This window comes from Lytechinus pictus, unplaced genomic scaffold (genome assembly GCF_037042905.1).
Source record: "Lytechinus pictus isolate F3 Inbred unplaced genomic scaffold, Lp3.0 scaffold_22, whole genome shotgun sequence".
NCBI lineage: Eukaryota > Metazoa > Echinodermata > Echinoidea > Temnopleuroida > Toxopneustidae > Lytechinus > Lytechinus pictus.
Genome location: NW_026974142.1, coordinates 1,741,314 through 1,813,402, shown reverse-complemented (window position 1 = coordinate 1,813,402; position 72,089 = coordinate 1,741,314). Strand labels below are relative to the sequence as shown.

At 35.8% G+C, this 72,089-nt stretch overlaps 2 long non-coding RNA genes across 3 annotated transcripts; both read left to right on the top strand.

Annotated features, from left to right (window-relative positions):
- Nucleotides 1–644: 644 nt before the first annotated feature.
- Nucleotides 645–7,199, top strand: LOC129260063 (uncharacterized). 2 transcript variants are annotated; one of them, XR_010296836.1, is made up of 5 exons: nucleotides 645–1,030; nucleotides 3,540–3,642; nucleotides 4,245–4,379; nucleotides 5,368–5,483; nucleotides 5,986–7,199. It is a non-coding gene; the product is annotated as an uncharacterized LOC129260063 (long non-coding RNA). The 2 variants fall into 2 exon arrangements; XR_010296835.1 differs by lacking the exon at nucleotides 645–1,030 and having other exon boundaries at nucleotides 2,981–3,642.
- A 40,209-nt stretch (nucleotides 7,200–47,408) lies between these two features.
- On the top strand, nucleotides 47,409–55,282 carry LOC135157984 (uncharacterized). Its single transcript, XR_010296823.1, has 3 exons — nucleotides 47,409–47,495; nucleotides 51,839–51,958; nucleotides 52,331–55,282. It is a non-coding gene; the product is annotated as an uncharacterized LOC135157984 (long non-coding RNA).
- The last annotated feature ends 16,807 nt before the right edge of the window (nucleotides 55,283–72,089 follow it).

Genomic DNA, 72,089 nt, shown 5'->3' with positions numbered 1-72,089 from the left:
GATTTCATTACGTAACGTCTCTTTTAGTTCAGTACTCACGCTTTCACCCTCTCCAGTTGAGTGACCAGCTGGATTTGTGTTAACGCGATCATCACTGTCGCTATTTTCGTCGCCAGAGTCCTCGGCTATATCATCAGCTCGGTTCCGTGTTCTCATGTGGTCTCTTTTCCTGGTCTTTTTGGTGGCGTATTTATTTGACATTTCTTGAAGAATTACGTCACTTTAGATGTTCAAACACACCATACAGTTTACCAAGATAATGAATATCCACAGCATTCACAAATAAGGTGCAAGAAAACTCACAAAACTATTAGAAATTGTTAAGAATTATTGAGAAATGTTCAAGAGCAGTGCGTTATCCGTAGACGATAAACTTTATTCATCAAATAAATGAGGGTTTCTCTTTTCTTAAGTAGGGTATTTTTTCAAAGTCATCGCTGCTGCTACATGTTTATTTGATTGTGTAGTGCAGGCGATCTGTCAGAATTTAACTTAGGATAAGTTGACAACAATTTATTGACACCAAATGACCATTGATCTTTTCCAAGTAACCTAAGTGACCAGACAAGCCAGTCGATTTGGTGACATGCCTACTTGATAACTATTATATGTAATATTCATGAAATATGTCCTTGTACTTTCAGAGTTGTGATGACATTTAAACAACTAATCCTTGGTTAAGATTGAAATGCTGATACCACAACATGATATGGGTAATGAAGTATCACTGATCTACAGTGCCGGCCGCAGGAAACGTCACGCCCGTGCCCTCAAACACCATGGCCCCGTTGCATAAAACTTTTGCCAGACTTATTTTTGCCATAGTTTTTCTATGGCAAAAATATTAGTTTTTTGCCAGAGTTTCAATATTTCATGGCAAAAAAACTCTGGCAAACTTTTGCCAGAGTTTTTTAAGGTGCCAGAGTTTTTTAAGACTGAATAAACTTGGACGAGGATGAACGCCGATATCAGCCGATATCGCGATCGGTATCTGCGGCTGCTGAAAAAATCATGTAGACTCCACAGAACGGTAAGCTTGATACTTTTTTAATGTGTTGATATTTGCTATTTTTGTCATTATAAGTTGATTACTTAGTTGCAAAAATATATGTGAATTGTTTTGAATCCGTGCTCGCACCGTGAAAGTGAGATTCACGATTTTTTTTTACACGTTTGAATCGTTCCATTTTTGTGTCGCAAGCGCCTGCGGGGTCTGCGTCTCGGCCATGTCTATTGCCGCCGGAGCTTCGGCATGGTGATGTGACTGCGCTGGTCGCACTTGGTGCGCCAACAGCTGAAACCACCAACTGCATCGACACGTTTGGAAAGCTTATTTATAGATTTATCGAATTTCTCTTGCTATGATCACACATTCTACATTATGATTAGTGTCAGTACATGAAAATTTCATGTTGTTCAAATCAATTTTTCATGTTAGAATTGAATGCAAAGTTGCAAACTTTGGACCACCGTCACTGTCGGTCGTCACCAAGTCAGACAAGTTGAATTGAAGTTGGTTAGATTCCCGTTAGATTCTAGGCTTACAACAACAGTTGGATCGAATTATCAGATCTAACTTTAGGCATAGAATCAACATTCTAGATCTAAGTTAACTTTTTCTTAAGATTAGAAGTTGAGACTTCAGTCAGTCAGTTTGAGGGCTCCACCGCGAAGCCCCTGAGGCTGAGTGAGGTACATGTTCTATTATTACGTATAGTGCGTAGCTGCAGTGTAGAGCTAGAGCTAGATAATTGTTGGCGCATAGACTCTCTGTTACCAGGTGCAGAGCCTGTGTCTTTACTTAGTACAGGGCGCGAATTGGCACTAGGGTCCGGGGGGGGGGGCCACTTACATTGACGAGTGGATACCATGCGCGACCAAAAAAACACGTAAAAAGGATGTCTTTTTCACGATAGGGCACGTTACGTACGTAACGTGATAAGGGTGTCAAAAAAACAAAAATAATGAAAAAAGGGTATCTATTTTGCTAGGAAAATTGCGTGTTTAGGGTCGAATTCGCGGGGATGATAAAACAAAATTAAATGTTTTATAAAGGATATCCTTTTTGTCCCAACACTTCGCGTTTAGAGTCCGATTTGCGCGAGGTGTAGAAGGTGGGGTCGTACTAAACCAAATAAGGTAAAGCCGACGACCGAAGGACCCGTAACAATAAAACATTCCTGGACTTGTGTTTAGGGGTTCAATTCAGGGAACATTTGCCAAGAGTAACGTTTTGTTACCAATACTTGTTAAGGGTATGGTTTCACACGCCAATACTTGTTAAGGGGCGCATTTTCAGAATATGGAAATTACGTGTTTAGGGTGCTTTTCGAGACCCCATGGTCGCGCATGGTATCCACTCGTGAATGGAAGTGCCCCCCCCCCCCCCCGGGACTAGAGTCTAGGGCCTACAGTGCAGTGCTGCGATCCAAAAAATTTGACAACTCTGAATGGTTGCTTTAATTTTTCCCTTAAAAAAATTGAAATAAAATAGGGGGAGGCACTCGTACCAATTGACCCCCTTTCCCTGGATCTGCTATAGGTGACCCCACATGAAATTGCGACATCATGATCATGAACAGCACTTAGCGTAATGTGCCAAATATTTTGAGGGGGCCTGACACTGACAATGGCGTAGGGGGCAATTTTTTTTAATAAAAACTGAGCAATCCAAAAATTTTAAATTTTTTTAAATACAAAAATCTAAATTTTTCTTATCCCCTTTATTTTGTTTTTTGAAAATTTTAGAGGGTCCATAGTCTACCCCATGGCCCCAAAGTCTCTCCCCCCAAAAAAAAAAATGTACGCCAGTGAACGTGAATTAATACAGTGGCTAGAGATTAAAAATTGGTCTCAATTTAAAGCTTGTTATAATCCAACACTCTTTGCAATTTATTTATATTAATTTAAATTAATGATCTGATGACCACTGAAGTAAAAATCTTGAAAATCCTTCATAAAAAAAAATCTTGCAGAGAAACAAATCATATATATAATATTATTTTGGGACTGAATGGAGACTATGGGATTGTTGTATTGTGATTATTTAACATGCATTACTATGGTTTTTAAGGTGCTATAATTTTGATTTTGGTCTCAATTGCATATTACATCATTGATTATTTGTTTAAGATAGAAAATAAAAAATGATTAAAAAATTGCAGTTTTGGAATTCGGATATTCTAAGTTCATATAAATTTGCATATCTAAATTATGTTGAAGAAATGAACAAATCCCTTTAGGTTATTTATCATCTGAAAGGGAATTTCAATGATCAATCCAAATATTTTTTTCCAGTTTGTACTGAGCTAATTTTCTTCTGTTAAGTTTGATTCACTGTAATAAGTCCAACAATTGGAATCAACCATCAAAATGTCCTATCCTAGTAATGATTTATTTCACCACAAACATATTAGTATATATTCATTTGATAATTTATACTGAAAGTAATCTCAATGCAAATATTTGTGCGACTTTATCTAGTCTTAATTTGTGACTCTCTAATCGGATTATTTATTTTCTCATTCAATATCTAACAGCTTAAATAGTTGAGGTATATATACTGGAGCAACTCAAGTGCATGTGTGACTTTTTGAGAAGAAACTACACAAGGCTGTTGGTTAGTAATCACCATGTAAAAGGGTAAGATATACAGCTTAATTTCAAATAAGCCAAAATTCTAATTGCTACCATTTTAAGTATTTATAGACAGGCTTATATTTTATGTTGGTAATCTCGATGCAAAGTTTTTCAAAGTGAAAAGAATATTTATGAAGAAGAAGAAGTCATTACTGCCTGATAATGTCGAACATAAGTAGTTATAAAATACAATAAAAAAAAAAGGTTTCGTCTTCTTGAATAGGAAGAAAAAAAAATTGTTTCAGGCATATTTGAAATGAGTAAGAATCCTCATGTTGATTATTAAATGTATACAACCCCCCCTCCCCCCCCCCCAAAAAAAAAAAAAAATGTACCTAATCTCACCTGGCTATGCTAGTGATTGTGTACACCTGAATCAATAATGGTTAAGTTCATTTTATTACCTCTTGCAATTCTTTGAAAATTATTATTGATTTTGATTTTGATGTCCATTGGAAATGATGAAATCTTATTTTCTTACGATTACAAGTTTTGATTTAGATTAGAATTTAGACATTCTTGACATAAAGTGCAGAGTGTATTTTCAATTAATATATAGCATATGACTATTTTATGATTTGTCTGTGTTTGCATTTGAAATAAAGGTTTGCAGAAACCAGACAGAGAGCCTGTGTGGAGATGATATTGGCTGCCTAGGTCTGACTGCCTCCAACCTGAGGCGGTCTTGGAGTGATCTAACAAAAGAGTGAATGATTAAACTAGAAAATAGACAAAGACTGGTATGTATTTCATTTATAAGAGTTAAGAATATATTTTATATGCATCAAGAAGAATTAAAGATCACTATCTCTTAAATTCTATTTTGTTGTAATTGTCATGCAACTAATCCAAAATATCTAGAATTTTTTGACATCCACCCGTCGGAGGTGGGTCCGAGGACAGGTTTTGGGGTTGTCTGGCCATCCTGTCTTTCTTAAATTATTCTGATAAGTAAAGAACTGTTTGATGTCAAACTTTGTCCAAGAATGCATGTAGGATTTATTATACTTTAATTATTTTCAGGGTATCAAGGTCAAAGGTGGCATACCTTGTTCACCTGAATATGCATCGTTCCTGTGATAAATAAAGAACCCTTTGATGGTTCAACTTCAACTTGGCAAATATATATTTGGGAGTGACAATGATCAGGTTAGGTCAAATGTAAAAATTCACCAGAGATCGTTGGCAAATTTGTGTGTTTAATATTTTTATCTTTTGATGTCGCAATGGCGGATGCATAAATTTTGAAACTTACAAATGTACCCCCATGATCCTCAATGGGTTAAGGATGGATTGGTGTCACGGCTAAATACTAATTAAAAAAAACAAGTATTCTTCTTTGTCTATTTCAGTCATACAGTAATTAAATTGTTGCATTTGTGGAAAACTTCATAACTGAACAGTTCTGTGTGTAGTGACTTCAAAATTTGTTATTGACAGATTCTTCTTTGGCCTAGATCCCCTGTGTTTGTGGGGGGGGGGGGTAGGCGCAGATCAAATTGTTGAAAGTACCGTGTATGTATGCAAGTGATGACCTTTTTTTTTTTTTGGTTGTCAACATTTTCTGGACAAAAGTGCCCCTCCTTTTGGAAATTCCTGGATCTGCGCCTGGGGTGAGGCGAGTCAAAATCACCTTTCATAGTTTTTTAAAGACCCTTCTGCTGTGATCCCTGTTTGCATTGAGAACATTTATAATTGTGGCATTACTGCACTTTGTTAAATCTTTAGGTGGACAGTTTGGTAAAGTGAAGCCAAAGATGGAGATTGTGCTGGCAGCCATGAGAGACAAGGCCAAGCATTGGGTCCATGGCCAGGAGACAGAGACTGGGGCATCTGAGCAACTGGTTAGTTTTACATAAAAGATTTATCACACAAATGCATAACAAAGTTGAAAATATATATACCTAAGGATCATTGTATTAATTTTGCTATATTCTTTCATTAATTTTCTCAAAAAATGAGCATAATTTCGATTGAAATTTGTACAAGATGGTTCTCCCTATAGAAATAGGTAAACTGGTTTACAATGAAAAATTCAGATTTTTTAAAACCTAGAATAATTATCCCTAACCCATAGAATTCCTATCATTCATTTTGAATTAATTAAATCTGAATTTTAAAGGGGATAGTTTTTCTTTCCTCATGAAAATTTCAGCAAGGAATAGTAAGTAGCTTCAACTACTATTGCCAGATTGAGAGATTTTCGTTCAGAGTTGGTAAATGATTTAAGATTTCCAAAATGAAATAAAAATGTTGAATCATAGTAAGTCAATAAAAAAAAAATCAATGTGGAATGGTTGAAGATGTATTTAAAGTTAAGTAAACAATTCTTTTCTTGATGTGCAGCTTTCACATAAGGCAGCCTGCTTCTGGACATGGGGAAGCCAGAGGAGGAAAAGGAGGTTGAGGCGGAGCCTCAAGCTGTTCCCGGGGCACCATTGACATCCAGGGTAGATTGGGTCTAGTTGATTGTGTAGGACGCCAAGATGACACCCAGCATAGGAGAAGAGAAGGTGCTCTTCTTGTTATGACCAGCACACCAATTACCAGGAGCATGGATCTGCAGCAAATTCAGCAGGAAACGCTCAGAATGCAGCAAGCTATGCTGCAAACATTTAAAATCATCCATGTTGATTTTTGTAATTATCCACAATTGTTTGCAGCAGTTTGTTAATGGAAATCAGTAGTAACATTGAACAATGCAACTTCCTCTCCATTTTTTTAAAACTGGAAACCTGTTGAATATTGTTTTTAGAAAATGAAGTAAATCACCTTGAACTTTGGAAATTTCCAAAAGCATATATTTTAGCAAGTAATATGAAAATGAGTTATACCATGGTCACATTTGGTGGCCTTACGGCAAGTCGAAATCAGTCGTTTTATGTATTACTATACGAACCACCTACATGAAGCCGGTACAAGGATGAGTAAAATGGTTGATTTCGACTCGCCATAATGCCACCGGCTGGCGAATGTGACCTAGGCATAAGTTGTTGATGTCATTGCCTCATAATTTTGAACAAAAAGTGACAAAGACTACATTCTTCAGGATTGAGAAAGTTAAACTTGAACTTTATTCTCATCTCAGTAGATAGAAGATAATGTTATTCATTCAATACTGCGTTAGAATTTGAACAAATGCCTTGCAATGCAACATTTAGGCTCTGAAATCTTGATGGGAATTCCTGTGCAAGAACAGTTTTAAAGTTTATTTATACATGTTCATATTGCAAGTCTGTTATATGATCTGTCAGCATTGTTTGTGGATCTCACACTGGTGTCATTAGCCATAGTTCCAATCTTAAGCCATCTGCAAAACGTTTTCCAATGGTACTGTTATGTTAATTTAAAAGAAAAGGGACCTTGTCAACATTCAATCACATCTTTCAATACGCATATAAGGGTATGGGATACTGTTAGCATTGAAATTAAAATATGACTTGATAAAATTATTTTCAATTAAATTAAAAGTATTATAATGGTTCATAACAAGTTCTTTTGACTGTCACTCTGACTGTTCTTAATAAGTGATTGCGAATAAAATTATTTTAAATGTATAATTCAATGAGAAATGAATTGTTTAAAAGAGGATAAATTGCGAGAGAAGAGATAGAAAAAGAAAGAAAGTATTCAGAAAGAGACATCCGAGTTGTGTGACCGTAATTTAATTGAGAGAAGAAAACTGTTCTTAATAAGTGATAAGTGTTCCCCATTCTCAATTGCAAATTAAATTATTTTAAATATATAATTCAGAATTAAATTGTTTAAAAAGGAGAAAGGGAGAGAGAAGAGGAAGAAAAAGAAAGAAAGGAGAATTAAGAAAGAGATGTCTAATTTGTGTGACTGATATTTTAATTGACAGTAGAAATAAAATGATTTAACCTTTAGGTTGGCCTCCGACTATAAAAATACAATTGCACCATCCCTCTTGGCCCATAAAGGAAAATATTCTTGATAAAATATTACCAAGAAAAACATCAAGTCTTGTTCGCCCCCCCCCCCCACCCATTCAATTGCCACACCTTCAACACTATGGATCTATGTTTTATGAAATTGCTAATTTGGATATTTTGGAAATATTTTTAACATTGCCAAGAAAGCAACAACAACAAAAAAGAACCTTTTTGAAATATTGAAATATTATGGACAAATGTGATACAAAATCTTTTCCTCCACTTTTTCTAACAATATTATAATGTTTTGAATAATGGCATTGAGGAGGGGGTGGTGTGATTGAATTGATGAATTTAATTATATGTTCCTTGTCAAATAATGTGGATATACATACTTTCATCCAATGTAAATACAATGTGTAGACCTAGGCTGTTTACTCCCCCCCCCCCCCCCCTCTTCCAGAATAATCCCCCTCTTCCTATCTCTCTTTCTCTCTCTCTTATTGTATTTTAGATGTTCGGGGACAGTTTCATCCCATCATGGAGGTTATCATTAATTGAGTTTTATTCCTTGGTCTTATAAAGCAACCACAAAGAAAAAATAAAACATCTCTCAGTTGTCCCCATTGAGGAACTGTCGATGATGGCTAGTTTTTCTTACTTTATTACATTTTGTTCCCAGCCTTCTATCATATACATGTAGACACAAGTGTGAAATTAAAAAGGAATCCACACAAATTTCGGGTCACTGTATTATATAGTGTAAATTTTGATAAATATATCAGTCGGATATTTCATTTCCCCTTTTGTTTACGTGCTCGATCGTCGTCTGTCTTGGACTGGAGCAAGCCGAGTGACGGGAAAGAAAAATATAAGTTAGGTCTGTTTTGAGTGAAAGATAGACCTCCTCCGGCATGCCTCTCCTTCTCAATCATCACCCAGTTTTTATGACCTGTTAAAGAAAAATGAGACTGGCAAAGGTGAGAAATTAAGATGTCCAATGAGCGCGTCCTAATCTTACTTTGAAGTTCCAACTTATTTTTGCAAGTGTGGGACTAGGCCGTATCGACTGCTATTCAAGTTTTCCTCGTAAAATTGAACTTGCAGTACAAGTCTGTTCAATCGTTAGAATAAAGTTAGCTCATACTTCTGAGTATTTCAGTTGATTGAGGGTAGTATTTCTTGGTATGTCTCATAGAACTTGTACATATTTGGATTTACAAAGATGGTTAAATGGTAAAAAACAGCAAAAATTGAGGCGGCTTAGGAGGTACTCCAACAACACATCGTTGCATATCGCATTGAGGTTGAACCAGCGGCCAACTCGCCAGCCGGAGGCTCTGGCGATAAAGGTCACGGTAGCAAAGAAAAAGAGCAGACTGCCTAAGTTCAAGTTCAACTTTAAAGCCTTATGTTTTGAGTAATTTAAAGTGTTTAGTCCAACTGCATCGCTCTATTCACAGCATAACTTCTCAAAAACACTATAATCATATAGATTTACTTAAACTAGAACTAGATTCTATCTTAGAAGATTTTTATTATTGAGCTGTCACCGGGTTGATACATTTAAAAAAATTAAACCACCAACTATTATTCCCCCCACTTCACTTAAAAATCTAGATCTTCCTAGGCCCTATTTTTACTAAGTTATATTAAATTTTCTGTAATTACCTTATTGCGTAGCCTATACAAGGCTTATGTCACCCTTCCAATTATTCTTGAAGCCGTAGACAGGTGAATACTGTATATGGTACTTGGGACAGATCCTGAGCAGCTGCCTTGAAATAGTTTTGCCGGAGTTTTTAGGACTTTGCCGTAGGTACAGGAGCTACGGCAAAAACCCACTTGATTTGCCGGATTTTTTTTTTAAGTTTTGCCGTAAAAAACTCCGGCAAAGTTTTATGCAATGGAAAACTCCGGCAATTTTTTTTTTGCCGTAGTTTCCTGATTTTTTGCCGTATAAAACTCCGGCAAAAGTTTTATGCAACGGGGCCCATAGGGTGCTTTTGCGTCTAACCGAGGGCATTCGAGGGCAGAGAACGCGGGTGTCTACCCGCACCCTCAATCTCCCGCGTCCTCAAAAATATTGGCCGCGCCTGCATTTACCATAGGGCACATTAGCATTAGGTTTACATGTACTTCGGTTCTCTTGTGATAGACTATTATGTTTTCAAAACTAGTGTGATCGGAAAATGTTGTAGATTACATTTTTTTTTTAGATATTAAGGTGTTTTCTTTTCTTTCATTCTTTAATTTCTTTATTCCCTTTTAAATTATTTTCCCCTATTCTTTCATTCCCTTCCTTGCTTCCTTCCTTCCTTTTCGGCCTGTTGAAATGATTTTGAAATTAGCTTTGGAAATCTAGCCAAAGCAAATATCAAGAGGCTTTTCATGGTAATAGCGAGCGGTAAATCTTCATAGGTTGGCATTATATAGCTGATATACAAGCCCTTGGCTAACCCTTGGCTAAGGGTTTTTTGGACTGATTGCGACCAGTATTGCATAACTATTAGCAAGCTTCTAATAGACGCCATCCACCTTTCTTCCCGTTCCTTATATTTTTCAATCCTCGGCAGCTCGGTCATCTTATGTTTTTTTTTTTTTTTCTATTCCCTTTTCTTCATATTCTGATTTTCCAATTATCTTTTGGCGCTACCTTCATTTCCCGTTTCTTTTGCCTCTTTCCCCCATTTTCCAGTCATTCATGCCCGTACAATTGAATTATATCCTTTGATTTTATATCCCTATATTGCTAATGATGCTAATGTATTAGTATTTTAGAATATTTTGTACTTCCCCACATGTTCTTCTTTACTTCCTTTTCCCGCTTTCTTTCCATTTTCCCTGTTTATTTTTATTTTTTTCTTTCCCTTTCTTTTCAATATTCCCTTTCCCGTTTTTCCCTTATCCTTTTTTCTTTCTTTCTTTCTTCCTTCCCCTTTATCTCTTTCTCCCTTTCCCCATTTTTTATTTTCCCGGTTAAATCCGCCAAGGGGGGGGGGGGGCATGCTTGCCCCGCCCCTGTCCCCGCCTGTTACGCCACTGGAGCTTTCTAGATAAGATATCGAAATAGTGTTTTAACGGGGGACACAGGATGGAAAGAAGAAAGACATATCAACAAATAAGAAAAAAACATTGAACAGACTTGATTTCTTTGTAAATCAAAATTGACAAGTTATTAACAGAAGTCCACACATCACCAATTTAATACATGTCATATCAATAAAGAAAACACTAGTTATTACAAACCTTAGAAAAAACAGAATTATGAACATTATGGGCATTTGTGAATTCACATTATGTGAAAACGTGCAATTAATTGGGATCATCAATTCTTTGATAAAAAACTATTATTCAAAAACCTAGTGAGGGGAATGAAAGGATGAAATGATTACTACTTGACCAAGATCATACAAAGTAGACGCGCCACAGAGTGAACACCTGCAAAACTGGCTGTACTCATCGATTTGTTGTTGTTTTGTTCTTTTGTTATTGTTAACAGTTTGGGATAGTCTTGCTCCTCGTTCACCCACCCATCTCCTTTGATCACATCCGCCTTCCAAATCACGACAGGATGTTCTTAGAAATGGAGGGGTCATTAATTTGTTGATGGGTGAACAACAATAAAAAGGATATTATTTTCATTACAGTTCAAATCGGGTCTCTAAGAACCCCTCCCTTTTAAACCTTTAAAAAGAAAATAGGGAAGGGAAGAGAGAGAGAGAGAGAGAGAGAGAGAGAATTAAAAAGAAGTAGAAGAAAGGGAATACAAAAATGGAGAAGGAAACGATAGGTAGGAATCGAGAAAAGGAAAGAAAGAGAAGAAAAGAAATGAAAATGGGTGAACAACGGAGGAGGATAAATGAGAGAGAAAATGGGAACAGGAGAAATGAAGAATAGGAAGGGAAAGAGAGAGAAAGTAAAGATTGAAAAGTGGGAAAGATAAGTAGAAGAAGAAACAGGGAAAGGGGAAGAAAAAATGTTAAACGGAGAAAGAGAGAGAGAGAAGATCAAGAATGGAAAGGAACGAATGGAAAGCATAATAGAAATAATAGCTTGAGAGAGAAAGTAAACCTATAAGTAAATCCTATTAGATGGTCATGTTTCTGACGCTACTTTCATAACAGAACAGAAAGAGGAAGGGGGTGGGGATAAAAATAATGATCATTTAAATTTCTTTGTATGATATTCATTAGGTCTGTTTTTCATAAATTGTCCATACGGTATAAATTTTTCCAATTTCGTTGTAAATAAACTAGACCAATTTGGATGAGTCTTAACGGGGGGAAAATAACATGGATGTATACCAAATTGTAATTTAATAATATATCCCTATAGCTATGGATTGTGTTTCTATACAATTGTCGACATTTGTATATGGAACCTCAATTGAAAGGAGTGATGTGAATTTGATGAAATGAGAGGGGAGGTCAATGAATACAAATATGATAAAACCAATTTACAGCTTGTTATAATATAGAAGACAGCGTTTTGGCAGATCGAAATATGATAACTATTGAACATTTTCTTGATATATTTGCTTTCAACGTTTTAACGTATAGTATGTGTTTTCGAAAGCTACTATAACAAATGGGTACTTACTGCAACTCGCTAATTATCACTTGCCGACAAAGTAAGAATGGAGTTATACAATCAATTCTTTTCTTTTGTTCAGAGTTTTGGGGTTCCTCAAGCCCATGCTAACTATCAAACCATGGACCTATTCATAGGTCCATAATTAAACCTAACCATTAATTATTTGCGGGGAATTCTTTGCGGTACCTTTCTCCCCTATATCTTATATTTCTCTCCTCTCCCCTTCCTTTTTAATTTCCCCTCCCTTATCAATATCTTTTTTTTCTCTCTATTTCCATCTTGCTTTTCTTCGTCCTCACCTTCCCCTTTTCTCTCTTTATAACCTTCTTTTGTTTCCCTCCCCTCTATAAGGGAAGGAAAAAATATTTTCCTTCCCTTATCCCTACTCATTCTCCTTCTTTCTTTGCTTTGCCCTCCACCCTCCCTGTATTCTCTCTCAACTTCCCATTTTCCTCCCTTCTATTTTCTCGCTCTCCTTTCTTCATTTTTTTTATTTCCCCCTTCCTTATCATCCCTTCTCCTTTTCACCTTTTTTTATTTTTTGTCCTCTCCTTCCTTCTTTCTCCTCGTCGTTTTTTTTTCTCCCATCTATTGTATCCTTCTCTCCTTTTTCCCTTCCCTCGCTTTTTATATTTCTCTTTAACTATTTATTTCTCCCAGTTATCACCCCAAAGTTTTTAAATCTTTATGAGACATTTTATCCACGATGAATGTTGATAAAAAACGTACTTGAAAGCCTATGCTTGACATGGGATTAAAATCACATATAGTTTTGAACGAATGTATCAACTGAGACCTCTTGCACATGTGAATACCCTAGGGTAAACACCCTAGGGCACATACACCCTAGGGTATCAACCGCAGGCATATGCCTCGTCCGCTCCCCACAAATGCCCGCTACGGGCTAACGCGTTTACCCAAGGGCGCGCCGTGACGTTTCCCGCGGCCGGCACTGTACTTTTATGAGTTTCAGGCTGTCACATGATCAAGGCCAAAGATCATTTAGGGTTAATGAACTTTGACCACGTTGGTGGTATCAACATTAAAGTCTTAACCAATGTGAGGTTTTAAAGTGCCAACATAACTTAGAAAGTGGAACGACATATTTCATGAAAAAAATTGTCAAGTAAGTTGATAAATGTAATTAGGTTGGTAGGAGTTCAAAAGTTATTTTTGAGAATATTGTTTACAACTTAAACAAAGTGGAACGCTTCTGGCAGAAACACCTGCACTAAATAAATCAATATAGCACCAGTATTATGAAAATGATTTCATTTATTGAATAGATTTGATTATTTTGATAACATTAGATTCCTTGACCTCAGAAATGGTAGTGTAGGTGTCAAAAATCATGTTTCTATGTTACTTAGAACTGAGATATTGTAGAAAACAATGCTTTTGGCGGTCATTTTGAAAAATCCAAGATGGCGGCCATATAGGTCACGGTGCAAATGGAAACATTGTTATTCTGAGTCCTCATAAAATAACATTTCCAAAAATGTATAGTTTTCAATTTCTCCCCAAAAATCCGGCGAAAGCCCAAATATGAACAATATGAACCTGACTAGATCCAAGACAAGTCCTCCGCCGACGATAGATACGCAAAATGCGACAACTGTTCTGCCGATAATTGCTCCGCACAATTGCTCCGCGATATTTGCTTCGTCGACAATTGCTCCGCCGATATTTGCTCCCCTGACAATGCTCTGCCGACATTTTCTCCGCAAACACTTGCGCCGCAAATTGCGACATTTGCTTGGCTGGCATTTCCCTCAAATAATGCGACAATTGCACCGCCGACATTTGCTGCGAAGACATTTAATCCGTAAAATGCGACAAATCTCCACATGCATGAGTGATAACATTTCTTTCTGGAACATCTTTGTTATTCATAAAGTTTTTTCTCTATTAATTTAATTCATTTGCATTTTTGTGCAAACTGACAATGGGTGTATAGCATTATTATTGTCAGTTAATATAATATAACTGCTACCCACAACGGACCTGTACGCATTTTGCCTTCAAATTGTTGAAATCAAATCAGTAAATTTACATAACACTAAACGAATTTGAATGCAATACCCAATTATCCTTTTTCAACAAAACTAAGCAAACAAAATTAATCGTTTTCCATTCTAAACAATGAAAAGTTAGAATTTGGTGTGGATTCAATGCAATCGTAATAACAAACACAGATTACTATGTTCTCGAAATTGCTACACCCTCCTGTTTCTGTGTATTTTGCATGTTAAACAATTTCGCTTGATGTATTGAAGATTTAATGTTACAACTTCGTTCTTAAAGATTTTAAACACTTCTTAAGACTGTACTAAATAAAAAATTAACTAGATTTGTATAATAGTATTTAAAAAAATTAAGCAGATTTTTAATTGTGTAAAAAAATGTCATTATAAAAAATAAGTATAACCTAATGTTACGATACTGCAACAAATACTAAACTTTCGCTTAAAATTTGATTTCCTTTTCTTTTATCACAGGAAATGTAACTAACAAAACATAAATCAATATTGATCTTACATGTACATCTCTTGATGTGTCAGTTCTGCTGTTATGATAGTCCAGTATATACATGTAATCTAGATAAGATCCAAGTTGGTTGGCGAAGATTCCGTAAATTAAAGTTCACAATGATGGCGATGATGAAACTGATGTTGAAGCACGATGAATAACAAGAGTCACTGTAACGAGTTAAAATGTCTGTGAAGACGATGTTGATGATGATTTACAGTCAATTTCAGCAATCCATGGGTTGAAAAGCGTTCATTAAAACAGGTTGATAATCTCGATGAGAACTGATAATTCCTCTCTCAAAATAACTGCAAACAGTTCATTGATGGCGGGCAAATAATTCCACAGAAATTTCAACTATTCTAGAAACTTCTAGTATTCACTATTCTGAAATTTTCTAGTATTGTCTACAAAAAAAGAACATTCTGCCTATTTCTAGAGCAGTCTACATTTAGAAGACTCTTGAATGACCTCAGTAAAATTAACATGTCAACAACATAGTTAATCCTATTGTTCTTTTTACTACTACTAGGAGCTCTATTGTCTGCCTTACCCTACAAAAAAATAAAACTCCTTGGCCTTTAAATAGGCGGGAGGCCAGGATAACAAAAGCTTTTACAAACACGTTCTGGAATGTTTTTTATCATTCTAGGCTATGGATATCCTTAAAGAGAAAATAACTAAATAAATGAATGTAATTACTCTTACAATTCTTCTTATATATAACGCTGAAAACAAGATGAGACTATTATTGTGACACCGGGCCTTAAGTGATTACATGTCGACATATTTCTCTCGATAAACTGGAGTATATACTTGGAATTAAATGGAAACCTGCTGAAATTTCATATTTAATACGGGTAGATGGAATCAAGTTTTATAAAGTTCCATCGGCTAATATAGTACTTTGGAAAATCTTAATTTACGTTCTATGCGATTTTGAAGTTGACAATGCTAATGAAAACGACGGGCTTACACTGCAAACAACTTTGGGTAAAAGTGCACCATGAGGGTAATCATGTGTCCAACCAATATTGGTAATTTATTTTGGGCATTATTTTTTTTCCATTGTGATGAAAATTATGCCCATTCAAAATCAATTGATCTTGATTGTTTAACCTTTCTGGACATCATGCTTCCCGCATTGTGTAAAATATGTTTATTCGATTATCGAATACATTATATTAGGAGAGAATACATAGTTTTATAATGTAAACAAATACCTACTGTCAACCAGTTCACTGCCCTTCAGAAGGAGGTAAAGTTCACGTGTACTTCTGTTGTGGGAAGTCGGTCAAAACGCGCACTTGAAAGGATTGTGTTACATTATGCGCGCACGGTAATTTTACACATCCGAAACGCGCTTATGTTCTGAATGCGCGATCAGCGGGGATAAAATCGAGTCATTCAGTTCTAATTTCCGTCCGGGAAAGACAACAAAGATGGCATTCGCCTGTCAGACGAAAGAAGTCACATCCTGATTAGTGATTTTAAGAGGGCATGTCAATTCGCCCTCACTGGACAAGTCTGAAATGAACAAGAGAGCTCTAAGAGCCCCAGGATTGGTGAATGAAATTCCTTTATCTGATCTGGACATGGGTAATGCCGAAAATAAACTTGGAGGATAGCTAATGAACAGATAACCCCGTCATTCTTTCTGCTCAATTGCAAGATATACAGAAACAGTTCCTTTCCAATGTTTCTTTTCATGGTACGAGTGTTGCTCTGATCGGTACTTAATTATAACCCTTTTTTTTTTTTTTTTTTTTTTTTTTGGGTGGGGGTTAGTACTTGGCAAATTCATTATCATTTCTCGAAGCATGCAGGGGAAGAAATGACAAAGAGCTCTGTGAGCCAATGGCGGGGAAAGGCCAAGATTATCGGATATTTGGTAGGGGGATCCTCGTCCAAGGAAACTGGGACACTGGGTGAAGCCACCATCCTCCCAGCTGGTCACGTGACTCGTGACCCGGTTCCCCCTATGTGGTTAATTCTTAGCCTTACTCTCTCCATCCTCTGCAGGCATTGAAATTTATTGATATTACCGCGATATAAAAGTTTGTGAAGCATTAGTGTAATAATTAATGGTTGATATTACTGTAATACACAAGTATGTGAAATATTGGGGTAACGATTCCCGAACGGACATTAACAATTTAGAAAATGGCAATATCTGGTATATCGTGTCGTATTTCTTCTCACAATACTGCCCAAAATTGGTTGGACACATGATTACCCTCGTGCTGGTTAGAATTTTACCCAATATATTTTTACAGTGTAGAAGTACATCTCTTTACATGAAGTGAATATGCTGCTCATCTTTGTCTAAATGCAACATTCCTTTATTTACATACGTTTCGAAACGTTTTAATATTGTTGCCAGTAAATACATTTTCAAGGAAAAAACACACTGAAAATGTCTGCTCTTCTAAAATCTCGATTATTGCACCTTTAATAGGATGATACACAATTGTACAAATAACACAGTATCATGATTTTACATCGTGGGAATAGTTTCAAATACTTAAAACAGGGTACTGGTTCGCTGTTCACTGTTTCGAACGATTTTCCAAATTCCTTTTATGATTTAAAGAAAAATGAAAACATGTTTATGAAGATATTTAGATTAATAAACAATTCGCCCCTAACGTTTAATGCAAGAAGAAAAGAGAGAAAAAGAATGTAGCAAATCATCCTTTTATCGGGGGCGATCATGAGGGCAGTTGGAACAACGCCCCCCTTCTTAAAACATTAAAATGTGTCCCAAAGTTATACCCAAGAAAAGTACCACCTATCAAACTTATTCAATGCCCCTTTCAATCTTAAAAGGACCCGCTTTAACAGTTAATAAGTGGCCCCCCCTCTTCTTGTAAGTGCATTTTCTTGTATGAGATAAGCTGTCCTTTTTATTTCGTTCTTTACATATCCGATCAGCACCCGCTTTCCTTTTTGCCCATCTGTTACCTTCTTAATTTCAATTGACAATCGGTTTTATTGGTCGAAAACATAATAAAAATGTCGATCAAAATTATGACTGCTATGTCTTTGAATAAATAAATCATGAAAATAGTGATTTGGGTCAAAATATAGCTAAAGTGACCTTTATGATTGTGATTTGGCAAATGAACCACTTGATCTAGATTCTGGGTACATTTGTTGTACTAAGGATAGACCCTTTTGATTGGATGTGGTTACAAACCGTCGCCTTTCCGCAGAAAGGACGTTAAACGCGCACGTGCGCGAAAAGTACATTTTCAAGAAAACACAAATTATGTTTAGACCTTATTTTTGTGCTTTTAGCAGCTAGTGTATTATTTTCTCTCCTAATTGTCATACTTTCTCGCAAATCAAGATGTTTTCTTTATCGATATTTGTTCATTTAGTTAAACACTCTAAACGCTTCCTAATCTTAAGAAGGAATACCTTACGCCCTCTTTCCGGGAAGAAAAATACGCAATCCGCCGATCCAGTGACCGCAGAAAGGCTGCTAGCGCGAATCGGCCTATGCGCGCACGTGTCTTGTTCCCAGAGAAAGGACGCATCTATGTGCTAAAGCACGTGGGAATGTTTTTTGCTTATTATGTCATAATTTCGTCACATTTGGTTCGAGAAAGGTACCAGAAAAAAGTTCACGACATGCCTTGTCCATTTCAGCAATAACAAAAAAAATCGATATTTTGGCGCCAAAATACATTAACGGCCTTTCTGAGGAAAGGCGACGAAATGCATTCTGTTAAGTGACCCTTTTCCAAAGAGTAGTCAAAATAGTTATTATTCGTCGAAAATTTTCCATAATGGCCAACATGTCGTGAGGACGGTCAATAAGAATCAGTGCAAAATTTTACCGCAGATAAGCTTGTCAAACCTTCCCCGCCACCAAAAATCCTGATTAAAGCCTCCTTAAAGACTGTAAACAGTCTGGCACACTAACGCTTTCCCGCTATTCACGAAAAGAATGGAAATGCGCTATCGCACTTCGCTGAGTGGTCCTCCAAGGTCGCACTCGTTTGATTGGCACTCGCTCTGAATAGACGTGTGCAGTCGTTTAATATAAATCACTGTACGTCTGCATACATACTTGGAATGGTTATTGGCTGCATCACGAATTGTGGTGAAGCTGACGTTTTGTTGTTTTTCTTGTACAAATAAAAGTTAAACTATGAATCTACATGTAGGCTTTTTTAGTTGTTTTCATACAATTTTTGAAATAGACCACGTGTGTAATAAATGTGTATGAAAGGGGATGAAAGGCCCAATCACTGCCAAGTGTTCGCGTACACTGCATCCATAGGGCACGGTTTCATGGAATCTTCGAAAGTTTGGGATAGAATGAAAAAAATGACATCGAAAGAACGCCGGGGCGGCCGGGGGCGGGGTGGTATAGTTGCAAAAAAAGTGTTCGTTTGATAACAAAACTCTTGTTTTGCTTCTGATCTATGATGTATTGTTATGACAATGACAAACCTGTGATTGTTATGATGGTTGGAAAATTATTTGAATTTTGCCTAGTATATTCCTATGTTTTATTGCATTGTTTTCTTTCTTTCATATTTTCATTTTACTTATATTAAAGAATGAAATATATCGCAGCCAACTGAGAATATCGAAATCACATTTATGCTAGTATAACTCCCACTTAAATGCTTGTATAAAAGGTTAATTTAGTCCCTACCATGGAGCTACTGTGTTAACAAAATGTCCCTACTATTCATTATGCATAAATCAAGCTTGTTATACCAGTTTTTGCAACTTCCCAATCACTCATGTTGGCCTATTGATACTCTGTACATGGTTTCTACTGTAAACAATGAGATCGGCTGCAGCATTAATTCCGCATCATTTGGAAATATTATGTAAGCCTTCTCAGTGATCCGCTATACGGGATGTAATGAAAAAAAAAAACATATCCTGTGTATTGTCTGTTGTGTCGTTGGGGTGCTGCTTTAGTGGCCAAAACAGGGAGTTGTGTGTACATGATTTTTAAATCATGATAAAGCTGAAGATCTAAGCTTTATTATGATATAACTTGTATAAGAAGGTGTAGTTTAGATGGGTCAGCAGCCAGCTTTTCATAGGCCAAGTACATTTAGTAGCTCAAAACAAGAATACTGCGCTCTGATACGTCATAGAGACCACACACCCAGGCAAATTCCAATGTTCCCCACACTGGACCTCTGCAAGGTCACACTCACCATGTAGTAATGAGCACTTTTAGGAATGTACGTCCACATAGTGGACTGGTACGAGATGACGTCATTTTTTGGCGTTCCATATACCTCAGGTCCTCACACACGTCCACTATCAGAATCGAGAACCTCGCCACATCCATTTTGCGGTTCTCCTAAATCATAGACGACGTGCTAGTGAGTGACGTAATTTTAACCGCTCAAGCCCAGCATGAAGATCAACCGTTCCCTTTTAAACCACAGTTTTCAGTGACTTTTCACAAAATTAATGTAAGTTGTACGATGCATTCTATTTATCATATTTGATATTGCTTTCTGATCTCCAAAATATACATCGATATATATCCTAACTCGCGTAAACAGGAGTCAAAGCAAGTGAAAGGGCACATGTGCACAAGTTGCACCTTCGCGTCACCCGACCGGGTCGCTAGGCGATGGTGCGCCAGATCTTGCGGGTCGGGCAGCGTGTCATGACCCGCTGGTTATCGCGCTGTTTCATGTGGACGTACGTACACGTACAAGTCGAGTGAAATCTAAAGTATTCGCATCTGTAGTGAACAAGGGCAGACGACGACGTTGGCTCGAACGATCAGATGACTGCTACGTCGTTCACGTTCACTGCTTCTAAAACTCTCTACTATCTTCAAATTACCCGCGCCTGTTGTTGTGAAAACATTATTCAGTCAATCAGAATTCTGGATTTTATGTTACTCATAAACTTTAGAAATCTCGTCTTGCATCTTGATGGAAAAAGCTGGCTGCTCACCCATCTGAAAGATGCCACATATCAAGAGTGACATTGGAGCTTTTTGATGATATAACTAATGTTTGTGCAATATTGCACAATTTGCAAGTGAAAACAGAGGAAGAAAATTCTGTTTGATGCATTTTTTGAGGAAAAAAAATTACTTATTTATCAAAATATTTTATTCAAAAGAAATAACCAATGTAAAAGCGTAACATTTACTCTTCCCCATGGTACAAAAATAGTCAATTTAACTCAAGGACAAGTGGTTAAATACTTTAAGAAAAAAGTCTCACAATTCACGAGATTTTGCAGGGACATGAATTCAGCCACAAGAGGACTTGGATAAATCTTGTCCATTTGCTCATTAACACAGGGGCATGCCGACTGACTGTAGACTGCCCTGAAAAATGCAGCGCCTGGTGAAAACATCTATATTTGCACGTTTCGATCTTCGAGACAAAAACTCCCACCTAATCACGTATTCCATTGAAGATTTTTCAAAATGTCATTGATAACTCCGTTCAAAATTCACAGAAGAGAAAATTCAAATATTTTTCATTTGGATTAGAGAGTATGCAGAGGATTGAACCGTGACATTTTGTGCGACAATGTTTCAAACAATTACAGTTGAAACTCGCATAATTTTTACATAGACATAACGTGCGAAGCCGCGCAATGCATAATAATAATAATAATAGACAGTTCTTGTATAGCGCAAAACACATTATAAATAACGTCTCTATGCGCTTCCAAAGGACTTGGATATTATTACCCTGGCTTTAGCCTCGCAGCCTTTTACAGCGCTGGGGCATTTCAAGGAATAAATTCCTGCCAGGTACCCATTCACCTCACCTGGGTTGAGTGCAGCACAATGTGGATAAATTTCTTGCTGAAGGAAATTACGCCATGGCTGGGATTCGAACCCACGACCCTCTGTTTCAAAGTCCGGAGACTAATCCACTGGGCCACAACGCTCCACATGATTATGGCATGATTGCATGATGGGGGATGACGCTTTGAATTATATATGAGCCTTGTTTTAGCGGATATCCATTCTTTTCGTGAATAGCGGAAAACCGTTAGTGCGCCCGACTGATAAAGACGCTCCCCAACGTCATATCTCACCATTATCAAAATTTTGCGTCCCTAATTTTAAAACTATTCTGGAGTTCCGTTTTTGGGGGGTGAATTTGGCAACCGTCATGTTTATGATCAATGTGACACCCCAATAAAAAATAAAAGGGCTGAGGAAGATGCTCGATATAATTTATGAAAGCTGGGAGACCTGATTATGTGCTTACAGATTGATGAAAGTTATTGAGAAGCTGACTGGCATTGCGATTGTTGTGCTATATTTCAAATTGTGCAGATTTTGGAAAGGCCAATAACTTGATTGCTATAAAAGGAGCTTGGGCTGGGAGAGAATTTGACAATGTGGTGGCTCAGGGAATGAAGGGTACTTTATCTTTTCAAAAGTGCATCTTGAAATAAAGTACACAATTATAATATCCATCCAATTCTACACTCTTATTTATGACGAGTCAAAATTTCAAGTCTGAAACAGATAAAAAAATCCTTCCTATCCGTGTAAATTGATTGTACTTTTGACTCAAATCGAGTTATTAGTTCGGTTATCCGAAAATTTTCACCTGCGCAGAGTCACATCATAAATACCGAGCGCGGTGTACATGACCTACGTGCGCTACTATTGGACAAAACGTGTCACGTGTCTTTAGTGACGTAGTACCGCCTGCGAAAAAAAGCAATTTCTCGGTGATCCGCCGCGGCTGCGAGAATCTGTTGTAACTTTGTGTCTTCAAGATGGACAGTTTTGTGTGCACTTTTCAAGGGAAATGCGGAATGGAGGATTGCATAGGAGTTTTTATCGGTGAGTACCCGCCTCATTCACAACACTCATATAACTAACTGCCCGAAAAATAGCCTAAGCAGATTTATTTAGGGCAAATTGGACTTTCAACACGGACACATTTACCGGTAATATGTTAGAACCAATCGACAAAAGATGTAAACCTACCTAATGTACACCCATAATATACACCACTAATACTATACCGGTACATGCGCGGAACCTACTAGTATGGCAGTTACGATATAACTAGGCGAAGGGGGTGGATTGAAATGTATGTATAACATAGTTTTAGAACATTTTCAGAACAAAATGTATACCCCGCAAAAAAGCGTTATTTCTCGATGAAGATCAAACAGGAGCAGGAAATCCAGCTGAAAGTGATAGGCCTAATATCCGAGCATGATGAAAACTCTTGCTTATTATAAACGATATAGATTTACGTTCGGACTATTTTTAAGTTCAGGTAATTATCACATTGCGATTGAGAACAAAACAAACCTTTTTTTATTTCTTGACCACCTTTTAAGATTAAGGTATCTTGAACTTTTTAGGCATGTGATTTTCTTTTTGAAATTCAAATACCCTCGCCAAATAAGTTTTTTGTATCCTTTCTTCAAATTGTGTTTGCTCACCCATGCATGAATGAGGAATAATCAAGGTAATTTCAGATGGAAGAGGAGATTCTAAGCTTTACATTGGTAGGTCATTTGTTTATTGTATTTACGATTAAGTTATGATAAATCATCACTAAATCTCGGTTTCGTTTTTTTCTGGGACGCTCTGTATATGAAGAGCTTACTTACAAAAGGGGTTGCGTCCAAAGATAAGGTAAAATTCCTATTAAAAAGTGAACTAAAATGGCAAACAAAAATCACTTTTATTTCAAAACGGGTTAGGTCCATTTCAGTTTAGTTGCAAAAGGGGTTAGGTCCACACATAATTTTTTTTGGAAAAGAATTCCAAAAATATGAAGACAGGTAGACTTCTCTCATACCCAATTTTATGTTCTCATGGTAGGGTATCATGAAAATTAAGTTTCGCATAAGAATATTGCAATATGGGAGAATAAAAAAAAAAAAATTCTTGGAGTGGACCTAACCCCTTTTGCAACTAAACTCTTCTGAAGAACTCATTTGTCAAAAGAGGTTAGGTCCATTTTTTCTTAAATTTTATTGTTTTCTGTCTCTAAACCTCTAAATTTGTAGTCACTCTGATGGTACCAAAGACAATTTGAAATTCAAATGAAAGAGTGAAGGAAAGTGGCAAAGAAAAATGAGTTTTTTAATCAAAAGAGATTGGATTCATTTCAGTTTACTTGCAAAAGGAGTTAGGTCCACAATTATATTTTTTTTAATATATAGAAAAAAATTGAAGACAGGTAGATTTCTGTTATACCCAATTATATGTTCACATGATAGGGTAGTACATCATGCCAATTTAGTTTCTCATAAGAATATTGCAATAGGTGAGAATAAAAAAACATGGTTTTTCTAGGAATGATCCAAAGTGGACCTAATCCCTTTTGCAACTAAACTCTTCATATTTAGATATAAATATTTTCAGCCAAGACCATCCCTTTAATAAATGAGCTAAGGGTTATTTTTTGACATTACTGCTAGAATCAAGGAAGGATCAACCAGTCCAAATTTGAAACCTTGAAGAAAAAAAAAAACATTTAGAGCTAGAAAAATAATATCCCAAATTGAAATTATTTATTTATTTATTTATAGTAGATAAAACAGATCCAATTGTACGTTAAGGATAAATATCCTGTTTGTACGGAATTTTCAGAGGATTGACAACTTAATGATGGCCTGCAGCAATAATCATATGAAGAGATCAACCAGATGTGCGTTTATTTAAAATATTTACCCTTGAATTTGAAATGACATTGTTTTTAATATGTATTTACCTCCAGGAGTTCATTTATCTGTGCTGATTACGTGGCGGTCTAAATCTTGAGTTTGAATTAACAGTGTCACTTATATATGAAAGATGTGAGTATTTAAACCAATATATAGATTTATTTATACCTGTAAAAAAACTCTTGTATTACTTTATTTCTAGTTATTACACACTGTTTTTTTTTGGCGAAAATACACCTTTAAAACAATAGAAATTCAGACTTTGCTTAAGATTAGTTTTCCAATGATGTCAGCAATACCCTCCCCTCCTCAATGAGCTTTACTGTTACATATTTCTAATTGATAAATTTAAGGTCAATTCGCATGATTATCCTTTCAAATGAGGAAAAAAAGCGTATTTTGTCTCATGTTAAAGATAAATCATTGACCTTCTTTTCTTTTAATCCCAATAATTTCAGGACCGATAGGACTTAACGTAATGTAAATCGTGTAGCTTTAAATTAACTGCAATACTTGGGGAAAATCAGATGAGGCTCCAATGTTGAAATGCCGATTACTGTTTGTAGAGGCAAGGCGCGTTGTGCCCTTACATTTTCTGTAGAGTTAGTATCAAGTTCCGAGGACACATCCAGTCATAATTGTAATATGGATATATATTCCCACAAAGACAACATATAATTGGTGGTACTAAAAGGACACAAAGTGAGTTTTTTCTCTCTCTCATTTTCATTTTCTCTCACCTGCATAGCAGAGTGAGACTATAGGCGCCGCTTTTTCGTCGGCGGTGGCGAGGGCGGCGGCGGCGGTCGCGTCCACACCAAATCTTAACCGAGGTTAAGTTTTTAACATGACAGCATAACTTAGAAAGTATATTGACCTATTTCATTAAACTTTAGTATAAGGTTAATCAAGTATTACCAAATATCCTGCTTGAGTTTCAGGTCACATGACTAAAGGCAAATGTAATTTAGGGCCAATTAACTTAGACCATGTTGGGGGAATCATAATTAAAATCTTAACCTCAGGTAAAGTTTTTGAAATGTCATCATAACTTAATAATATAGATGGACCTAGTTCTTGGAACTTAGATATAAGGTTAATCAAGTACTACTGAGCATCCTGCCAGAGTTTCAAATCACATGGCCAAGGTCAAAGGTCATTAGGGTCAATGAAATTTGGCCAAGCTCGGTGTATCTGTTAAATTACCATCTTAACTTTGAAAGTTTATGGATCTGATTCATGAAGTTAAGACATAATATGTAATCAAGTACCGCTGTGCAGCCTGTACGAGCTTCATGTCACATGATTAAGGTAAAATGTCATTTAAGGTCAATGAACTCTGGCCAAGTTGGGGACATTTGTTGAATTACTCTCATAACTTTAAAAATGTATTTGTCTAGTTCATAAAACTTGAACATAAGAGTAATCAAGTATCACTGAACAACCTGTGCGAATTTCAGGTCACATGACCAAGGTCAAAGGTAAATGAATTTGGCCATGTTGGGGGGGGGGGGGTATCTGTTGAATTACTATCATAACTTTGTCATTTTATGAATCTGATTCATGAAACTTTGACATAAGAGTAATCAAATATCCAAGAATTATTTAATTGAAATTTAATGCATGAGAAAACATGATATACAATTTTTTACTTTTTTCAAGTGGATCTCAGCAATGTGTTCATGGAAGTCAGAATAGGGATAGGACTAAGGTGGGGGAGTAGGTTGATGGGATAAGGGTCAACAGAACACTTAACCCCCCCCCCCCCCCCTCTCTCTCTCTCTCTACCCCTTTCACCCCTCCCAAGAGACTAGCTTTTGCTAGGGTGAGCAGGAATTAGCCTTCCAGTTTTTTTTAGAGGCGAGTCCTCTGAAACTTGCAAAGTTCAGGATGTAATGCTAAATTACTGATGAATTGAGATAAGTTTTTGTTTCTTAAGCAAATTTCATGAGTTACTAAATTGAAATGTTATACATGAGTAAACAGGAATTGTAATTTCAGTGTAGCATTTTTAGTTTATTATGTGGATCTTAGCAAGCGTGTTTGTGAGAGTCAGAGTAATGTGAACGTACCTGTTACATGCAAGGGGGCGAGATAGGGTAAGACTGGATTAAATGGGCATTATTCTGTGTGTTCTCTTACAAATTACAAATCACGTACTCACCCAACCCTCCAACCCCTTTTTTCTCCTGGATGGTATTCAAAACTTAGATGCCAAGGGACTGATGGTTGATGGGTCTTTCTTTTCCATTGAATGATTATTAAGAACTTGACTAATTATGATGACTTATGAAATAATATATTGAAAAAGCTGAATGTTTGATTGATAATTTATTGAAAATGGCGTGTATTTGATTGATCACATTGATTGAGTTGATTTACAAGCAAATTGTTGATTGAATGATTGATAGGTAAAAGGTGATTACCTAATTTTTAAAATTTATTATCAAATTGACAGGCGGCTCTGGACTTAATGCGTACATGTAATAGCAATCAGTCTCAATCTCAACAGGAGGGGAGAGTGGGCGGACCTGTAGGACGGAGGCTAAACGTTCTGTTGACCCTTTTTCCATCAGCTTACTTTACCCACTGAAGTCGTTTCTTACCCCTATTCTCCTGACGCCGATGAACACACTGCTGAGATCCACATTGTAAAGTTAAAATGCTGCACTCAAGATTGCAATGCACGCTCACTCATGCATGACATTTCAATTTGATAATTCATGAAATTTGTTAAAACAATTTAAATTGATAATCAATACATCACAACACCCTCAAGTGCAAGTTCCAAAGGACTCGTCTCTCAAAAACTGAAAGAAATTTAAAGGCTAATTCCTGCCCACCCTTATTTTCAAGCCCTTTGTTTAAGTGGGTAGTGCTCACTCAAGCATGAATAGTTTTCAAATTTTTTGGTGTAATTTCAAAATTGACTTTATTGGCTTTCCATAAATAAAGGTATTTTCCCCTTTAGTGCCATATTTTTGTTTGGTAGCCATTTTAAAAGTGTATAGTTTTTTTAGACGCACTGTAGAGAACATGCGAGCGAGAAGAGCGAGCAGAAATTTTAAATACAAGCTCTGACCTGATCTAAATGGGACATGTTAAGGAATTTGTGCAGTTAGCCATGAAGACGATACATGTTTCAACCAGGGGCGGTGGAACGTATTTTCCTTGGGGGGGGGGGGGGGCAAAGCCAAAAAAGGTGCACTTATATGCCAAAACGGGCATTTTGGTGCAAAAGGATATTTTCACCATGAGATTATCATCTGTGTAAAGAAGTTGTGTGTTTAGTTGTAGTTGTAGTTAGTAGTAGTTGAGCAAAATCATTTGAATTTATTTCTGATTGATAAGATTTATATTTAGGTTTTATTTTTCGCTAGCAAGCGGTTTGGAAAAAAAATCAAATCTGAAGTTGTAATACTCGCTTTTTGGTCAATTATGGACCTAATAACTGTTAAAAGGGCATCTTTGTGAGATGTTGCGAGCGAATCACGAGGTCAATTTTTGTTTTGTTTAATGTAGGTCTAATAATAATAATAATAATAATAATAATAATAATAATAATAGTAATAATAACAATATTGATATCATTTACCAAGGGAAGCCACTTCAGTTCTGAAAACTGTTCTCGCACCGGGCCCTGCTATTATTATTACCCATGCTTTGGCTGGGCTGCCTAGGCGCCCAAAGGAAGGCATTTAATGAATTTCTTCCTACCGGGTACCCATTCACCGCATATTGTGTATACATTTCTAGCTGAAGAACATTACACCAAGGCTGAGATTCGAACCTACGACCCTCTGTTTTATAGTCAGAAGACTAATCCACTGGGCCACAACGCCTCACATAAAAAAAAAACATTCCGAGCATTTTTTGTAATCATGAAAAAAGGATTAACTTTGTTTACACTAGGCGTACGATCAATCAAATTGTAATAACATATATATTATTTGTTCCCATTTTTATTATGATCATCGTTTGGATTATTATGATCATCATTAGTATTATTTTGATTTGTATTACAGCAGAAGATCTTATTAAAAATGACATCCCTATCCCCTCCAATACAAATCCTATTATCTGGAGGTTACTCGCACGCAACCAACACACTTAATCCCCTGCATCCTTAAACCATTTTCTTAGGCAGCAATTGCTCAGATAAAATCGAAATTAAGCCTATGCTTGATCTGGGCGCCTATTCTTAATGCAATACATGCTATGACCACAACACACACATGTATCATCGTTCGTTACTACTATTATTGCATAATATCATGTTATATTGTAAGGACAACACCGTTCTTGTTACCAAAATGAATTAATTTCATTTACGGAAATATGAACCTTATTTAATTTTCGGACTAACGAACCTTATTTCGTTTTCGGACTAACAAACCTTCGGAATTACGAACCTCATTTCGTTTTCGGACTAACGATCCTTCGGAATTACGAACCTTATTTCGTTTTCGGACTAACGAACCCTCGGAATTACGAACCTCATTTCGTTTCGGACTAACGACCCTTCGTTATTACGAACCTTCGGAATAACGAACCATCGGAATATCCGAACCTTCGTAATTACGAATGTATGCGAACATAGGCAAGGTGATCTCCTGTAGTGCATACATAATTTCATACATACACATTTAGGCGAATACAAAAAAATTAATATTCAAAATACTCAACCACATCCACACCAGAACCCACACACTCACATGACATACAAAAAACTTTATAGAGACTATTTGTCATACTAAATATAGTTTGTCATAGCGCACAGTTTAAACATGGGAGGAGGTCACCAGATCCAATGACCAGGGGCAGATGGGGGGGGGGGGGGGGGGGAGGATTACTTATCATTTTTTTTTTTGGGGGGGGGGGGCAGGTTATCATTGTTTTTGGGGGGAGTACCCATCTCCACATGCGCCGCAGAACATTTTCGAAAATGGGAGGGGGCTGTCCATGCACAAAAAAATCACAATCAAATGGCAATTTTGTACATGTTTATACATGTGTTATGGGAAAAAGTGAGGATTAAAGCCCCTGTCCACCTCAATCATAAATCCATCCCTGCCCATAACCCCCCCCCCCCTAAAAAAAAAGGCATGACCTAGCTCTTTGTCGATTCTTCACTTCATCTGAAAGTAAAATCTAAAAAAAAAACATGCTTAAGCTTTGAAAAATAATAGACACAAACAAAATTCAATATTGCAAAACCAAGTTCTGTAGCAAAAAACAATAGTGAAAAGGTGATGCGGGCTACAGTTCATATAAAGTTACTAAGAGAGCAATTCTTGATGATATGTCAACTTTCATTGAACGAGCGAATCAGAAGGCACAAGTTTCACTGTTGTCATGGCAGTTTTAATTCCAGCAAGGAATCGTATCAAAATTTTATGAAATGGGCCCGAGTTAGTTTCTTTTTAGGGATGGGGTAGTCATGGAAATATGTTTCACTAATTGCTGCCAAATTATCTGAATCATTGAGGGATAATTATTTTTTTTGTGTGTGTGATTTCGTTTAAAAAGAACTTGGTTCCACATATCAAAACGACAGGCATTATAACTAACAAATAATCACAGATACACAGGTATCTGACCATACTTTTTACAATCTTATTTTCCCTCCTACACTTTGTACACGTGTGTAGTGGAAATGCGTTGTAAACATCTTATGCTTGAATACAATAATATAAGTTCAATTCTTGATATGGAAGAGACTACATATCAGCGCAGCAGTATTAGCAAAGGTCAGAAATGTGCATCGCCTTCCACTGTCGAAAATGCACTAAAATGGATATAAAACACGATAATCACTCCTTAGTGTGTGCCTTTAACATTATCACACACTTCTTGATAAAGCAGCAAACTTTCCACAATTCAATTTTCTACAATCACATCTTTCGAATGGGTCAGCAAACGGTACAAATTAAGTTAATTTTGTTTTGGAAAAACTCATAGAGCTTGTTCATTTAAAGAGAAACATGTATTTATTGTTCCATTTCCTTCCCCACCAGGTTTGGTGAGGTGCCAAGAGATTGTCCTCATCTAAGATATTTCCATATGTCCTTTTCCCTCTCCTTGGAAAGTCCAGTTGATAGCTTATCTGGGAGCATCTGAGAGAGTATCTTTGCTTTCTTCATGTCCAGTCTTAAACGTTCCGATGACTCGAGTATGCATGTTTGATGAATGTAAATGAAAAGTTCACCGATATTAATGTGTTATGAAAAACAGTCACATTACTCTCTCATTTCTTCACGATTTATAGACATATCAACAACATGATATTCAACATACATTAACTTTTCACTTTTTTTATTTGTGTAAATGTTACTTGATTTATGGTAAAGGTGGAAGTACTCACTGATTTCATATGTTTCTATGAAAAATAAATAAGATTAAATCATTGTTGGGTAAACAAAAAATACGCAAAAAATCACGAGATGGTCATATTCAAATGTTTATTAAGATGATATATCGATTGTAAACAGCTTTCTCTGATCCTTAATCTAAATTCTGTATTTTTTTCAATTTTTATGGTGTTTATCAACATTTTATATTTGTTCTATTTTTCAATTTCCATGATTCTAGATTTCATTAACTGGTAAAGTTGATTATAAAACAATATCTTATAAAACGGCAATTAACTGAATTCGTGGATAAATCGGTCACACCTGACATGACAATGTCAAAACTGGCACACTTTTTCCATATAGAATACGGATAAAGCATGGAAAGATACCTGAAGCGGTGGTATTGGTGAATCACATATCAAAGTCTTTAAGTACTACTTGAAGAGCTGCTGTCAGCCAACCCATGTACATATATATGCTGCTCTGTGGATCCATGATATGCCTTTAACACAACGAAATAGAATGAGACCAATTAGTAAAACAAATCTTCAGGGTTAAAGATTATTTAAAAAAACACTATGTAAGAAAATAAAAATAAAAAAACATTTGAGATGATAAAAATAATCATTTTTTAATGCTATTGTTTCTATTTTTGGTTAATTTAAATAAATCAACAAAGTGCCCATTTTTATTTCAAGATTGAATGATTTTGTGTAGAAAAATGGTGAACCTCATGTAATGTAGCTCTACCAGATGGTAGAAAAAATAAGAAATTCCCCCCCCCCCCCAGCCAAAAAAAATATTGTGAGATTTTAAAAAAATTTTGCTTATTTTGCTTATTTTTCTCCGAATAGAATATCCAAATTAAAATCAGAAGACCGACAATTGTCGGCGACAAATAAGCATTTGTTTGGAGGGGGATTTAAAAATTGTCCATAATTTACTCATTTCAAATAATAATAATAGTAATACACAGTTCTTATATAGCGTATATCACAATTGTAAATGTCTCTATGCGATTCCAAAGGACTTGGATATTATTACCCCAGCTGTAGCTTGGCAGCCGTAATTACTAAGATTACAACGCACACGCATTTCAAGGAATGAATTAAAAGGGTACTCCGAGCTGAATATGATCTCATTAAATAAACTCCCTAAAAAAGTTTGGAAGTCTGACTTTGATCGATAATCCCTCCTCGATTTTGGTACAATCAATGTGTAATTAATATAAATAAATAGATAATTTAATTTTCTTTAAAATGATACCATAAATGATATGATTAGGGTTCACATGGAGGTGCAGTACCTTAAAATGTGGGGCAAGGTCAAAATTCAAAAGTTGCAAAATGACACAATATTGAAAGTCACTGTTCTTTTTTTCGTGGTGATGAGTGAGTTTCTCAGCGCTTTCTTTTGACTTTAATCGATAATTCTTCCTCGGTTTGAGTAAATATCAATGTGGAATTAATATAAATGAATAGATCAATTAATTATCTTTAAAGTGATACCCTACATGATTCGATTATTAGTCCAGGAAAAAATAAGGTTTGACCTCAAACAAATTGCAACATAATTTTTTTCACCACATTGCATTTCCATGAAGTCCCCAAAATGACATACTAAAAGCCCAGAAAAATCCAAGTGGTGGAAAGACATCTAATTTGCATAAATCCAAAATGGCGGCCATCGTGAGAACTTTTCATAATTGTTATTAGTTGTACAAACACCCATCTGATCATAGCACTTTGGTACAAAGCACACAATTATAATCAAAGCATTAAAAGTCCTCCAGTGTTATATCTTACCCTAGGCTTCATTTTAAAATTATGATGCAAGTCAGATTTGACCTATGCTGACCTCTAGAGGTCAATGACCTTTAGGTCAATGACCTCAAAATATCAGAAAATTGATGTTTTGCATCATTAGTTCATGATAAATATGGTTATAATGCTAAAAAATATTCAATATTGATTTCAGGGTATCCTGATATTCTAGAATGAAGTTTGTGTATTATAAGTTTTGACCTTTGACCCCGGAGCACTGGCAAAGCTCAATGACCTTAACATATTAGAATATTGACACTTAGCATCAGTGGTTTATGAGAAATAGGCCTCTTGTTTAAAATTGCAATACAATTTATTTCAGCATGAAAATATTGTAATGCATTTTCATGAAGTCTCAAAAATGACATACTAAAAGTCCATGTCGTGAAAAGACGTCTAATTTGCATAAATCCAAAATGGCGGCCATCGTGAGTATTTTTCATATCTATTAATAGTAGTACGTATAGTGATCTGATCATAGTTCTTTCAAAAATTATTATTAAAGCATTAAACTTTCACCAACTGGTATTATATCTCACCATGTATGCTAAATTCCCAAATTAGGATGCAAGTCAGATTTGACCTATGCTGACCCCTAGAGGTCACTGAATTTAAGTTCAATAACCTCAAAATATCATAAAATTGATGTTTTGCATCATTAGCTCATGATAAAAATGGTTTTAATGCAAACAAAATCATTCAAAGTAACCTGATATTCTATAAAGAATTTGATGGGTTATAAGATTTGAACTTTGACCCTGCAGAGCTAGAAAAGGTCAATGTCCTCAATATATTGGAGTAATGACGATTAGTGCTCATTGTTTTATGATAGGCTTAAATAGGCTTCTCTGTACAAAAAATTGCAATGCTATTTATTTCAACACAATGCATATCCATGAAGTCTCTAAAATGACATACACGTACCAAAAGTCCAGAAAAACCCAAGTGGTGGAAAGGCGTCTAATTTGCATATATCCAAAGTGATCCAAAATGATTAATCGTAGTAGTACAAATAATGGTCTAATCATAACACTAAAATTATGATTAAGGCAATGAACTTTCACCAGTTGTATATTTTATCATAGGTTTCATTTAAAAATTCATTTAATATGAAAGTCAGATTTGACGTCTGCTGGACTCTGGAGGCAATAACCTAAATGATCATTGACGTCGAAATATCATAAAAATTGATGTTTTGCATCGTAAGTTCGTTATAAACATTGTTAGTTTGTGAGAATAGTTAATCTTAACTTGTAAGGTCCTTTGATTTTCATGAGAAAATAGGTGAGTATTAAAAGTTTTGACCTTTAACGTTGAGGGCTTCAAAAGTCACTGGATTTAAAATATGAAACTTAATTAGTTTACTAACCAGCTTCTGCTGAATAGAGCAACCCGGTACAAGCCACAGCAAAGTGAATATCTTCCATGGTACCAATTGCTTTGCAGCATGCTTTGCTATACAGTCCCATCTTCCAGAAATTTTGTGGAATTAAGGGTAGAGAGTAATTGCTATCCTCAAACCTGGGCAAGATCCAAATGTGCCTAAAAGCTACAGGCCGATCCCCCTACTCTGATATCTCTACAAGCTAATTATGAGCATCTCATCCTGAACAAAAGATCGTCCCATTATAGAACAGCATCCTTTTCCTAACCAGGCTGGTTTTTAACTAGGGAAATAATATACAGGCTAGGTTCTCAACCAGCCTCACTTAACTAACTAACGGGTGTAGAACATTTTGTTGAATTAACAACTGCATCTGACACTAGTCTACTCATATAATGGTACAACATATTGAAGACATTCATCTGACCAAACTCATCAAACTTCTACCAGAAAACAAACATCTCTTTATGGAGCTCAACAGGGAGACCAGCTGTGAAGAATTGAAAAGAATTGACTCTTTCAAGGTAGTGTTCTCGCTCGAGTCCCATGTTCTTCAAACCCAACCAAACCAATATTAGCTTGTTTCATCCCCGCAATCATCATGCTTGGAGGAAACTCAAGACAACCTATGGTTGGAATTGTAGGGCCTACATGTAAATGATGGGCAAAAAAATAACTTTTAAATAGTAAGAATAATTAAGAGAGTGTTACTGAGTATGGCAGGTTTTGACCCTTGACATCGGAGGGCCTTCAGAGATCATTTTCAGAGGTCAATGACCTCAAAATGTGATAATGTTGGTACTTAGCATCATTGATTCATAAAAAATGAGACAAATGATATACAAATTATAAAGTTTTGTTATTTTTCAACAGATCATTTGGGTACAGATCGCAGACCTCAGCATTTGACTGCTGAGAAAAGTGAAAGGTCAAATATCTCAAAATATCATATCAACCAGTGAGGCCGAGTACCAATGTTTTTACATTTTAAGGACAAATATCTTTAGAGGATCTCAAATTTCAAAACTCAAAGCCTGTAGCAATTATCTCTGGAATTTTCAGGCGCATAAGCGTTAATATGACAAATATTTTAACATGCTAATCAAGAACTATCGATTTAAAACATCGATATTCTGATATTTTAAAGTCGTTGACCTTGAGGCCATTGACCCGTAGAGGTTAGCAAAGGTCAAATTTGACTTATACGCTAATTCTAAAAGGAAGTTTATGACAGGATATAACCACAGGGCTACTAAGGCTTTTATTTTTAAAAGGGCTATGATAAGACCAGTGTTTATACCATACCTGGAATGGGATAATCATGTAAAATTGTAATGATGACAGCCATTTTGGATTTAGGCAAATTGGCATCTTTCCATCTCTTGGATTTTACTGGACTTCAAGTATATCATCTTGGAAACTTGTATTGCAATATTTTTAAATGAAAGTCTCGTATATCACTAACCAGTCAGTGTCAATATTCTAAAACTTATAGCTCATTGACCTTTGTCACCTCTCCAGACAGTGTCAGAGGTCAGAACTTCCAATTCACAAAACTCTCTCTAGAATATCAGGATCGATACATTGAAAGTCAATAAAACATATTTATTTTTCATTTTAACCATTGCTTTATGAAATATTGATGCCTTATGCAAAACATAAATTGTCTGATATTTCAAAGTCATTGAATTATGATCAGACCAGTGTTGCAATGGAACTGCTAATATAGTAATCATGAACAATTCTAACGACGGCCTCCATTTTTTTATTTATTTAAATGAGATGTCTTTCCACTACATTGATTTTTCTGGACTTTTAGTATGTCATTTTGCAGACTTCATGAAAATGCATTGTGGTGAAATAAATTGTATTGTAATTTTTACACGAGAGGCCCGTTTATCATATACTACTGAAGCTAAGTATCGATATTCTAACATGTTAAGGTTATTGACCTTTGCCAGTGCTCCGGGGTCAAAGGTCAGAAGTTATAGTACACAAAATTATTTCTAGTATACCTTGAAAATCAATATCGAATAATTCTGTTTGCTTTATAACTATTATAATATTCATCATGAACTAAAAATGTAAAGCATAAATTTTCTGATATTTTGAGGTCGTTGACCTTAAGGTCATTGACCTCTAGAGGTCAGCAGAGGTAAAATCTGATTTTAATATGAAGCCTATGGTAAGATTTAACACTGATGAACGTTAAATGTTTAAATCGTAATTTTTTGAAAGTGCTATGATCATACCAGTGTTTGTACTAATCATGAAAAATTCTCATGATGGCCGCCATTTTGAATGTATGCAAATTAGACGTCTTTCCACTACGTGGATTTTTCTGGACTTTTAATATGTCATCTTGGGGACTTAAGGGAAATGCATTGCGGTGAAAATTTTTTGTTGCAATTTGTTTGCGGTTCACCCCCCAAATCAGTTATTTTTCCTGGACTATCAAGCTAACACAATTTTTACAAATTTGAAATGAAATGGGGTTGCGTTTATTTTGATACACACTGTACAACATGCTATAGCCAGGGGCGTGACTTTGACAGCCCACCCCCCCCCCCCCCCGCACGAGAGGGCTAGGCCTTGATGTGCCAGGACTTTTTATGTAGCTAACAGAGAAACAGCTAATCTTATCTCTCCAAGTGGTTAAAAAGGAGTATATAAATACATACAATTTGTAACTATACACTATACATTATACATATAGTCTTCAAAAATGCATACAAAAGCGACATGTGTGAAATTTGAGTAGTCAACTTTGATACCTTGTAATTTTTTTAAGAAGAAAGAGACCAAATTAGAATTTTATACACATTCTAATAGTAAATCAATAAAGTTTTCTGGAACATTTCAAGGTGATTGCTTTACTTTTCTTAGATTTATGTAAAATCACGTATTTCCAAAATTTTCAATTTTGGCTAAAAATAACAAAAAATTAGTTTTCCATTTAAAATGTCATCTAAATGACCTATTTATCCCCTATAAATAGTACCAAATTGTAGGAAACTTTATTTTCTTTCATATGACACCAATTGTGTGGCAATTAAATGTTCATGTCAAAATCTATGTACAAGATATCAAATTTTCTGAAAATTTGGCGGCCATTTTGGATTTATGCAAATTAGGCGTCTTTCCACCATTGGGATTTTTCTGGACTTTTAGTATGTCATTTTGGGGACTTCAGGGAAATGCATTGTGGTGATAAAAATTCTGTTGCAATTTGTTTGAGGTTGACCCCCCAAATCGGCTATTTTTCCTGGACTATATTGTTAACATGGAGGTGCAGTGCCTTGAAATGTGGGCCAACGTCAAAATTCAAAAGTTGCAAAATGACACAATTTTGAACGTCACCGTTCTTTTTTCTGTGGTGATGAGTGAGTTTTTCAGCGCTTTCTTTTGACTTTGATCAATAATCCCTCCTCGGTTTTGGTAAAATCAATGTGTAATTAATATAAATAAATAGATAATTTAATTTTCTTTAAAATGATACCATACATGATATGATTAGGGTTCACATGGAGGTGCAGTGCCTTAAAATGTGGGGCAAGGTCAAAATTCAAAAGTTGGAAAATGACACAATATTGAAAGTCACTGTTCTTTTTTTCGTGGTGATGAGTGAGTTTCTCAGCGCTTTATTTTGACTTTGATCGATAATTCCTCCTCGGTTTTAGTAAATACTAATGTGGAATTAACATAAATGAATAGATCAATTAATTAACTTTAAAGTGATACCGTACATGATATGATTAGGGTTCACATGGAGGTGCAAGTGCCTCAAAATGTGGGCCAATGTCAAAATTCAAAAGTTGCAAAATGACACAATTTTGAAAGTCACTGTTCCTTTTTTCGTGGTGATGAGTGAGTTTCTCAGCGCTTTCTTTTGACTTTGATCGATAATCCCTCCTCGATTTTGGTAAAATCAATGTGTAATTAATATAAATAAATAGATAATTTAATTTTCTTTAAAATGATACCATACATGATATGATTAGGGTTCACATGGAGGTGCAGTGCCTTAAAATGTGGGGGCAAGGTCAAAATTCAAAAGTTGCAAAATGACACAATATTGAAAGTCACTGTTCTTTTTTTCGTGGTGATGCGTGAGTTTCTCAGCGCTTTCTTTTGACTTTGATCGATAATCCCTCCTCGGTTTTGGTAAAATCAATGTGTAATTAATATAAATAAATAGATAATTTAATTTTCTTTAAAATGATACCATACATGATATGATTAGATCCACTTGACCTAATATCCGATTGGTGTAATGACCACTTGGTCTAATAGCCAAATTGTCTAATGACCACTAGGTCTAATATCCAATTGTCTAATGACCAGTTGGTCTAATTGCCAATTGGTTTAATGCCCAGTTGGGCCATTCGTCACTTGGTCTAATTCCAACTTGGTCTAATGTCCATTTATTATAATATAACATCATGCATTATTATTTTTTTGATCTAGAATTAACAAATATGTTACGTAATGGATAAACTACCATGCATCAGTTGATACATGTCGCCAGTTTCCGGACAATACTTGAACTTGATTGAAAATAAGCAAATTGTTATGCAGTTTCGGGGATTATAAAATTTACAAATCCATTAGATCCTCTAAGTTTGTTTTGTATATTTTGTTTAGTTATTTCAATAGTTTGTTTGGAGGCAAATAACAGACCAGTTTTAATTAGACCCATTGTACACTGTATTGGGTAACCTGCGACAACATCATTGCGACCATCTTGGTAGCAGCCATGACTCTTTATAACATAGTATAATCTACGCTTGCAGACCTTTATTAGTATCACCACAGTACCCTTACAAAAAAATCCTGGAGTACTTTAGTGGTACTCTGTTGTACCTGTGTGATACTTCTGTCGTACATGACGGTACCACATAATTATGACAGGAGTTCTGTGGTAACACTCTGTGATAGTTCTGTCATACTTCTGTGGTACATGAAAATGTGAAAATTTCCTGCAGTACCTTTATGGTACTCTATTGTACTCGTGTGATACTTCTGTTGTACATGGCGGTATCGCAGAATGACGACAGGCGTTCTGTGGTATCACTCTGTGATAGTTCTGTCATACTTCTGTGGTACATGAACATATGAAAATTTCCTGCAATACCTTAATGGTACTCTGTCGTACCTGTGTAATACTTCTGTTGTACATAACTGTATACAGAATAACGACAGACGTTCTGTGGTATCACTCTGTGATAGTTATGTCGTACTTCTGTTGTACATGAAAATTCTAAAATATCCTGCAGTACTTCTATGGCAACCCTGCGATACTTCTGTGGTATATGACATTTTTTTTTAAATATCCTGCAGTACTCCTATTAAAGGCACTTCTATGGAAACCATGTGATACTTCTGTGGTACATGAAAATTTTGAAATTTCCTGCAGGACTCATTATAGGCACTTCTAAAATTCTATGGCAACCCCAGTGCTGTACTTTCAAAATTTCCTGCGGTACTTCTCATGCAGCCACCCCAGAAATATGACTGAAACTGTATCACAGAAGTTATGGTGTATTTTCTGTGGTACATGAAAAAATTAGTTTCCTTCAGTACTTGCATGGAAGCCCTGTTTGTACCACAGACTAAAAAAAGTTTTATTTCCAGTGAGGGATTTATCTTTTTTCTTCAGTTTCGAGAGAGGTCAGTAGCGTATTGAGTCTTATATTTTTAGGAGGCCATATGGCTTAAAAGGACACCATTCATTTTAAAAAGTACAATTTTTTGTATGAAAATTTAATTTTGTGATAGCTAGATTTTGACATAGGCCCTATTTGAAAATTATATTTCACCCTTTTTTTTTTTCCTTTTCTCTATTTTCTCCTTTCTTTGTTGTGAAACTTTTTGGGGGGTCCGTGGCCCCCAACGCTAAGTCCCATTGTGTAGGTCTATATCAGCGAGGGGGGGGGGTGGATATGCCTACTGAGACTCAGAGGTTTTAAGTTTGATAGCTTCTATTTCTACGAGAAAGGGTACTATACGTACTAGATCAAAACTAGGAGCAAAGCGCGAACTGAAAAATACGAAAAATTATATTTTGAGGACTCTTGTTCGTTTTCAGGGTTATTTCTCTTTCATGCGCTCTTTTAGATTTCAATTATCATTTGTTTTGTTTGTTTGCCACTTATTTTTCATAAAAACAGGATAAAGAATAAAAAAGTGACTACATTTAAAAGGGTACGTGTTAAAATATACAGGACACACCTAACACCCTTAGAGCTTAATCGGTTGCGATGAACGTATTATTCTACTTCATCCATCTCTTTCTAACGATACAAGAAAATAATTGAAGGGAAGGTCAAGGCTAGGGATATTTATATATATCAATAAATATAGTAAAATTCACAGAGCAAAATATTTAAAATTTGATCAAAATCGGATGACAAATGACGAAGTTAAGTTAAATTTTAAGGATTTGCAATATTCCCATGAAACAGTTCTATTTAGGCATGTCTCATGGACATTCATAAGGTGGGCTTATGATGTCATATCCCATGTTCTTTTGTACATTATATGAAATTAGGTTTATTCAACATATTTCTATCAAGAACTTAAACAATTGGAATGACAACTGATTAACCGCATTAGTTATTTAATGCAGCAACTTCATCACAATGGAGACATATTATTTACACATGTATTGAAAAAAAATGAAACAATCATAATTTCATATTTAACATTAAAAAAGGAAAATGGGGATGTCGACACATCATCAGCCCACCAAATGAATATTCATGACGATGTGCACATATCTGTTTTCACAAAATATTGATAAACTTCGTTATTTTGTTATCCGATTTTGATGAAATTGTTAGCATTTTGCTATGTGATTTTCACTCTATTACTTAGAATAAATATTTCAGCGCCCGGACCATCCCTTTAAGGTTCATCACATAACAATTAACATAAGAAAATTCAGCGTTGAATGTTGATTACAAATAAACCTCAGTTAAAATGCCATCTAGGATTTTGTTTTACATGTTTGATAACCAAGTTTTAATGTGATACTGGCCTCTTGAAGTTTTTGTTGCGAGAAAATACATTTTTCCAATTTCCCATCTATTTTTTTAAGGGGCCTATTTTCTTACAAATATATTTTTACAAATGAAATTGCTTAAATTTTTGTTCTCCTATTCATACTATTTTTTTGCTATTTTACAGGTGAAATAGGCTAAACTAAAAATAGGATATTTAATTTCCATTTTTAGGTCTACTATATTTTTTGCTTTATATCCCCGGTTTATATCTTTGCAACCTTGCAATATGTTAGCCAGGCTGGTTTATATCTATTTCTTTTTAAATCAAATAAATCTGAATATTTTCAATCTATTTTTATGATGCGAGGCTATGTAGTTTGCAAATATGTTTTTTAATTGCAAGAACAATCTTGTATCTCTGTTCACAGTATCATGATGCCAGTTTATTTTGCTTCTTTTTTCTAATTTGTATGAAGTTTGTATCTATATATTTTTAAACTATTTTCCATCCTTAAAGTGTCACGATCGATATATCATATAATTTTTTTACCTAGTTGGCAAAGTTTATTATCTTTCTTATGTTTCGCTTCAAAATGATATCTTTATTTGCTTGTCTTGCTCCTCCACCCCTTATCAAAATACACTGCCGGCACTTGATCTAAGATTATTTTCTTTTACTATTTGAATCTTTTAAAGGGATCTTTCCTTCGATCGCAAGACAGGATAAAATGTGTGTTTTTAAAAATAAATGATAAAATAAAAAGATACATAGGATTGGAGCTGTGATTTTCCTCATTTCTTTCTTTGTCATCTCCATCCTACTTGCATACTAGTAGGCCTATATAACGTATTTTCAGTAAAAGCCCTGGTTTTAAATTGTGAGACATGTTTTTAAATCCTATCCTAATATTTAAAAAAAGGAATAAAAAGAGAAAGAAAAAATTAAAAGACATAGAAAAGAAAAAGAAAGGTAGAAGAAATAAATATTTGAATTTCACTTTATTCAATTACTTTACGTTAACCCTTTGCGTGCGGGCCCGCGAAACCGGATACCTTTCCCCGCTGCGGAGCCGTTTTTGTACATTGCTGGTATTTGGATCTGTGGCCGTGTTTTCCTAATCTATTGCTAATTGCGCCAAACTGAAGTATTTTCAGGATTTTTAGTAAATGTAAAGATGAAAGATCAGAAATTTTTTCTTTCTAGAATTAAAGGTCTCGCTTCTCAAATCAACAGAATAGTTAAGAAATTTACGAGGAAAAAGTCGTGTTATTTTGTCAAATCTTCGCTTTTTCCCAAGTCAATAGGCACTGTGTACAAAAATGCGTAAGGGCAATCAGCACGCGCGGACAAGTCGGGTTCGATCGATACCGCTTTGTTGTCTGCTCTAGTGCTTTTTTCATTGCCTATTGTAACGCTACTCATGAATGGTCTCTTTACCCCTTTGTATTCAGATCATTTGCAAATTGTATAATTACGACGATAATCCGTTTTGGGTGAAATCACAGCATACCAAATACCTTTATTTTCCAGAATGAATAAAAAAAAAAGGGTGAATATATTCCCTTGCAAGTACGATGATGATGCTGCGCAACGAAAGTCCGAAACTATTTTGTGATTTTTGGCTTCTGGGCTTCAAGACGGTGGCCTCAATGTTTCACTAAAAATCGCCTTTGGTTTCTTCTTTTCATAAATTACAGTTTGTAATAAAAAATAATTTTGTTCCTGAAGATTGCATACCAGTGTTCGATTTGTTTTCCTGTTGCAATTTCAAAGAGCGAAGGGGGTAAATGTGACTCAAATCTGAAATCATACCTCCCAACGCTCTCCTCGTCTCGTTCTACGTTTCATTTTTCCATTTTCCCTCAAAAATAACCATGCTACCGATTACTGTTCGTCACAATGAGAGAAAGTAAATTATTTTTATCAATTGAAATTTTAGCATCTAAGTGTTTTATTTTGTTCTTTCATTTTATTAATTTTTTAACCGTTCTGGATTTTTTTCACAACCGAAAACAAAAGTAATAAATAAGCCATGAAATATTTGTATCCCGTTTTGTCTATCTTTGTACTCGTTCAATTAAATACAGATGCGTTTGAGTCGGTATGAGGCGTCATTCCACCCCCCCCCCCCCTCCATACAGCAAACATATACAAAAACGCGAAGTCCATAAATTTGTGATTTTTAGGGGCCGGATCACTCCCTCCCACATTCAGCTCAACCCCTCCATTATTGACAATTTTCGCGATATATCTGCTGCGCGAAATTTTTTGACCTCGCCGCTCACTGACTTTTTAATAATAATAATAATAACAATTGGATTTATATAGCGCTTTTTCCAGAGGATACATCGCGCAAATTTTGAGACCAAATTATTGTAGATTACATCGCACACTACCAGCGTACAAATTTTTGCGTCGCTCGAGCGATCGGCGGCCAAGATCTTAAGGGGGGGGGGGGGGGCCATAATGCCCCCCCCCCCCGGAATGACAAGAATCAAAATACCCGGGAGATTTAGGGTTAAGCGCCTGCATGTTTTAAATAAGTAAACATTTACTTTTTTATTGTTACTGTCGTAATATGAAAAGCAGTATTCCTAAGAGCTTTTTGTATCGCTAAATACGAGAAGCATTTACTAGGTCATCCTGACGAAATACAATAATCTTCCTTTTAATCAGGGCGTTGGCTATTAGTCCCCTGCTCTTTTCTTATAAGGAATTTGTTTGAGCGTCCGCCATGACTTTCTTTTGTTCATTTTTAAAAGAGCAGAGGATAAACGGTGTTCTTAATTCCTTTATTTTCTGTTTGTTTCCTTTGAAATAGAAGACAAAAATAAGAGCAATATCGGATGAGAGAAAGCAGGGGGGGGGGGTTCAAAAGTTTTCCAGGGGTCCGTTTTATATAAAATTTGTTTACAAATTTTCAATAACACTTGAAAGCTATATCATTCTATTTGACTGGCGGATGGTAAATTTGTTTAAATTATTGCGCATTTATCAATATAACATGTGCATGTATAATGTATTTATAAAACGGTACCAATTAGGGATTTCCTCGTTTTCACTTTCTCTGGTTTCTAACCTGTAACTGAATGTATTATCTACCGCTTTTATTCCCATATATCTATCGTCTTTCTATATCCCCTCCCTTCTACACCTTTTTTCTCTGAGTTCTTCTCATTTGAATTATATCTGTATCGTCTTCTTTCTTCCCGATTTGGATTACGAGGTATATACCCGCCCCCACCCCCCTCAATCCTTTCTTTCAGATTTTTTTCTTCTCAGTACCTGTCATTTTACATTACATCTAACATCCCCCCCCCTCTCTCTCTTCATCGGTAACGGTTCCGAGAGAATGCCTCGTTTTTGCCAACTTGTATTGATCGGAAATGGTTGCATTTGTGGGCCTCTCGTCCTATTGCATCGTGGTCATCATGTCGGAAAATTTTGGGGTTTTTCCTCCTGTTTCTCAAATAATGTCTCGAAAAGCCTTCTAAAATTACTATTGTAACTGTCATTTCACAATAAATTCTATATCATCTTCCATTTTCTATATTGATAACGTGGGTAGATATCTTTCGCAAAAGACAATATGATGATCATCATCATCATCATCGTATAAAAATGCACGACTAAACTATTTTTTTGTGAACCTGGGGCTTAGAGTTATGGCAAGACAGAGGCCTCAATCTTTCACTAAAAGTAATTTTCTTTTTTAGATTTTTTCATAAATTATATGTTTCATTTAATTCGATTTCCCACGCAGATATTATAATAATAAAATAATTTTGTTCCTGAAGTTTGCGCATCGGTATTCGATTTGTAATATCCTGAAATTATTTCAAAGAGTTAAACGAATAAAAGTGACTAAAATTGTGAGTCTGAAATCATACCTCCCAACTCTCTTCTTGTCACTTTCTACGTTTCTTTATCTTACTATTCCCTCAAAAAGAGCAAAGCAATTACTGAAAGTAAAAGAAAGTATTTTTTCTTGAATAAATTATAGCATCCGCAATCATAAGTGTTTTTTTTTTATTTGTTCTTTCGTTTTGTTCTGTTGTCTCCTTGATTTCACAACCGATAATAAAACATTCACAATAGTTAGAATTCATTTTTGTCTCTATCGTTTTAATCGTTCAATCTAATAGTACAGAGGCGGCGGAGTTGGTAGGAAGTTTCAGTCCTCACCGTCCTCACCCCTTTCAGCAAACATGTACAAAAAATCCGAAGTCTATATAAATTTCTGATTTTTTTTTCGGCCGGTCCACTCCCTCCGACATTCAGTCACGGAAACAATTTTTTCCTCTATGAATCTTTTCTACCACGCTATTCGCCAGTTAAAAAAATGAGAAAGAAATTGGCAAAAAAGTAGGAAAATCAATAAAATTTGGGTCGGTATCAACATTTTTTTTTTTTTTTTTTTGGGGGGGGGGAGGTTACACATGAATAAAAGTTTGTAGGATTGAGAGGATTCTATCGGGTGACACGCCATACAAACGTGTTTTCTTTATAGGGGGTGCCTTAGCGTAATTTATCTTCCTGTATCATTCTATTTCCTCCATTTCGCGCGAGGAAACTTTTAGTTCATTATTGGTTTTATCATTTGAAGTAATTATGTTCCGTCAACTTTTCAATGCAAAAGTTTTCATCTGGGTGAGAAAAGGAAATAAGATGAAGAGCTTCTAAAACCTAACCTATTATAAATTCATTCAGTAAAATGACATGAATTAACAAATTGTATTTTTTTAGCCGCTTCATCCCCGTCCCACAGCTCAACACCTGCACCATAAAAAAACATTGCTGTCCCTGTATAACATCTTTTTCCAAACATTTTGGTTTAGATGCTAACCATGGTAAGCGCCCTAAATGCGATTTTTTTTTTTTTTTTTTGGTCGTAAGGGGGGAAAAAGGGGGCCAGGACAGTCTTTATTCTTATCTTTTCTACCACGTTACTAGCAATTAAAAACAGAAAATCGGAGAGAGGAGACAAACAAGCAATATTAGAGTGTAGGTCAGAACATTTCCATCGGGGGGGGGGGGGGGTCAAGCAAGAACAATGATAAAAAGTCATCAGTTTGGCAAGGGTCGGAGGACCGAGTTGCAACAAACAAACATTGTGGGATTTTTTTTAAAGTAATCTAACCAAAAAATAAAGTCATGTTGTAATTCGTTTAAGTAGATATTTATGGAATTTTAGCAAAAGCGCACTTGTCTGTTCCCCCTTTTATCTCTGTCTCTCATTCTCTCTCGTCCTCCCTGACATTTGAACATATTTTTTCAATAATTTCCCTAAATAATTATTCGTTCATCCTTATATGCATCATCACCCAGGGGAAGCGCCTTTTTGCAATATGAATCACTGACGGATGTCATAAGCACCTGTGTTGTCGGTAATGAGACATTTTTTTTTTAGATACGGTATGTTGGTCGAAAAAAAAGGATTCATAAAAACTTTTTGTATTGCTAAGTACGAAAAGTATTCAATGGGTCATCCTGCCGATAAACACTAATCTTCCTTTTGTTCGGGGCGTTGACCATCTGTATCCTGCTCTTTTCGGAAGGAATTTGTTTGAGTGGCCGCCCAGACATTCTTTTGTTCGGGTAGTGCCGATATCATGAACTACATGGACGTTCCCCTTTTGAAAAGAGCTGAAGATGAATGGTGTGCTAAACGGCTTTCTTTTCTCCTTTTTTCAGAATAGTAGACCAAAATAATGAAAAGAAGAGGGATGATGGGGAGGGAAAAAGTTCAAAAGTGCACCGAGATCAGCTCAAAGTACTAAGAAATTACAAGCTTTTTGCTTTTCTGAAATCGATTCATCGATCGATGAAACCAAGGAGATATCATTCTATCTAGAGTGATATCTTCTTGATTAAACAAATAAGACGAAAATGGTGAATAAACGCGTAGCTTATTACATGACGATCTTGCAGAAAAGATGTTAGCGTATATCTATCAGAACAACGATATGGATCAAATCATGTGATCAGAACAAATCACGTGATCAGGCCTTATGCGCGCGCGTACGTGTTCGTCACAAAATTTATCCTCCCCGTCCGACTCCAACGAAAAATTCGGGTAAAGTTGAAATGATTTGCTATTTTCGGGATTTTTCCCCACGTAGCTGTATATTTTTTTCAATCTGTTATCGAAATAGTTTTATGAAGGAAATAGTGGCAGAGGTTTTAGTACATAACAATTACGAAAAAGCTGAAAAACTTAATTGAATTAAACCAAACATTTCTCGGCTTCTGTAGAAGCCCGTCGTAGCTAAGTGAACGACTCGCTGGGCTTCTGTGGAAGCCCGTCGCACGCAAAGGGTTAATAATATGATATGATGGCGAAAATAGTCAAATTTACTGGTTGCCAAGTAAAAAGTAAGACCCCCCCCCCTCCCCATACAAACGCACGGATTGCGGCTATAACTAGTATTTTGCACGCGTACACGTGTTTCTGGTTCCGCCATTTGAAAAAAAAAAATTTCGTAACTACTCAGCTGAACCTGAAGCTTGATGAAGAAGGCCGTCAATAATTTAACAAAAACAAACAGAATATGGATCAGATTTGGACAACGACTTCTAAGACATTCACACAACAGGCTAAACAGTAAGTTAGATCCATTTTTTCGTAGTTTGGCGCTGCATGCACTTACATTTCTTCGAATTTTTTATCATCTATACCGTACGGCCACTGCACTGGCGTTGTTCCCGATAAGCGGTGGGCGCTGATCTGCGGTGTGCGCGGCCGGGGACGGCCAACGGCTGGCTAGTATTGATGGCAGCGGTGAGCATGTTTGTATTGTAGCCAGGTCAGGGGCCCGTTTTTCAACACCGTCGTAACTTTCTAACTTCTTGACTAAATCAAATATAGTAAGCTACTTGTCCGCTAACCGTTTCACGAAGCCCTCCTTGCCAAGAAAGGCAGGGTCGGAGGCGCTAATACAGTTTCGCACCCGCCGATTACAGTGCTAGCATACCTCATCACCAATACTTGGTCCCAAATCATGTCATTAGGGTGTCTGAAGCCACACTGAAAAGTGTCAGCATAAAACAGGCAGATTTAGGGGAAAATATGGCACATTTTTGGGGGAAATTCAGGCTGCTAGAAAAATATGATCTGAATTGATTATTAATTTGTGTTGGGCATGTATGGAAAGATTAAATTCAGGGGCCTCTTTTGACAGTAAGGACAAGTTTATAGGATTATTTGAAATAAGGATTTAGAGTTAAATTGCAAACCCTTATTTGTTTGTGTGTTGAGATTGCCATTTCCCCATGCGTTTTCTATGGGAAAATGAAATTTCTGTTTTGCACACTTTTTTTTCACGTTCTCGCAATTTTTTATTGTGATCTGGTTTCCAAATCTTTATAAAAATCATACCATCAGAAAGAGCATAAGAAACTCTATTGGACTCTTTATGGACAAGTTTTTGGCATTAATAATGAACTTATAACAGCTCGCGGAAGCTAAAAATTTGGATTTGTGTCTGTCCATTTCTTAACTACACAGTCTATGGCAGAGAAATGCTGAAAAATTTACCTAATTTCATTCTTCTTTTTTGCAGCCAATAATTGGATTTTTTTTTTAATGTTACATTTCTGTCAGTCTGAAGGTAATTTCTCTTCAAATTCACAAATAAAATATGATATTGAATTTAAATAAGAAAAATATTTTTTTTCTCCAGACACCCTAATGTCATGACTAGCCCACCCATGGGTTCATATCGTCTCGCGTGCGAAGGAATATCAGTCATATTCACACGACACACACGACACATTGAAAATAGATTGGGCTTTTGCCCACACAAAATATCACGCATAATCTGGTATTTCACATTCTGCTATGACACTAACCGAATCATTTAGATCCTTCCGTGACTTCTCCTTGAAGTTTCTTTAAAAAAATATGTATATTTTCTTGATCTTTAGTGAAGATTTCACGGAGATAAAAATTAGTTGGCGTGGATATCAATTTTCTCCTAAAGAGGGCACGCGATTTATATTCATATTAAAGACACGACAAGGGAAAGACTAGGCACCTACACTATTTTACACGCAAATCCACGCAAGGCATTATGCGAAGTCCGTGAAGTGTCCAATCTTTTCATTGTATAGACTTTGGTATACCGTATTATTGACGTTCGTTAAAGCTTGTACTGCTGGTTTCGTTCCAGGCATGTGTATTTTTTTTTATTAGTCATCGTTTTAAATTAATTGCAAAAGAGTGTTATCATCGCCAATAGTAATCTTGAATTATATTTGTGAAGGTATTTCATTTATTGGTGCCCATAATTAGTTAATTAATCATAAGAATTGCACATTCAAAGAATTTAGACACAATTATAAAATTACCGAGGAGCTGAATCAAGGTTGTGAAGTTTATTAGCGCCACCAACGGGCTTCCTTGTATTTCGGTAGAAGAGACAAACGAAGTCACTTGCTAGGCCGAGGTAAGCGAAATTTGCTCTTTTTATCATGAAATCATTTCAAAATCATATGTATAATTTTTTTTTTTGTATTGCTACTTACCGGAAAGAACCCCGGTGCGTAGCGAGAAGGAGTTTCGGCAAATATTACTTCAGCAATGAAGCGATGTTTGCCGACTACTTCAAATCCAGGGTCAAACACGGTCTCTTGTACGAGGTTAGTATATATACTAACCTCGTATTAGTGTGAGTGTGACTAGCCTGGAGGCGTCTGGGAGTAAAATTATTTCTACTATACATAGGCTTACTCCCCATGACGCCTGGCACGGCAAGGCATTGGGCCACACGAAGGAGAGTTTTTGGAGAAAACAATGTTGCCCCAAAATATTTGATTTATTTAACTTATCACACAATTTTGTAAATGGAAAAGAAGTTCATTTCCCCCCATTAGGCACTTATAAAGTTTTTTTTACACGAAAAATTACACGAAAAATACAAAATACAAATATTAAGAAAAATCATGTAAGAAGATGAGCAGATACTCACCGATGATCTTGTCACCATATTTCCTTCTTTGTTCGTAGCCTAGTTACAAGACGCGTATAAGATATATCATGAGCAGTGCCAATAAAAAAAAAAAAACTTCGGCCGATGATAGTCGTGAAATTGTAAAATACTTGCATTAGCCAATAAATATTTATGTGCTAAGCCTACGTATAGTAGAACAAAATTTACTCCCCAGACGCCTCCAGGCTAGTCATGACAAGTCTCTCGGTCACATTTCGTCGTCAATATATCCACTGCTTTTCCGGCGCTAATGCAGTTTCGCATCTGCCGATTACCAGCATACCTCGTCACCAATACTTGTTCCCAGATGTCATGACAAGTCTCTTGGTTCACATTTCGATGCGTAAACTGATGTCTACGGATTAGATCAACGACGTCGAGATCGAAGCCGAAATACAGCCGTTCTCGATCACGATATTTTGTAAAGCATTGGGTATATTGAAATTGAAATGTGACTGAGAGACTTGTCATGACATTTGGGAACAAGCATTGGTGATGAGGTATGCTGGTAATCGGCCGGTGCGAATATGCATTAGTCTGCATTAATGCCAGATCGGGGACGACAACCTAACTAAATAGTAAATATTTATGACACCTCCAAACCTTCAACCTGTCAACTTCTTTCTTAATGATAGATGGTAGTGGCATCACATGGAAAGCCAAGAGGCTCCAAGAGAGCACCGATGGGTGTATTACGTGCCTCTGTGTACAATCTCAACAATTGCATGGCAATCCCTACCTCGAGCGAAGTTTGTGCAGGCTCCACTCCACTTAACTACTGCTACACAACACTACGCTCCACCTACTCAAACTTCGAGACTGTGAACTCGATCTGATATTCCGAGTGACAGAGGTGGGATTTTATGGGGGGGGGGGGGAGTATAAAATTCATGAAACATCTTGATTTTTAAAAAGAATGAAAACTAATATTCTTACTTTACACAAAGTTTCATTTCTTTTCCATGCTTTTATCAGTCTCAAAATTGGTGATTTAGAGCTAACATGAAGCTCCTCACACATATTCATAATTCGCTGCCGATTTCAAAACATTGCATGCGGATGCAATATGCGCGAGATACCAGGTCTGGTCTGAGCTCAGACCCGACCGGCCTCACGCGTATGCAATGTATTGAATATTGATACGTGTGAGGAACTTGATGTTGGCTCTAAATCACCAATTTTGAGACGGATAGAGGCATGGAGAAGAAGTGAAACTTTGTGTGCAGTAAGAAAGTTTTAATTTTTTAAAGAGCGTAATACTGCATGAATTTTACACCCCCCCCCATAAAATCCCACTTTTTGTCACTCGGAATATCAGATCCAGTTCACGGTCTCAAAGTTTGGGTAGGTGGAGCGTAGTGTAGCGATAGTGAAGTGGAGTGGAGCCTGCACGAACTTCGCTCAAGGTAGGCAATCCCGCAAATTTAAAAGAGGTTTTTATGAAATCAAGTCCGGCCTTCTATGAATATGACAAATTTACGAAAAGATGTGAAGTCAATTCACCCTAAATATCAAAATCCTTCAAATAGCTTCATTTAAGCGCTAATTTCTCTTCCGGTTGATAAAATATGGATCCGTCTTTAATTTCCGAAATTGTTCGTCTAATTAGCTAAAGGACGCATGATTTATCTACATATTAAAGACACTACATAGAAAAGACTAGGCACAAAGACTATTTTACATGTAAATCGATGCAAAGCATTACGCGATGTCGGCAAAGTGTCCAATCTTCTTATTGTAAAGACTTAAGCGACAATAACAGACTGTGAGTAAGGTTAAAATGCTCCTCTACTTTTAATGTTTTCATTCATTTTATGTTTAATAGTATTAAAGAATATGACTCTTTGCACCTGAATTGTAACACTGAAATATGGAAATGAAGAAGTTTTATCATCATGTATTTTCGTTAATCTGCAAATAAAATTTTACTATGTCACTCAAATTCATTTCATTAAAGATTCGAAGAGGGATCTCTGGATGATCGAGCAGCAAGTCCAGCATTATGTGGGGAAATAACTACAGGTGTACACAGAAAAGGACATGTTCATGTACAAGACACGGTTGGAATTCATAAAAGGTGATTATGTAGGCATTCACTTCAGTAGATATTATAATTGCAAAATTAAGCAGATTGTATTCACGCAGTGGCATACAGTGTATTTGAAAATCCTTGTTAGGAGAGATAAATTCATTCTTCATTTTTTATTAAAGAGTTTAAATATGTGCTTATGACAATTTGTTTGCATTATAAATTGTTTGTCACTCTTGAATATTCGACTTAGTTTGCTTTATAAGCAAGAATATGCTAAGAGAGATAGCCGCAAGGACCTCATGTTCCGATAGGTATGTACTTGTGAAAAGAGATCTAGATGGTGGTAAAACATCTTATTTCTTTTATTTTAATGTTGCTCATGTTATCGTAATGGTACGTGTGTTTTTTTTTCTACAGATTAAGCTGCCTCATGCTATACAGACGTGGATAAAAACTTCTTAGGGAGGCTGTCGAAACAAGCTGTCCAATGAATGGTGACTACTCAAGAGGAGCCAGAAAGTCGATGTTATCAAGGCCAGGGTATTTTGGGAGTTCATATGGCCGGGGGGGGGGGGGGGCTCCCCCCCCCCCTCCCTTGAAATTTCGACCGCACAATCGCGTCGAAGATTGGCACATGGGTTGTCTAGGACATAATTTACAAAATTAAATTTTAAATTATTTCACGCAAATTGTTATTAAGTGATAATACTAATTTATGCGTAATTAGAATACAAAATCATACTTTTTCCTCTAACTCCCTAAATAAAGCTCCAAATGTTCTGATATTTGGAATGGAAACTCTTTGTGGTTTCTTAGCAAGTATACATGAACAAAATTGCAATAGCAACTCATTTTCTATGTATTATATTGTTTTTTGCAATTAGGTATTTCTTTGTTTTTTTACTTTTGTTTTTCATTGTTTTTTTTCAATGAAATTTGTTGGGGACTCTTCTGCGATCATGAAAAGCATAAGATAAATACATTTAGACCAGTAAAACCAACAACAATAATACATTCATGATTTTCGGTTGAAAGCGCAATTTGCATTGACTTTGTACACAAAATCACGTTTTTGAGCAATTGTTGGTATGACATGTACTTACATAATGTCACGTTATTTCAGAACCACGTACCGGGTGACACAAGATTGGTCTCAAAAGATGCACAAGACTAGAAAGAGGCATGTTTTAAAAAATTGTGCGACAGCATGTTCGCAAAATTTTTGGAAGGGGGGGGGTCAAATTGGTCCAATTTAACTAAGGGTTAATAACTGGGAGGCTGTTAGCTGCCTTTTTACTTTCAAGTCTTGCACATCTTTTGAGACCAAATTTGTGATGCCTGGGTATGCCGTTCCGGAATTTCGCAACATTTTTATGTACTAATCCAACACAAATGCTGTTTCTTGCTAAAAATTCACAATTAGTATACCAGTAATATACATTTATTAAGATTAAAGTCAAATTATTTAATTACATTTATAATCATAAAAGCGTTAATAAAGTATAAAAAAAAACCAAAGAGTTGTATGAAAATTTTCAAAAAGAATGAACGGTAAAAGAAAACAAGATTACAATGTCCATTGCTAGGGGGCTAGCCTATTCAGGATAATTGGGATTTTATTCAGTTTTTAATTGACTTAACATCATGACAAGATCCCTCCATTTAGTGTATAAACAGCACATGGCCATGATTGAAATTTATATAAAATTAAAGAATGCAAACCAGGCAGCTACATGTACATGTAGGACTCACTGCTTGTCAATTCTATTGTCTGCCAGGGTCAAGTGACATACAATGCACATGTATAACGTGTGTGAAAGTACATAAGAAAATCAGCTTTTTATTTTTGTACTGTAACATTGGGTGAACTGGTGATCACTTTGGATATGATGCTCTTCATATTGGTTTATTTTATGTATATGTATTTTTGGATAATCATTAAGAATTAAAGCTATTTACTTAACATATGGAAGCATAAGCCCATCAAAAACAGAATTATGTCATGTACAGCTAATTCCTTTTGCGTGATATTACAATTGTAATTGTTTACTTGAGCAAGTAATTTGAATTGCTGCATGACCTAAACAATGACATGTTCCAATTCGAATAGTAACATGACCTAAAGAAGAATTACTCCACGACGATTGAGCGTGCTTATGTTAAATAATTGATGTTGCTACTTCAAATAATTGAGGTCAATCAAATTGGTCATAATTATTCAAGTCAATTTTGAGCTATATGTCATAATTGTTTAAGTCATATACTAATTGAAATTACTAAATGACTCGAGTAGGTATGAATTCACGTTGCCACATGACCTTATTTATTTTATGTAGCAACATCAAGTATTGAACGTCATTTAGTTATTAATTATGACATGAAGCAAATCAAATTACATGCCGCAATTTCGTGTTTATGATTGGCTCATGCTTACATTCATATATAACCCTTCAATCCGTAGTTGGAGCAATTCTTAGACAAGAAGACTGTGCAAAACAATGATATGCCTATTCAATGTCAAAAAGATTAATGTCTCAATAGATTTGATCTACATTTCGGCAAAGTAATCTTATGTTGATATTTTTTCTAACCTATGGTGAACATTCTAAATCATGTGAAATTCACTCAAAAATATATTTCATTATTTATGGACTTAAGTGAATTCTGAGCAAAATGAAGTGATTATAATTACGTTCATGTACTTTAAATTTATACTGGTGATCAACACATCATAATTTCATCCCTTACTGTATGTGCACCATGCATTATCTGTACATGCACAAGTGGTTATCCATTGTTTCATAACATGGTTGAGTAAAGGATGTTCTGCTTTTAGTATTAAGCCAATTGGGTGTTGACAAAAAGGGGGAAATGCAATTGCTCAGCTAGTACAGGTTTTTTTTACAACCATAATACTGGTTAAGCCTTGGTTACATTCGCCGGCTGGTGGCCTTACGGCGAGTCAAAATTAGCCGTTTTAATCATCCTTGTACCAGCTACTACCAGCTACACGTAGGTGGTTTGTACAGGAATACCTAAAACTGCTGATTTTGTCTCGCCGTAAGGCGACCGGTCAGCGAATGTGACCGAGGTATTAATAATACTTGCTTATTGTTGTGTTAGAGGGAAGGATTCTGGGTCGAATCTAGCTTTCTTTAAGTGATCTCAAAATGGCAGCAATGTATGAATAGTGAAGGTAATTCATGTGGCATCTCAATGTTGGTGGATATAAATCTTTGTACATGTACTACATGTATCCCAAAGATGAAATGTTACTGCATTATTCTAGCAGTCATTTATAATATCAAAGATGTTTTATACTGTGCATAGTACAACTCATACATAATAAAGGTATGTAAATATGCTCTTAATGTCTTTGCAAATTTGTGGGTTTTTTTTCACCCCTCTTTTCATTAGTCAAGATGTCAAAGTTGTTGTGCTGGATCACAGGAAATTCTTACAAACTACTACGCCTAGCAAACCAGTGCAGGACGGTGTCGTGAGAAAATCGCACAGACTACTACAGGATAATACCATAGAATTGTAACAGGAAATCAACAAGAAAACCCCTGCAGGATTACCACAGTAAAGTATCACAAGAAGGCTGCAGGATGAGACCAATAATGCCACACAAGATATCAAAGGACAGTATCACAGGAATACCACAGGCCAGTACTGCAGGAATTGTCCTGCGGTAAGGTCTCTTGGTATTCCTGCAGTACTGCCCTGTAATATTCTTGTAGAAGTGTCCTGTGATATTGTCCTGTAGTACTGTTCTGTAGTACTTTCCTGTGATACAGGTCTGCATAATTCCTATAGTACTGTCCTGTCATACTGTCCTGTGATACTATCCATCACCACAGGACAGTACTACAGGAATACCAGACCAGTATCACAGGACAGTACTACAGGAATACCAGACCAGGATCACAGGACAGTACTACAGGAATACCAGCCCAGTATCACAGGACAGTACTACAGGACACAGTACCAGAAGCCTGCGGTATTCCTGTAGTACTGTCCTGCGATACTGGTCTGGTATTCCTGTAGTACTGTCCTACGATACTGTCCTGTAGTACTTCCCTGTGATACTGGTCTGCGGAATTCCTGTCGTACTGTCCTGTCATACTGTCCTGTGATACTATACATTACGTCAAACCCCCGTTTGGAGAAAGACCGCAGTTCAGATTGCAAACTGCGGTTCTATACCCCATTTTGCGTTTGTAAATCCAAAAATCATTTCCAAGCCCAAGTTAAGAGCGACTTTAAGAACGACTGGTGATCCTTTCTCGCACGCTAAATCATCGCCAATGGTGTGTACCATTTACCACAAGACAGGATCACCAGTCGCTCTTTATTTACAAACAGCTTTATGAAACACCCGCCTGATCAACCCCGCTAGGCCAGGTAATCCCCGCTGTCTCAATAGGCGGTGCTGCACCATCCCGAGTTTGCTCAATCTCGAGATTTTAGCCCGATCGGCCCACTTCGCGATTAATCTCGAGATTCAAAAAACCCCGTCTCCACCATCGCAAGAAGAGCGATTCCTGCTCGAGCGAGGCAACAAGCTCTATATTCCGAGCATGCGCACTTTCGGATCTTGGAGTTTCAACGGCCCGCGCTTTTGAATAACTTCCCGCGATATGCAAGCTGTACTCCTTTCACTAGCACTTTCGCCGAATTCGACCGGTGTTATGCAACAATCCTCTCAGCTCAGCGAGTGAAGAAGTCATGTATTCTTCGTTAAATATGATGGCGGAGTAGGAGGCAACGACAGAGGGGGGGGGGGGGGAGAGGGAGAGAAGGAGGAAATAAATGCTATTTGCTCACATTTTGCGAAGGAATAAGACGACACTGCTGTCAGTGTTGTTATTGAATATGACCATCGTCGATGAGCGCCTCCCCCTTCGGTCTGGTCGACTCTCCCAAAATCCATTCACTGGTGGGACACCATCGTTGCTGATTAGGCAATTGATGAACGCTTTTCGCGATAATATCTATTCGCATGTATAAAGTTGACTTTCGCACGTGTTTATGTTTTGACCAAGGCGGAAGTGGAACGCGAATTGCATTATGGACTGACGTCATGAATAAATTACCCCGAGTCCAATCTCGAGTGCGTCTGCACCTACGAATTAGCGGGATAATTCGTAAAATAGCGCGCTATTTTGCAAATAAACCCGAGTTGACTTGGGATTGCAATCTCGAGATTAATCCTACGAACTAGCGCGATAATTGCGTCTCCACTGCAAACTATCTCGAGATTTTTCAGATCGGGATAATTTGCCGGATCAGAAATAGCGCGCTAATTTGAAAACTCGGGATGGTGCAGACGGCCCTAATTTTACCTCCACAGGCCAGATTATGAGCGTTGAGCCAAGGAAGAAATGATAAACACCAGCTGTGCTATTACGTAAGACTTCTCTGCCTGTAGTAGGACCTTCGGAATGAAATTATTGCATTTGATATTTAATCACGCTTTCAAAGGCATATTGTATTCAGAAATCCAATGTTAGTCCATTTTCAATTTCGAACGAAGAAAATCGACCTCGAAATAAGGAAAGTAAGTGAATTAAAATGACGGCATGCTTTGCACGAGATGTTGTGTTATCTTCGGACCGAGGTCAAGAAACAGGTGTTTTGATACTTAAATTGCTTGCTTGGGGCAGTTATGGTTTGTCGTACTTGGAGAAGAGAATTGATTGAGGGAAACTGGGGTATAGTGTTCTCAAATGAAAGGTTTTCGTCATGCATGTGATACTATCCTGTGATATTCCTGTGATAGTGTCCTGTAGTACTAGTAGTAGTGTGGTAGTGGTTGTAGCGGTTGTAGTGGTTGTGGTGATCATGTCCTGTCATACTTCTTGCCATACTTATGCGGTTATTACCACAGGAAGTATCACAGGACAGTTCTGTGATACCGTCCCAAATTACGTGCACGTAATTCCTGTAGTACTTTCCTGCGATACTTCCTGCAGTACATATCACAGAGTACTACATGAATTTTTTGTAAGGGAGTAGTCAGTCATCCTATTATTTTCTCATTCTGTTTTTTTACTTCTTCGCCTCCATCTTAAAATGGATTGGCAAGGGTTCCCAGCCCATCGGGGAAATTAAGGAAACCAGGGATTTTTTTGGAATTTTTTCAAGTCAGGAAACAAGTATAGGCCTACTGGTACATATACTTAAACATAATAATATGCATATATACTTGTATAAAAATGATAATAATTCATGTAATTCACTGCAACAGCTTAGAAAACATGAAAAACTGGGAATGGGTTTTAGTAACTAACAGGGAATTATAAAACTGCATTAGACGAAATTCAAGGATTTTTGTTTCTCGAAAAGCTGGGAACCCTGGTTGGGTTAAGCCAGCCGTTGAATATATACAGTAGATCGTATACAAGGAGGTGGATAAATAAAAATCATATATTTTTCACCTCTATGATCGTATATTAGCGTTATTTCACATAAAAATAGCAAATTTTATTGTTTTATCAAAACCTTTAAAAACCCCCTGAAACAGACGAAAAATCCCCCAATATTTTTTTGTCATCCGCACAGGGTTTTGAAACTCCCTATATTTTCAAAATTTGGGGATGGAAATATACGTAACTCTAACTGTACTCCAATATCGAGGGGCGCGCGTGTGAAGATTCGATACCGACGTAACTTCAAACATTTCGCCAGAAAATTGAAAAAGAGTCAACATGCAAACTTTACAAATTAGACCAAGTGGCATGTAGACGAAATGAATGTTAGACTATCTGGAAATTAGACAAAGTTGAAATTAGCCGAAGTGGACATTAGACCAAGTGGAAATTAGCCAAAACGGAAATTAGACCAACTGCACATTAGACCAACTGAATAATGGACCAAGTTAGGATTAGACCAACGGCAATAAAGACCAAATGAATTATGGACCAAATGAGGATTAGACCAGCTGGTATTAGACCAACTAGTATTAGACCAACCCACTATTAGACGAAGCGGTATTAGACCAAATGCAATTAGACCAAGTGACAATAAAATACATTAGACGAAATGGCAATTAGACCAAATGAAAATTGGGCCAAAATTAACGATTAACCCAACTGGGCATTAGACCAAGTGGCTATTAGACCAAGTTGTCATTAGATCTATTGGCTATTAGACCAAGTGGTCATTAGACCAATTGGCTACTAGACCAAGTGGTCATTAGACTAATTAGACCAAGTGGTCATTAGACCAAAAGAGAATTGGACTAAGTGGGTTTAGCCCAAATGTTGTTAGCCTATCTGATGGTTAGACCAAGTGATATTAGACCACCTGTTTAATAAGCCATTGAAGCCTACCACCTCAGGGCTTGCCGAATTCACACAACCTCTATTTCGTATTTTGCCTACTGTATTAATAGGAGAATAATAATAATAATAATAGTTAGACTTATATCACGCCAAATCCACTCTAATCCACTTTAATCGAATCTATTTTCACCGATATATACGTACTATCCCGTGCGTACGCCCAGACGAGTGTGCGCGCAAAACTGAGAACCTGAACTCCGAGGAAAAATCGTCTAGACCAGTTGCTCAGCGGTGACGTCAGAGGTCAAAGGTCAACGGACGAGTGCTTCATAAATATGCATAAGTTACTTGTCAATCTCGCCGCGCCGAACAACAGTGCAACGTTGTTTACGTTTTGAACGTGTTATCAGCTGTGTGCATGCATTGTGCACGTGGGATTGACATAATAGATCTACACGGATATCAGCTCAGCTCGGCCAGAGTCAGGGAAGGATTTCTTGCTACCTTCTCTTTCTTGCATGGTATTTGCAAGGGAGTAAACAAATATATAAATGGAAGAAATGGAAAAGAAACGAGTAGAGTAGGCCTATATACGGAAAGGCAATGGAGGCTGAATATTAAAAGAAAAGAGAGAAGGGAGATTAGTCGAAAGATGAAAAGGGAATACTGCATGAAGGAGAGAAATGCAAGGAGTGGACATGCATATATAAATAAAAGAGGGGGATGACGTCGAAGAGAAATTGAGAAGCAAAAACTGATAAAAAACAAGAGTGAGTTCTAAACTGGTGAAGAAGAAAAGGAGAAGAAAGTGAAAAAGAAAGAGAATTTGGTAAAGAGTAGGGGATAGAGAATTAAAAAGATAAAAGAGTGGGAAAGGGGGGAGGGGCTGGAAGATGAACATTTCTTACACCAATATCCTTGACGTTGTGCAGAATCCTGATAGGTGAAAATATTCAAAATGGAGATAGATGTAAAAAAAACATGTTGGACTTTTGTACTGTAAACATCCCTGTTCATTTTGTCATTGAAGCTATGTTGGCCCTACATTCTCATGTAAACTGATTAATTGTAATTTTTTAATGCCGAATAAAATGATGATAAAGAAGAAGAAGAAAAGGATTGAAGAAGAAAAAGAAGAAGGCGAAGAAGAAGAATGCAGAGAAAAAAGAAGAGGAAGTAGAAGATAACGAAAAAGCAGAAGAAAGGGAAATAAAACTGAGACTTCCATTAAAGGACAACTCCACCCCAACAAAAAGCTGACTTGAATAGAAAGAGAAAAATCAAACATGAATAACGCTGAAAACCTCATCAAAATCGGATGTAAAATATAAAAGTTATGACATTTTAAAGTTCCGCTTATTTTTCACAAAATAGTTATATGCTCAACTCAGTGATATGCAAATGAGAGAGTCGATGATGACACTCACTCACTATTTCTTTTGTTTTTTATTGTTTGAATTATACAATATTTCAATTTTTACGAATTTGACAATTAGGACCCCTTGCTTGAACCAAAAAATGCTAAAATAATGAAATTCCATGTGTTCAGGGAGGAATTAAACTTTATTTCACATGACAGTGACGAGAAAATCCAAATATTTCATATTTCATAAAATAGAATACAAAAGAAATAGTGAGTGGGTGATGCCATCAGTTCCCTCATTTGCATACCGAACAGGGTGTGCATATAACTGTTTTGTGAAATTAAGCGAAACTTTAAAAGGTCATAACTTTCTTATTTTACATCCGATTTTGATGAAATGTTCAGTGTTATGCTTGTTTGATTTTTCTCCTTCTATTTAAATCAGTATTGTGTTGGGGTGGACTTGTCCTTTAATGGAGGTCTCAGTTTTATTCCCCTTTCTTCTGCTTTTTTGTTATATTCTACTTTCTTTTCTTTTTACTCTTCTTTCTTCTTCTTCTTTTTCTTCTTTTTCTTCTTCTTCAATCCTTTTCTTCTTCTTCTTTATCATTATTTTATTCGGCATTTCAACAAAAAAGTTTACAATTAATCAGTTTACATGAGAATATAGGGCCTACAAAGCTACAATGACAACATGAACAGGGATGTTGACAGTACAAGTCCAAGTTGCCTGAGAAAGAAATTACTATAGCCCGCTGGCTTTCCTCCCCGACCTTGACTGATAAGGTAACATCCACAAGAATAAAACATATATATAAACTTTATATCAAACAATAATAATCTTAAACAAAAGTATTCTTAGTAAGAGAGGGGTCTGTTGCTACAAAATATATGAATAATAAATCAAAGTGTGTCCAATGACATTTTCAAAACGATAATAAATATGATAAACAACTGATCAACTGATCGACTGAAAAAGCAGATTCACATGTATTAAATACAGTTTTAGTGGGGATGGGCATAATCCAAACCATAAATGCCCCCGCCCTAGCAAAAAAACAACACAAGAGATAAATTTACCGCCTGATGGACACTTTTGTTCCATAACAGTATTGTAAATAATTAATTCACTATATCATACATTAAAACTAATGGTAGTATATTAATATTTTGGCTTCATAACTTTAATATAAATTTTATTTGATTTGATTTTATTTGATTTATTCATTTCCGTTTCACAATTGTACATAACATGATAAACATAACATAACAAGGTCGAAAATACTACAAGACAAAATATAATATATATATATCTAACATAATCATAGATTTAAGGAACACAATTCAGTAAATAAAGTTATTTCAAATGACATTTGTATTTAACAGTAAAACGGAGGGACTTGCCGAAAAAAGGCAAAGCTTGTTCAAGAGGCAAGCCCCTATCTTAGTTACATTACAAAATTACAAGAAATAGATATTGAGTCGTAATAATAATTTTGTTTAAAAATAAATACAAACAATTTTTGTGCACTTGACAAAAACGTAACTGATGGATCATGTGCGAAAATATTACGTTATATAATATTATAAGAGAGGGGGAGGTGAGGGGGAGAAGACAGGAGGAACAGAGGAGTGCAGTGCACTAAGTAGAATGAAAGACGATAGAAGGCGGGCGGGCAGGAGCAGGTACTTTGGCTAATTGCAATTTTAAGAAGAAAAAAATATAAAACAAATAATATACATGACTACATGTATATAATAATTTTATTTTATTTCAATCACTAAGAAAAAAAAATAAAATAAATGAAACGGTAAAAAAAACCCATGTCTACCATCCCTTATACCAACCATTTTGATCACTAAAATGAAAATCATTAAACATTTTAATCACTAAATATATAAAGCTAAGAAAACAAAAATCTGCCTACCCCCCCCCCCCCCCCCTTTACCATTTTAGTCACTAAATTAAAATAAATTAGAAAACAAATAAACAACCAAGAAGCCCCGCCTCGTCCTTTTATCATTCCAATCACAAAATGAAAATTAAGATAAAAAGCAACAAAGAATAAAGCAATGCTATTATTGAATTCAATCTCTATAAGAATAAGATTTTTTTTAAATACGGAATTAACAAGCCATGTTTCTCCCCTTTATCATTATACATTAAGAATAAAACATATAATAAATCAAAAGAGCCCCTGTTACACCAACAATATAATAATCGCCCACAAATGTAATAACGCCCACAAATGTAATAACACTTTACCCACAAATGTAATAACGCCCACAAATGTAATAACACTTTACCCACAAATGTAATAATTTCACCCACAAATGTAATAATGCACTTTACCCCCAAATGTAATAATTGTTGATCGCCCACAAATGTAATAATGACTTTACCCACAAATGTAATAAATTTGAAGGGATTTTTGGCAAATCCGTTCTAAACTAAAATCCTATAGTAATACGTTCATATAGCACAAAAGTGCAAAGTCTTTTTTCCAGACCCGGTTAATTCCAAAATTATAATATAAGTCCAAAGTCTTTTTCCAGACCCGGTTGTTTAAAAAATAATAATAAAGTCCAAAGTCTTTTTTCAAGACCCGGTTGTTTCAAAAAGTATAAAAAAAGAAAAAACAAAGTCTTTTTTCCAGACCCAGTTATTAAAAAAGTTATAATATAAGTCCAAACTAAGATACGATAATGATATTCCAGTGGAATAAAAATGATAATCGAGCTTAGTCTTTTCTCCAGACCCAGTTAATTAAAACTGGTGGAATAAATGTCTTTGTTGTTATTTTAACTTATACGGCGCGTATTTTGAATATATGCGCTCAGAGTAAATTGAGAATCAAGCATAGTCTTTTCTCCAGACCCGGTAGCTAGAAACTAAAAACTAAAACCCTTTGCGCACAAATGTAATAATTTCACCCACAAATGTAATAATGCACTCTACCCACAAATGTAATAATTTTTGATCGCCCACAAATGTCATAATGACTTTACCCACAAATGTTATAAATTTGAAGGGATTTTTGGCGAATCTGTTTTAAACTGAAACCCTATAGTAATGCGTTCATATAGCGCAAAGTCAGTCTTTTTTCCCCAGACCTGGTTATATAAAACATTTAAACAATCTTCCAAATAAAGATCCCAAAATCAATTCTTCTTAATGTTGAATAACATAGAAGTTTAGCGTAGTCTTTCCTCCAGACCCAAATATTTCAAATAGCAAATACAAAATGATAAATAATAATAAAAAAAAACAAAGACCCCACGATCTTGTTAATGTTAAACAAAATGTAAATATAGCATAGTCTTTCCTCCACACCCAGTTATAAAATAACCATTCAAAAACAAAACAACAACAACCGAAAACAGACGCCGCAATCTTTTCAACATTGAATAGCATCGAAATATGGTGTAGTCTTTGTTCCAACCCCGGTTATTTCAAAATAGCAAATCATAGAACAATATTAACAAAGACCCCACAATCTCATTGATGTTGAATAACTTTAAAATATAACCTAGTCTTTCTTCATGACCCAGTTATTTTAAAATAACAAATCATAAAAAGATATATAATAATAATAAAACAAAGGCCCCACAATTTTATTGATGTTGATTAACATGGAAATATAGCGTAGTCTTCCCTCCAGACCCACTTATTTCAAAATTACAAATCATTTTTTAAGAGTCAACAAGTAACAAAGACCCCCAATACCTTATGAATTTTAAATAACATGGAAATATAGCGTAGTCTTTCCTCCAGACCCAGTTATAAAATTCATTAAAAACGCAACAACAAAACAAAGACCCTGCAATCCTATCAACATTGAATAGCATGGAAATATGGTGTAGTCTTTGCTCCAGACCCAGTTATTTCAAAATAGGAAATTATAAGAAACAATAAAAACAAACTATATTAACAAAGACCTCACAATATCATTGATGTAGAATAACGTTGTGGTTGTTGTTGTTGTTGTTATCTTGGGTTTTAAGGCGCGTATCATTCAGATATGAATATTTACGCCTATGATTAATTTGTCTTTTTTTGTGGTATGCGTTATCACAAGGTTTTTTATAGTTTAGAAGATGCTGGGGTCTAAGTTTTAAGATTAATATTTCGCTTAATTTGTATTTTTTAAAGAACTGGGTGTGGGATAAAGATAACACTCTAAACCCAAGCATTTTAACTGGGTTTAATTTTGAAGATTGGTCTTAGCTTTGATTTTTTTTCAATATTTGTTTATCGTTTAAATAACCGGCTCTAGATAAAAGACTAAGCATAATACTCGAGTTATTCCACAATAATAAGGATATGACAAAGTATTATGTTTATAAGATTGTTTAAATTATTTTATAAATTACTGGTTCTGGAATAAAGACAACGCTCTAAACATGTGCTTTTCCACAGGCAGTTTATAATCACTCGCGTCGCGTGCGGGTTCGTAATCACTCGCGTTTAGAATTTTTGGCGATTTTTTTTTATTTCGGTGCGATTTTTTTTAAACGGTGTCTTCAATGGGACAGACATGCAGGGAAAATAAAATGAAATTGAAATTCGAGTTTCGTTTTAAGCCGGCAATTAAGTGCCTTAAAATAAAATGTACTCGACTACTGTTTTAACATAACAAACAAGCAAATCAGCCATGTGGCTCAACTAACTTAGAATAGATCCGGACTTCTACTGTGTCTTATACGAGGACTCCGAGTCGGAACAAAATAAGCCTTTCCACATGGTCTTAATTTGGAGGATTGTTGGTTCCTAGATTCGTTGTTGGGGGTTGGGTTTTATTGCTTTTTTATTCTTGAAATAAGTGTGTCTGGAGGAAAGTCTACAATCGATCTTCATGTTATTCAAACAGTTATAAGATTATTGGGTATTCGTTTTAGAATATTTGTAAAAACTATTTTATTTTTTCAAATAATAACCAAGTCTGGAGAAAGGATGTTTGCTTTACCCATGCATTATTACAATGTTTTGTAGGGGTCTTAGTATTATAAAGACATATTTTTTTACTGGGCTAACTTTTGAAGATTGGTCTTAGCTTTGAAGTTTTTTCATTTCATTTTTTAAATAACCGGGTCTGGAGGAAAGAGTACGTTTAAAAAATTGTGTTATTTCACAAGAATAATAATATGATACGGTCTTACGTTAGAGGATTTGTTTTCGTAATTTTTTTAATGATTAGGTCTGGAATAAAGACAACGCTCGAAACCTCTTTTTAAAACAGGTTCTCAGGTTGAAGGTTTTTTGTATTAATATTATTAGCGTTATTTTGAAGAAAAAAAATTACTAGGTCTGGCTGAAAGACTACGCTAATGGGGTCTTTATACTGTTTTTGTTGTTGTATTGTTATATTTATAATTTTGGAATAACAGGGTTTGGAGAAAAGACTAAGCTCGATTTTCATTTTTATTCCACTGGAATATCATTATCGTATCTTAGTTTGGACTTATATTATAATTTTTGAAATAACCGGGTCTGGAAAAAGTCTTAAGGCTTATATTATGATTTTTGAAATTACCGGGTCTGGAAAAAAAGACTTTGGACCTATATTATAATATTTTAATTAACCGGGTCTGGAAAAAAGACTTTGCACTTTTGTGCTATATGAATGCATTACTATAAGGTTTTAGTTTTTAGTTTTAAATAACTTGGTCTGGAGAAAAGACTACACTTGATTCTCAATTTACTCTTAAAGCATATATTCTCAATACGCGCCGTATAAGTTAAAACAACAACAAAGACATCAATTCCACCAGTTTTAATTAACTGGGTCTGGTAAAAAGACTAAGCTCGATTTTCATTTTTATTCCACTGGAATATCATTATCGTATCTTAGTTTGGACTTATATTATAATTTTTGAAATAACCGGGTCTGGAAAAAGTCTTAAGGCTTATATTATGATTTTTGAAACTACCGTGTCTGGAAAAAAGACTTTGGACTTATATTATAATATTTGAATTAACCGGGTCTGGAAAAAAGACTTTGCACTTTTGTGCTATATGAATGCATTACTATATGGTTTTTATTTTTATTTTTAAATAAGTGGGTCTGGAGAAAAGACTACGCTTGATTCTCAATTTACTCTTAGCGCATATATTTTAAATTTGCGCCGTATAAGTTAAAACAACAACAAAGACATCAATTCCACCAGTTTTAATTAACTGGGTCTGGAGAAAAGACTAAACTCGATTTCCATTTTTATTCCACTGGAATATCATTATCCTATCTTAGTTTGGACTTATATTATAATTTTTTAAATAACCGGGTCTGGAAAAAAAGACTTTGGACTTATATTATAATTTTTTAAACAACTGGGTCTGGAAAAAAAGACTTTGGACTTATATTATAATTTTTGAAACAACAGGGTCTCGAAAAAAGACTTTTGACTTATATTACAATTTTGGAATTAACCAGGTCTGGAAAAAAGACTTTGCACTTTTGTGCTATATGAACGTATTACTATAGGATTTTAGTTTAGAACGGATTCGCCAAAAATCCCTTCAAATTTATTACATTTGTGGGTAAAGTCATTATTACATTTGTGGGCGATCAAAAATTATTACATTTGTGGGTAAAGTGTTATTACATTTGTGGGCGTTATTGCATTTGTGGGTAAAGTGTTATTACATTTGTGGGCGTCATTACATTTGTGGGCGTTATTACATTTGTGGGTGCAACAGCCCCCCCCCCCCCATATCATTTCAATCACTATGAATAATTTATTCAATAAAAAGGGGCACGAAACGAGCGCTGTTACGCTCGACTCCGACGTCGGCAGGCCATGAAATAAACATTGAAATCAATGCAAGAATATTCTTTAGCACTTGGCAAACATGGACCTGGGAAGCGGGGAAGCTGGGGGTGCTGCATGTATTATTTTCCATAGGCAGTACCCCCACGAAATCAGGTTCCCCCCTTTATTTTTTAAAATATGTTATAATGTACATAATTATCACATCTCACAATCGCAAATCGTTTACATAGTCTTTCACATATTCCAATAACATCCCCCCTTCAAAATTTTCCGACGCAGTACTTAAAATAGTGTTAAAATTCAGCCCTTTTTCAGATCGGAATATCAAATATTTTCTCCTCGCGCTTCGCGCTCGCATTACTGATTTTTATTAAAAAAAAAAATGTATTTAGAATGCCCAGATACTAGGTCTAACTCTAAACACGCGCACGCATGTTTATTTAGATACACAGCTTGTTTTGAAGGTACTTCGGTTTGAAAATATTTATATTAAATACATTTTCTGAAAATCTGATATCAAATAGTTAAGTTATTTAATTCTAAAGTTTAGCAATATTTTATGAAAATGGTGATATGCATGTCGTCATGGATATTTAATAGATGGGTTGACATGGGCGGAAATCTGTCCCCTAAGGTAGGGGGATCGGGGCCTGTAAAATTTGACAAGCAAAAAAAAGGTCATTTTAACCCTTACAAAATTTGACAAGCCTCCCCCCTCCTCACAAAAAAGGGTTTTCACCCAAAATGTAAGGTCATTTAGTCCAAGATACATGTATTATTTTTATTGTAAAGTGATGTATTTTTCTCCATCATGAAAGACCAATAATAATAGGGGGACATTTGATATTGTGTCCCCCTGCTATTTTTGGTAGGGGGGACACGCCCCCCTGTCCCCTCAAGGATTTCCGCCCATGTGGGTTGAAGATGTCACATCCCCACTATCCTATTTCTTGTGTTATTACATGGAATCAAAATTGTTTTTTTCATACCAGTGTGAATGATAACTATGTCTCCCTTCTAATGAAATAAGATGCAGCAAAGAATATCTAATGAACTAAATCAGTTGTCAATTCAACTGTTTTTGGTTCTTGAAGTGAAAATAATGAATAAACCTAATTCTATATAATAAAATACAAAAGAAAAAGTGGGGATATGACATCATCAGTTTGCTCATTGAATATTAATAAAGACATGCTTAAAACTGTTTCACCGGAATAATGCTAATCTTTAAAATGCAATAACTTTGATATTCCTTGTCGGATTTTGATCAAATCATTATTCTTATGTTCATCTGATTTTTCTTTATCTGTTCAAACCATATTACATTCAGTGCGGAGTTTCAGATCAGAATATAAAGAAAATCTGCTCGCACTTTGCGCTCACATTATTAATGTCAGAATATGTCAAATTACCCATCATTTTCTTGATTTACAAAACATGAATAGAATGTCCTGTTTATAGGTCTGAAATCTCAATTTTGTTTCCGCTCGCGCTTTGCGCTCGCATCAATTATAATATTATAAACATATCCTGTTCATGATTAGAAAAGTGCTTAAGATGTCTCTTTTTAAGGTCTGAAATCTCATTTTTATTTCCGCTCGCGTTTCGCGCTCGCATCAATTGTATAGTCATATACCTATCCTCTTCATGATTAGAAAAGTGCTTAGAGTGTCTTGTTTTTAGGTCGGAATGTTACATTTTTCAGCTCGCGCTTCTCGCTCGCATTAGTTGATTGTTGATAGATGTATCGTCTTAATGGGTAACTGCAAACAGTCCTTATAACACGTCCTTTTCGATCAGGCCAGAGCATAGGCGGATCCAGGGGGGCCCGAGGGCCCCCCCCCCCCCCCTATTGGCGGAGCAAAAAAAAGGGAAAAGGGAAAGAAAGAAAAGAAAAGAGAAAAAGAGGAGGAAAAAGAGAGGAGAAAGAAAAAGAGGAGGAATACGAGTGAATAATATAAGACTTGTAAAATAAAAAGAATCTTTCATATCAGTACATACAATTTTCGCTCCCGCTTCGCGCTCGCATTGCCTGTTAGGTGATTTTCATATCTTGTTATATGGAGTTGAAATATCAAGTCAATATACAAAACATATTTCACCTCACAAACTGAACTTTCATTATTTTATGTGATTTACAAAATTGATTCTTAACTCTTAGTGTGCCAATACGAATACCCCTTGACTGCCAGGGGTATTCGAGGGAATTCTAAATTGACCGAAACGTAAGCAGAGAATGATTTTAAAACGGTCATAACTCTTTACCCGTACGTTGTATAATGAAACCTTCTACACATGAAATGATGCATGGTTCATGAACTTTATGATCAAGTTATTATCTTTCTTATTCGCGTTTGAAAAAAATTGAGAAAAAATGTAATATTTGACATTTTTTTTTTGCTATACGTAAAACCTAGAAATTATAATTTCATGAACAATTTCAAAAAGCAAATAACCTGAGGAATTGCAGAGATACCAAGAAATTAAGACGATAAAATGAAAGTTCAATGTTTACCCTTTTAAATGACGTAGATATTGATGAAATTTAACGAACAGCAATAACAAAAAATAATGCTCTTTTGAATAAAATACTATTTTGCTATTCAAGTTGCTTCCTCTGAAGAATACACACGCAATTGAAAGCGACCTATTCCAAAAAAGGGCATTGTCCTCGATCAAGTGACCAATCACAACACAGCTGCGATCCCCCACACGAACACACACAATAATATATCAGAACCCTGTATCTTCAAAGTGTGGCCAACCGTACCCTTTCATTCGTGTAGTCTTCAAAATAAGACCGTGTTTTTTATTCGTATTGTAACAAACAAAGTTATTGCCAGTCAGAAGGAGACAAAATATAAAATTAAAGATGATATATTAAAATATAGATAAAGAGGGATCGGACAGATTCAATACTAACAAGTTTGGGGTATAAAATCCCACAAAATAATATGGGCGTTCTTGGCAAAGTATAAAAAATTAAGAAATAAAAATGTTTATTTTCGTGAATCAAAGAAGAGGAAATGCAGATCAGTTACAAACAAAAAAACCAATACAAATTTTCAAAAAGAAAATAGGCCTATTTGTTCTGTATTACTGGTCTGACCAATGTAGCCATCTGTTAACATTCTACGCGACTACATTCTTTTGTTCATGCCACCAAGTCATGAACAATAGAATGCCCAGACTCTCTTTCATGAGGAATCTCTAATCCGCGCTCCCTCCTGACCTATTATCTAGGAGAGCAATTTAGCACAGGATGTTCATAGAAATCGAGGCTCACGCGCGTCTTTTGATTTCACTATTTAATACTTTCAAAGGTTCCGATATTTACTTCTTTTTACATTTTGCTTTTTTGTGGGTGACCCAGGTAAAAAGAAAACAATTAGCCCCCCCCCCCCTACATAAAAATCCTGCATCCGCCTAGGGTCTCCCCAGCTCGTAGCAATATCCGTGGTAAAAGAGAATAATTTGTTCATATAACATAAAGTACAATATATAAGAAATGTAATATTCAACTCGTTATCGTCATCATTTTCATTTCTACTCTCTAAAGTCGTTTTAAAGTCTCCTTGATAGTGAAAGTCAATGCATCAACTAACAGGTCGGTCTGATCGGTTTTGTTAATGGAACTGGCAGCTGTCCCGCCCTATCCATTTTTTCTTTTCCTCAAACATCTGATATTACTGTACATACTCCGTTTTTATTTTCTATTACCAATGGTTGGATTTAGCAAAGGATAAACATCCACTTTGAAAAAATATATAAATCTGTAGAGGAATAAAGCGTTATTATCGGCCGTTTTAATTATCACATTTTTTGCTTCTTCCTTTTTTTATTCGAGGAAAGTATTGAACGATTCTTATTTTTGTGAGAAGTTTGAAGATGATACTGATAAGCATAACAATGTCAATCATTAAAAAAAAAAGTGGTTTGGGTTATAAAAAGACAACCGAATATGAACCGTTATGTACCTGATCTTAAGATTAGAAAGAGAGGGTTTGGTTGCAGAAAAAATGCAATTGATATGATTACAAGAATTATTTTTGAATAATAATCATGATGATGACTCTGATGACAATAACATTAATAATAACAAGGAGAAGAAGGCGAAGAAGAAAAAAAATAATAGTAGTAATAACAATAACAATAATAAAAATAATGATTATGATAATAGTAATACTAATAATGATAATGATAATAATAATAAATAAATAGATAAATAATGAGTGTACTTATAACGAGAACAATTTTGTGAGGATGGTAAAAAAAATCACCCAAAGTATAAGACCTCTCTCCCGCCCCCCCCCCCCCCACAAAAAAAATATCCCCTTAACCGCGCACATTTGCAGGCAGAAAAGTGCCTTGAAACAAGAATACTACCATACCGGCCTGCAAAAGACCCGATCGATAGCTCATGAATATTCATATAACAATAGCGAATGGGCGAGTAGCGTTGGGTGAGAGACATTGTACCGCTCTGTTACTGGTCAATTCCGAGCTGAATGCCTTCGCAAACTCGCCTTTGATCTGCCCATAGAAGTACGTGTATTGCTACACACAACCGTTATATCACACGTGTCTATAGGGGATATCTTGATTCAGATCGCGGCAATATCCGAAATCAATTCTTCAAAATAATGATACAAAAATAAAATTTTACTAAAAAAAATTCTATGTAAACCACTTTTTTTTATATGATGACAAGATTTGTGCATTTCTTGCCAGTATAACAACATAAAAAACATAG